This window comes from Sarcophilus harrisii, chromosome 3 (assembly GCF_902635505.1).
Source record: "Sarcophilus harrisii chromosome 3, mSarHar1.11, whole genome shotgun sequence".
NCBI classification, from domain to species: Eukaryota; Metazoa; Chordata; class Mammalia; order Dasyuromorphia; family Dasyuridae; genus Sarcophilus; species Sarcophilus harrisii.
Window position 1 is genome coordinate 320,279,066 of NC_045428.1, and position 72,089 is coordinate 320,351,154.

The window sequence follows — 72,089 nt, forward strand, 5'->3', positions numbered from 1 at the left end:
ATTGTGCAAAAAAAATCAGATAAAAAAGGCAGAAAAAAGGAGAAAAAAAAAAAGGGAACAAACAATAACAACAACAAAAAAGGTGAAAATACTATGTTGTGAGTCCCCATAGTTCCCTCTCTGGATGCAAATGGCTTTCTTCATCATAAGCCTATTGGAACTGGCCTGAATCATCTCATTGTTGAAAAGAGGCAAGTTCATCACAGTTGCATCTTGTTGTTGTGTACAATGTTCTCTTGGTTCTACTCACACTTCACTTAGCATCAGTTCCAGGCCTTTCTGAAATCATCCTGCTGATTGTTTCTTACAGAACAATAATATTCCATTACATTCATATACCATAAGTTATTAGCCATTCCTCAACTGATGGACATCCACTCAGTTTCCAATTCTTTGCCACTACAAAAATGGCTGTAAACATTTTTACACATGTGGGTTCTTTTCCCTTTTTTATGATTATAGTTGGGATACAGATCCAGTAAAAATGCTGCTAGATCAAAGTTTGATAGGCCTTTGGGTATAGTTCCATATTGCTCCCCAGAATGGTTACATCAGTTCACAATTCTACCAATAATGTATCAAATATCCCAGTTTTCCCACATCTCTTCCAACATTTATCATTATCTTTCCTGTCATCTTGGCCAATCTGAGCGCCGTAAAATGGTACCTCAGAGTTATCTCAATTTTCATTTCTCTAATCAATAGTGATTTAGAGCATTTTTCATGGCTAGAAATAGCTTTAATTTCTTTTTCAGAAAACTGAGGAGACAAATTTTAAAATTGACATTTTATTCATTTAGATAGGACATAGTATTAGCATGGTTCATCCTCCCTCTCAGGTATTGATATTCTTTCTCCAGATTTACTAATTTTTTCCTTTTTGTTAATTTTCTCCTGGGCCCATCAAAGAAGAAAAAAATCAGAGGAATAAAAAGTATGTTCATAGATGTCTATCATTTCATTACTCAAAGGAATTTTCTTCATTTATTTCTTTATTTCATATTTTAGACTTCATATTGGCCTTATTTCTTTTCCTACTATTCTACATTTTTTCTTTTATCCAAAGTAACTTTACCATGACTCTATGGTAATACCTTTTCATAGAATGAAGATGATCTGGTGCTTGAAGTTTTTGCAAGGTTTTATCAATTGGAAGCTTTGAATACCAGCTTGTAAAAACTAAAGTTCAAACTAAATCTGGAAATACTAATCAGGAAATTAACCACCAGCTGACTTTTTTTTAAAATTTAAATAATTTGTAAAGATTTTCTTTCTTGTCATAGAAAGGTTTTAAGCTATTTTAGTGGAGGCAGTATTCACATTGGAAATATCACAGAGCTTTTGAAATACTAATGTATGTGGTACACCCAAGTTAAACAAGTCAAAAAGGTAAATTTATCTTTTAAACTCCTAAAGCAGTTCCTCTCTCAATTTCATACTTTTGGTTGATGGCGCCACCATTTTCCTAGTCATCTAAACTGGAAAATTTAGAATCATTTCTGGCTCTTCCCTCTTCCTCATGTGCCACAGAAATGGATGGGTTGCCAAGGCACTTTTAGTCTACTTCCATAATATTATTCATGTGTCCTCTTTTCTTCTTCCAGTAATGTTAAGCATCATCCTAGTTCAGGCTTTGATGTTTTCTTCCTGGACTATTGCCATAGCCACCACTAGTATCCCTTGCTTTAATCTCTTCTTCCTCTTCATCTGTTCTTTACTCAACTGTCACATTAATTTTTATAAGGTTCAGTGCCTGACATAAAGTAGGTTGATTGATAAAACACAGTTCTGCTTGTAAACCTTTAGCTTCTTCCTATTGCTTGCCTAGTGCAGTTGAGACAGTACCAGACCTAGAGTCAAGAGCCTGCCTCTGCCATTTACTACTTGTATGATCTAGAACGAGTCACCTAACCTTTTCGGGTCTCAATATGTTCATTTGGAATATTAAGAGAGAGGATTTAAGGTTCTGTTCTGGCACTAGGTCTTTGATTATATGATCTTACAGCTATCTTGAACAATTAGGTCCTTGAAAATAGTAAATGAATTGAATTTACCAAAATAAATAAAGTTTTTCCAAAACAATCTAATTTTATTCTTTATGCATATGACTTCATTAATAAAAATATTAAAAACTCCAGCTTAAAAACTAACTACAATGTGCACATAAGTAGTTGTGAAATGGTAGTAAAAGAACACATAAACTAAATAGCTTATTTTTTAAAAATTATATTTATAAGCATTTTTAAAAACAGATTTGTTCTTCTTACTACTCCTTACTACCCCAACAAACAAATTTTTAAAAAGCAATTCCCTAAAATAAAACTATCAATACATAGCTTCAGAATCTGGGAAAAAATCATTTATTAGCCATATCTGAAAATAAAAGTTTCTTTTTTAAATCTTAAGTTCAATATTGTTTTGTCAGGAGGTAAGGGGTTGGAATGTTTTATCTTTGTTGTTTTGGATTTGTTGTTTAACATGCTGTTGTTATTCAGCATTCTAAAGTCTTTCAAAGTTGTTTTTCTTTAAAACTTTATCATTGTATAAATTGTTCTATTTTTGTTTATTTTGTATCTATTCATAGAAGTCTTCCAAGTTTCCTCTGAAATTGCCCATTTAATCATATCATATGGAACAATAACATTCCATTATGTTCATAAACCACAATTTATTTAGCTATTCACCAATAGGAGTTTCTATTTTTTTTTTTTTGACTACCATAAAAAGAGCTGCTACAAATATATTTTTGCAAATATAGATCCATACATTTTTTTATTTCTTTGGGGTTATAGGCTTAGGAATGCTATAAGTAGATTAAAGGTGGCAGAGTGGATAGAACACTGGGTTCAGCCAGAAAGACCCAAGTTCAGAAATATGTAATTTTTGAAATGATGTCTGTGGACTCTGGGCAAGTCATTTAACTTGTTTACCTCAGTTTTCTCAACTATAAAATGGACATAATAACAGATCTACTTCACAGAATAAGCATCTAATACTCAATACTAAAGCTCAATACTAGGCTTTGAGCTAGGAAGACTCATTCTCCTGAGTTCAAACCTGACCTCAGATACTTAGTAGCTGTGTGACCCTGGCCAAGTCACTTAACTCTGTCTAAGTTGCATATCTGTAAAATGAAATGGATAAGGAAATGGGAAATCACTCTAATATCTTTACCAAGAAGATCCTCATCAAACACAATTGAAAAATGACTGAACAAAATATTTAACAAAGTTATTGTAAGGATCAAATGGAAGAGTATTTGTTCAGAAATTCCTTTTTTAAAAAAAAATCTTTTTATTTTCAAAACACATGCGTAGATAATTTTCAGCATTCACCCTTGCAAAAAAACCTTATGCTCCAATTTTTTTTTCTCCTTCCCCTTCCTCCCACCCCCTCCCCTGGATGGCAAGTAATACAATATATGTTAAAAAAAAAAAAAAAAAAAAAAACAAAACAAAAAAAAATGTGCAATTTGGAAGAATATTTATAAAATGTTTAGCTGTGTCTGGAACCCAATAGCTTCTGTATAAATGCTTATCTTTTCCTTTCTCTTCATAGGGTGCATACAACTTTCTGAGTATATTTCCAAGTTGCTTTCCAGAATGGTTGGACCAATTCAGTTGTACCAATATTGCATCAGTGCACCTTTTATCCTGTAGGACCTCCTAATTTGTTATCTTCCTCTTTTCTCATCACTGCTACTAGGTATAAGGTGGACCCTCAGTTGTTTTAATTTGTGTATCTCTAATTATTAGTGATTTAGAATAGGTTTTCACATTATTGTTGATAGGTTATATTTCTTCCTTTGAAAATTGTTAATGCGGAAATGGATCTTTGATTAAGTAATTTGAGATTCTAGAAGATTAGAAGAGTATAGGACTTCATTTACTTTCATTTGGCTCTTGGGAAAGTTGAGGAGAGTATCATGAACTAATTGTTCTCCATACCTAAGATTTTTAAATTGCTTGCTATAATATCCTGAAAGATCACTAGATAGGAGTCAGTCTGTAAATTGGTCTTTCTGTGTATCTTTTTAGTGTCTTTCTCTTCTCTTCTTCATTTCACTCTTGCATAACTGACTAAAGGACTGAAAAAAATTCATTTTTCATTGTATTTATGCAATAGAGGTTTGCATGTGGCTTGTTCAAGTGAATTTGCTAAAGTAATGGGATATTTTCTATTTCTTAATAATTCATGGCCATTTCCATCTGCAAATAATAATTTTTCCTTTGGTCTAATGACCCTCAACAGAAAGTGTTCGTTATTCCTATCATAGTAAATAATAAGGCCTTAGAGATACAAAGAAAGACAAAAGACTAGCCCTGTTCCAATAGAACTCAAATGGGGAGACAATAAGTATGTACAATCAATATATACAGGATAAATAGGAGAGAAAAGCACTAGAATTTAGAATTAAGAGATATGAAAAAGGTTTCCCTAGGAGATGAGATTTTAGTTGGGACTTGAAGCCAGGAAAAAGAGGAGTTAGAGTTGAGTTGAGGTTGTTTTTGCTCACTTGTTTCAATAGAATCAAACTCTTCATGACACTATTTGGGATTTTCTAAGTAGGGATACTGGAGTGGTTTGCCATTTCCTTCTCCAGCTCATTTACAGATGAGGGAACTGAGGCAAACAGGTTTAAGTGACTTGCCTAGAATCACACAGTTAGTGTCTGAAGTCATTCATGATGAGTCTTCCTCATCCAGGCCTGGCACTCTAACCACTGGACCACCTAATTTCTCCTAGAGATGAAGAGGGAGGGCATTTCAAGAATGAGGGCACCAATAGAGAAAATGTGTCTTGGCTGTAGAACAGCAAGAAGTGCCATATCCTTGAGAAAGAAGGAAGGAAGGAAAGAAGGAAGGAAGGAAAGGAAGGAAGGAAAGAAGAAAGGAAGGAAGGAAGGAAGGAAGGAAGGAAGGAAGGAAGGAAGGAAGGAAGGAAGGAAGGAAGGAAGGAAAGAAAGGGGAGGGAGATAGGGAAAGAGGGAGACAGAGAGGGAGGGAGGGAGGAAGAAAAAGAAAGAAAAATGAAATGACGTATTATTAACAAAAAACCAATAATTTGCACTTGTATAGTTATGTCCTTTTTAAGCATTTTCACATATATCTTCTTTGATTGCATAGTGTATCTTGATGTTTTTCCCCCAGGGCAGCTAGATGAAGCAGTGGATAGAGTACCAACCTGGAGTCAGAAAGACCTATCTTCAAGAGTTCAAATCTGATCTCAGACACTTACTGGTGTGACTTTGGACAAGTCACTTAACTCTTCCTCAATTTCCTCTGCTGGAAAAGGAAATGGTAAAGTTCTCCACTATCTTTGCTAAGAAAACCCCAAATGGGGTCATGAAGAGTTGAAGTGACTGAATAACAAAAACCTCTTATTTTCTATAAACTTCAAATAATATGAAGATTTAAAATATGTATATATGTTACCATGTTAATAATTTCCACCACAAAATCAAAATTTCCTTAGGAACAATAGTTTGTGCTTATAATTAAAAAAAAAAAATTACCCAGATGCATGAATACAATTTGCATTGTCACTATTCTTTCAGGCTTCAAAAGAACAGACTTTCTTATGTATCTAGGTTTTCCTTCTCTGAAAATCACGACACTTGCTGCCAATATTAACTCTCTTTGTGGAAGGTATTTCTCCTTCCAACTAGGCATTGGCATCTGGACGCAAAGTAGTCAAAACACCCTCAGTTAGAACTCTGCACGTCTTTAACTGTTGTGCAACAATGTCTCAACACTTTTAAGATGCTTGAGAGTTGAAGCCAACTGTTCAGGGAACCTCACTACATTCATCTCACTGACTCACATTAGCTATAATGTGTAGGAATTTAGGCGCAATCAAGGGTTCATCAGAGCACCAAGGCAAAAGGTAAAACAATTCATCAGCAAATTGATTTTGCAAAGGGTGTGACAGTCAGTGCTGGAAAAAATGGGTGGGTGTTCCTAGAAGAAATAAAAGTTAATTGTTCTTAATGACATTTACAAAACATGAACCAAAAAAGCATAATTCTAATTATTACAAGAACTTGTTAAAATCACGTTGCTGTTAATAGAAAGAACTGTCATACAGAGTGGTAAAACTTCGGTTTTATTGCCCTGTTTTTGTATCTCCCAAGGCATGATGAATTATAATTGCTTGAGTTCTTTCTACCGAGAACCTAATCTCTTGTTTTGAAAAAGGTTAAACGCAGAAAAATTAACTAGATTATATCAGAATCAACGCTAATTTTATCGAAGGAAATAATTGCTATTTTTAAATAATGTGGGCGTGTATGCCAAGATAGGGGGGGTGCATAGCATGGACAAAAGTTTGTGGTTGGGGAAATTGCATAATTGGTAAATTGATCTGTTCTGAATAAAAATATTAATAGATACATTCTATTCTGGTCTCATCATAGACCACCCCCCCTTTTCCAGCCTTAGGGGAGGGAGCCTTTAATAATGGTCTGTGTAAACTGATGCCCATGCAGTAAGAGTTTGAAGAAGAGCTGCTTGTACACGTTAAAACCGAGGAAACAGCAACCTAAAAGAGAACAGCCACTGAAACAAAACAAAACAAAACAAAACAAAAAACTTTTAAAAAGTGGAAATTCTAAAAATGGCTCCCTTTACCAAGCTCTTGAAAGCCCTTTACAAGCCGGCGTTAGTGTCCGAATGGAGTGGGATTTTTGGTCGCCTGATTTTTGTCAGCAGGTTTCACCAGCTGCCCAAACTTTCTGGCAGCCAGAACTTGGAGGTACGGAATAATGCGGCAGGCACGGGAGCTGAGGACAAAGAAGAGGAGATGGTGGCGGCGGGGGTAGGGGAGGTCCCCACGGCCACCTCGCAGCAGCAGCAGCAGCAGCAGCAGCAGCAGCAGCATCTAAAGGTGAAGACCCTGGAGGAAATGCCAGGGCCCAGAACCCTGGCTAACCTGGTGGAATTTTTCTGGAAGGACGGCTTCAGCCGCATCCACGAAATCCAGGTAGACGTATTTTTCTACTTCTCACCCAAGCCCGCAGTGCTTTTGCTCGCTTTGTGCTGCAGACTAGCCCAGGAGTTAATTGTTCTGTGACTGGTGTCACTGCTAGTACCCTGACTGGGTCTGCCCGAAGTACATTTACTCCCGAAGAGAACTCCAAGGGCTGGAGGTTGGGAGGGGAGCCTAACCCGGAGCACGGACCGTTTCAGCATCCCCACGAATAGCTAGCGGGCTCCCTGGTGATGTAAGGCGGGAAGGCAGAAAGCGTCGGGGTTTGGAGTTTTTGTTTTGAGTTGGGGGAAGCAGGGGGGTTCCGCGGGGGGCCCTTTTTGCCGCGTGTTTTTGGAGTCCGAGCAAACCAGATCGCAGGGAGCGAGGACTGGTGCCCGCTTACGGACTTATACACGTTTATAAACTGCCAAGGGGCAGAGAGAGGGGGAATTCGGGTTCGATGAAGCGGGATTTGGAGCCGAGAGAGGAGATGCGCGGGTGTAAGGAAGGGTGCGCGTGTGTGTGTGTAGCCCGTGCGCGATTCTAGGAACCTAACTGCACCGCGATCGTCTCTGTCGCGATAGTGGCTGCGGAGATCCTAGAGGATGGAGGGGGTAAAAGGGCTGGGAATCGCGGTTTCCGCGAGGAGAGACGCGCTACTCTGTGAGAGCCACCTCAGGGGCGAGTTAGAGGAGACGGTGGGGGGAATGGGCTGGCGGGGCTGAGAGCGGAGATGAGGCGCATTATCCCGAGTGTAAGGGAGGAAAGTAACGTCGATGGGAGGAATTTTCAGGGCTGGCTTCTCTTGCCTCCCTTTTTTTTAAAGCCGCGCGACCGCAGAAAGCCAGAGAAAAGGAGAGAAGGGAGAGACGGCGCTCTGCGGTACAAACTCGCGCTTCTCGCCGAGGGCCGTTTTAAAACGCCAGACGTCACCCTCATTCCCCGCTCCCACCCTCTCCGCCCCCCGCCCGGCGCACAGCGCTCGGCGCGCGGCTCGGTCTCGGGCCCCTCCTTCCTACGCCTCCCAGAGAAGGGGCGGGGCTCAAAGGCTTTGATTCCGCCACCACGCGCTCCCAGAGGGAGATCCCTGAGCGTTCGTCGGCTGGGCGCATGCGCAAGCATAGACTGGTTTGGTCCTGTGGGGTGTGGAGAGTTGGGGAGGGGAGAAGATTCAGAGTCTCGTACTGAGAGTTCTAGCCCCTAGTCCAATGACGCTCCTTCTCTTGCCTATCTCTCCGCCGTTTGGAAGTCCTCGATATCCTAATGTCTCTTTATTTCAATTCACCCCCACCCTCACCTTCACCCCCACCCCCACCCAGTCTAAAATAAGCGAGCCTAAGCAACGGTTGCTTAGGAGACCCGGGGGGCCACGTGGAACTCCGGGGAGATTGCGGGAAGAACAGTCCCGGGAGGAGCGCGAGCCGAGAGGGAGCGCTTTTCGGATTGGTGAAACGGCCTGGAGTGGGCGGGGAAAGGTCCTGACAGATTATGCAACTGTCCTAGTTCTGGCGGGGGCCGGGCCGCCTCGGCGCTAGCGGTCCTTTCCGTTCTCTGCCGCCAGATCCTTTTTGTCAGCCTCCGGGGCTGGGTTCGAGGCGTGATTTGTTCCCTGGTGTTAGAAACGTTGGGATGGCGAAGGGAGCCCTCTTTCGTGAGGTTGTTAGTCAAACGTGGTTTTAACATTTAACAAATGCGGACACCACTTAGAACTCAAGGGGAACGTGATTTGAATAGGTTTAAATAGATTTAAATATTAAATTATTTAAATAGGTATGAATATTAAATAGGTAAAATAAATAGGTCTAAAACCATATAGAAATAGGTTTTAAAGACATCACCAGAAAACTATTTTGCAAATCATAAAATCTAGTAACCTTCAAACAACTGGATCTTGCACTGTTCTATGATAATTTCTTGGTGCTTTGATGTCACCACTATCCTTTCATTAGACAATTTAATTTTTTTTCTGGGATGTGTGTTTTTATTTAACTTACACCGGACGTCCATTAGTGTGCCTCTGATGAAATAAAGTAGTGAAAGGCCCTCCACGATCAGTCAGTGGAGAAATATTTATTGAGCAGCTATTTTATACAGAGCACTGTATTTGGTGCTGTTGGACCTGCAAAAGTCACTTGAGGAAAACTTGATTGTTAATTGGTTAGATAAGATAGACATGAAAAATTACATAACAGTGCAAGGCGCTATAGAAATGACCTTTGAGATCATTAGGCCTTCATAAGTGGTACAGTCAATAAGTACCAGGTGCCCAGTAGAAAAACAAATCATAGGACAGCGATGGTCAAGAAGTGGAATTTGAGCTGTGCTCTGAAAGAAGAACAGGCAATAAAAAACTGATCAATGACACGGAGCCGTGACAAATCATGACTCCAGAGAACTGATGATGAAATGTCCTTCTGACAAGGAAGTGATGGATTCAAGATGCAGAATAAGAGAGAATTTTTGGACTCGGAGAATGTGGGAATTTGTTTTGCTTGAAGGCATATTTTTACAGGTTTTTTTCTTTTTTTTCTTTTAAATAGGCTGGGAGAAAAAATCCATAACTGAAAAATAAATTTAAATGAAAATGAGATAAATAGACTTTAGATAGGCAGGATGAGAGCATTGAGATGTATTGAAGCTGAGAGGCAATAAGCTATTATTGCTATTAATGAGCTATTAGTGAGAGAAGATGATAGAGATTGGAAAAATAATTACTTATGCAGATTGCGGAGGGCTTTCAATTCGGTAAATTATATATATAACTTGAATCCATCACTTCCTTGTCAGAAGTGAGGTATTTCATCATCAGTTCTCTGGAGTCATGATTTGTCAAGGCTCCGTGTCATTGATCAGTTTTTTATTGCCTGTTCTTCTTTCAGAGCACAGCTCAAATTCCACTTTTTGACCATCCTCTGTCCTATGATTTGTTTTTCTACTGGGCACCTCGTAAGAGTTTTAAGTTCCAATATATTTATATTATATATTTTATATATACATATATATGCATTTGGAAATTAACATCACAGCCAAAAACATTTAATGGTCCAGTAGCTCTACATTTAAATGCTATGATACTAATTTAACAGTATATTAATGGATGCCTAGAGAAATTTATGAGTTCTTTTCCAGAATATTTTAAATTTAATTCTATTAAATTCTTAAACTCTTAAAAATCATTGAGTGAATTCTTATTAACAAATGTCAGATGAGTCCAACGGGTTTCCTTTGATGTAGGAAAGTGATGAAATAATGAAAACATTGTTGGGAGAAGCAGAAACGAAATAAAATCATATTCTGTTTAAGTCAGAGTTAACACTATAGAGATAGTTCTGTTCACATATGCTATTTTTTTGAGGCAATTGGGGTGAAATGACTTGCCCAGGGTCATACAACTACGATGTATTAAGTGTCTGAGGTCAGTTTTGAATTCAGGTTCTCCTAACTTCAGGGTTAGTGCTCTATCCACTTAGTTACCACCTAGCTGCCCTTTTACATATACTTTCTCTCTTTTTTTTAAATAATTATAACTTTTTATTGGCAAAGCCCATGCCTGGGTAATTTTTTTACATTATCCCTTGCACTCACTTCTGTTCCGACTTTTCTCCTCCCTCCCTCCACCCCCTCCCTCAGATGGCAAGCAGTCCTATACATGTTAAATATGTCACAGTATATCCTAGATACAACATATTACATATATTTTCAAGTGGATTAATAATACTTCATGAAGTTCATTATAACAGGGATTAAAATGAGCAAATAGAATCATAGAAATCATATGACAATCATGCAGCTATTTAAAGGCTACCTTTTGCATTCAGAAATGCTCAATCATGGAACTAAAAGGGGGGAATTCTACTTTTTACCCAGTAACATTTTTCTCAGCAATTTAATTTTTTCCCTTATTAGTATTTTATTTTTTCCAATTACATGTAAAGATAGTTTTCAGCATTCATTGTTGTAAGAGTTTTGAGTTCCAATTTTTTTTCTCCCTCCTTAATTTCCCTCCCAATTCCCCAAGACAGTAAACAATCTGACTTATGTTATATATGTACAATCATTTTAAACATATTTTGATTTCAGTCATATTTGAAAGGAAAAATCAAGACAAAAGAAAAAACCACAAGAAAGAAAAAAACAAAAAAGGTGAAATTAGTGTGGTTTGATCTGCATTCAGTCTCTTAGTTCTTTCTGTAGATGAGGATGGCATTTTCATCTTAAGTCTATATTGGAATTGTATTCTTGGACCACTGTATTGCTGAGAATGCTTAGTGACTCTAAAAATATAAAAACAGTATTAGGACCAACTCAGAACATGCTAATATTTTTCACCACAAGCTGATATTATCTAACCGTAGGCTCACTGCTTTATGGTAGTCCTTTTATTTATGTCTTGTTTAATTTGGTTACCCTCTTTATAAAAGTGATTCTAAACCTCTCTCCAAATCAGTTTATTCTGCCTAGTGATTGACAGAGTATTTCTGAACCCTATGTATATGAATGACAGAGATAAATCATTGGCTCATTGCAGCTGGGATTTAATAAGGAGAGATATAAAGTAGGAAGTTAACAACAAAACTGAGTAACAACCTCTCCCCCTGCCCTGGGGCCTAGAACTAATCCTTCTTACACAACCAAGTTAATACCTTCCTGTTCCATATAAACTTTTTTTTTTTTATTTAATTTTTTTTTTTTTGATAATTATAACTTTTTATTGACGGAACCCATGCCAGGGTAATTTTTTTACAACAGTATCTCTTGCACTCACTTCTGTTTCCATATAAACTATTAAAGAGATAAATAAGACAAAGTTGCTTTAGATTCTAATAATTTTAATCCCCTAATTAAAATTCAAAAAACTATTTCAAGATGCTCACAAAAAGCAAAACTAATTAGTTTTGCAAGTTCTCATAGGAAATTTCTACTATTGTAATTCTTGTTTTTCACTCTACTGCCGTCCTTCTGACTTTAATTTTTAAAAAATCTTTCCAACCCATTTATGCTCCCCTCTCCCCATCCATCCTCATGCTTCTCTACCAGTTTTCATTCTATTAATTGGTTTTTTTTTAATTAATTTAGCACCTAGTTCAATCTTTCTTGCTATTTCATCCCCTATCACTATCCTTTTAAACTTCAACATTCACATTACCAACACTGTTAACATCCTAACCACACAAATCCTTAAACCCTAACTCACAAGAAAACCCACTTCAGCTTTACTCAGGAATACTCACTCCACAAACTTCATAATCTCATGGAATACATTCCCTCAACATCTTGAACATCAAAAAATCCACTTAAAAAAGATATCTCATCTTCCCCCAAAATTTTTACTTAAGTAAACCTGCTTTTTGCCCTTATTGTGGCCTCCGATCCCCTGACCCTTTATTTTTCAGACTATTGACCCTACTCTAGTTTCACATGTCTCCATACATAACCTTTATTCCATGATTTTCACTTTTTGTCAGTCCCTAACGACTATCTTATCCTAGAATACTTTGGACTTCTCAGACCTTTCACTGTGCTGATCTGCTAAATCTTCAACTCTGGGCAACCCTTGATTTCTGTTTTCTTTGCTTTTTCTCTTAGGCTAATGATTATAGCTGAATAGCGACCCAAAATTTGGGTGATTATACCTAATATAAATGTACAAGCTTTATAAATTTTAGTGGATCTTCACCACTACTCAGCATTCCTTCTCTTCTTAATGATACCCTGTCTATTTCCTTGTGGTAATTGTCTCTAAACTATCTCACTCTCAGCCTCAATATTTATAAAAGATGATAATTTACTATTTCCTACTTCCTGAGATTAAAATCTTTTTTTGTGGAGATTCTCTCAATTCCCCTTTCTCTGATTCTCAAAAATTAATCTATTCCAATCTACTCTTTTCTTATCTCAGAGGAAGAGTCAATCCCATCCTATGTAATTCCTTTACCCATGTTCTTCTCCTGTCTCCTTTGCTCTGACTGTTAATCTCATCTCCTTTGTTACTATTTAATCTCTTCATTTTCACTTATTCCTTCCCATCTGTTCTAAAAATTTGACCTCTTTCATCTTCCCAAGAAAAACTTCTCTTGTAACTTCTTTCCTGTCAAGCCTCTATCATACCTTTCTCCTTCCATTCATAGCCATACCTCCTGAAAGGAGTTTCCATGTTATATTCCTTTACTTTCTCACCACCCATTTCATTTCTATCTGAGATCACTTCCTATCTGAGATCACTTCTCACTATTCTTCACTCTTCTACTCTGTAAAGTTATCAATGATCTATTTACCAAATCCATTGCCTTCTATTCATATTTATCTTAACCTTTCTTCAAGACTTGATTGCTAAACATCCCTTCCATTTGGATACTCTTTTTTTTTTTTTTCATTTCAAGATGCTATACTGTTCCACCAGCATCCCCTCAAATTAACTACATTGCTTTTTGGCAAAGGTCATGTGGTACTGTTCACAAACAACAACAAAAAAACACTTCTACAAGGATATGCCTACAATAAACTGGTGGGTCTGGAGATTACACTCACTTCCAAATACATGCTAATCAGTGTCACAATTATGTCATTTTACAAATTTCTCATCGTTTACTGCTTATCTTAGTGCATGTCCTTTCTGAATCCAAGGACAATAGAGAAGGGGAAAAGGAAATCAAACCTTCATAATCACAACGAAAGTCTAATCTCTTGTAGAGCTCTGAAGTCCCAGGGTCTCCTTACAGGCTTTAGGTAACCTGCGATTGACTGGAAATTATTCCTTCACATTTTGTGTGAGAAACTGAACTGGGTCCCTGAAATGCATCGGGCACATGAAATTTCTCTAGAGATCCTTTAAACATATATGTGAATTCAGTTGAAAGTTGAGACAAAAAAAAAATCATCTGGAACCTTGCCGTTTATAAAGGCTCCCAGAATTTTCACAATGGACCCTTGAAATTCATAGGGCAGTCTAAATAGAAGTATAAAGTCAATAAGGAGACTAACATAAAAAGAAAATGAACTCAAACATACCAAGAAATGCCAAAGAGATATGTGGCCTCCCCTAAAAGGAATTAAGCATTTGAAATTCCCAAGACATAAGAAAACCTTAGCCTCTGAACCTATGGTCCATAAGAATTTCATACACAATGCTTGAATTCGAGTCACAAAAATGTAAGCAATCCAAGTATGCTTAAAAGTTAAAAAAGAAAAGAAAAGAAAAGATATAAGCTCCCATGATATGTATTAAACTAATTGCTAGTCAGTATTTTAGGGATGCAAACTCTGGACTGCTCATATTGGATATAATATACTCACAAATGAATATAACAACAGATATCAAAATATAAGGGTTTGGCTAAGCAAAACCTATATCAAAAGAAAGTGGGTCTGACCTGAAAAAAATAAATGATACAAAACTGACTTCTAAAAAGAAGAAAAATGATAATTTTCTTTATTGTATCTCCCCTGGGGCATCCAACAAGGAGAGTACCAGTGGGAAACTCTTTTGGCTCACTTCAAATGTGTAGGGCACCCATATAATCTAGTTGAAGCTCTCAAAGTGATATACTTCCCTCTGTATACTTTCTTCAATCTGCACAAGCAGCTTTGATCTTCTGAGGGTAGATTCTAAGGATAACACTCTTAAGTAGCTTTTTCTAATAAAGTTACTCTTTTATTAGAGCTCATGGATTTCTACCATTAGGCTTTCCATCAATAGTCATCCAGTATCATTTAACTCAAAGCAAAGAAACTAAGATGATAACCACAAAATAAAACTACAAACCAGTCTCTCCATACAATCAGGTATACTCATCCACAAATGCAGCTTTCTTGGGAAGGCAGAGATCAAACAGAAATATAATAGACTCCTTGTCTGTCTCTTTTTTCTCATTCTCTCTCTTCCTTCTTCCCTCCTTCCTTCCTTCTTTCCTCCCCTCCCTCTTTTTCTTTTTCCCTTTAATTCCTCTCCCCACTTTAGCTACTTTATAGAGATCTCTTCAAACTCCCTTTTGCAGGAAGATTTCTCAGCTAGGCTTCAATTCTCTTCTTTGCTTCCATGGTCCCTAATTCTTAAAACTGCTTCTGCTTTCAAGAGACTGTCTTTTCTGTATTTATAGTTATCTGGAGTGTGTATGTGAGTCTGCCTCTGCATTTGTGTTTTCAACTCTCCTAAACTGATGGATTCTAGAACTCATGGACTGAATGCCTTCTGCTTTGCTATTAAACAACATGGCCAGTCCGGGGAAAGGAGGGGAAAGAGAAAAGAAGAGAAAAATCTCTTCCCCCTTGCAAGAATCTTATCTGTAGGGAGCTGTCTTAGAATTCTCTATACTTTGGAACTTGTCTGGGGGTTTAGCTGTTTAAAGCTCATAGAAGTATGGTTAATTTGTTTGTTCAGCTAATACCATCATTCTCTTCTTGACTCAGAAACTGATAAAGGGATGTTTCAAAATAACAAGATGCAAGATGCTAATTTAAAAAAAAAAATTGGGGTAAAAGTACTTGCCCAGGATTAGGATTACACAGCTAGTTTAATATTAAGTGTCTGAGGCTAAATTTGGACTCAGGTCCTTCTGATTTCAGGATCTGTGCTCTATCTACTGCACTATTTAGCTGCTACAAGATGCTACTTTTCAAAAAAAATCATATTAAAATTTAATATTGGGTGACTACTTCTGTGACTACATCAACTGAGCCAGGAAGGGTGAGGAGGATCGTATTTCCCTTTCTTTTATTGTGTATGTGTTTTCCCAAAAACGTATTTAGACTCCTTGACTGCAGGAGCTATTTAATTTTTTGTGTGTTGTCAGTGCCTATCATGTAGTAGGTATTTAATAAATGTTTGCTTATTTATTTGAGAGCCTTGATTTGGCACCTTTTTATTGATGCTCTCCTTATACCTGGTGTATTTTCCCCTCCCCTTTCCTTTAAAGCCCAACTCAAATTCTAACTCTACCATGAAGCCTTCCCTGCTGCCTCTACTTGGTAATTACTTTTAAGCCCTCAGACCTTAAACCTAACACAGTACTTTATTTACAACTTTTTATGCATTTAACAATTTTTTATTATAGCTCATTTTGTATAACCATTCCCTTTCTTGATGATAATGCCCTAAGGCAGAGACTATGTCTTATTTCAACTTTAAATCACGGAGTCTATCATAGTGCTCTGCACAATTTTGAGGGTGGGCCTATAATAACTGTATTTCATGGATGTGGAAAATCTTACTGTGGAGGCTTCCCTCTACCAATCCAGATCAGTAATTCAATTATTTATAGGCTTAAAGAGTAGCCTGTAGCACTGAGAGTTTAAGTGATTCGCCCTTTCTCACATAGCAGATATATATATATATATATATATATATATCAGCAAGTTCTCCTAATTCAAAGCTAGCCCTTTATCTATTGGACCACAGAGGTCCATGGATCATAAATTTTAGAGGGTTTGTGACCTTGAATGAGAAAAAAAAAAATACATCTTAACCTCTAAAATTTGACTTTTCGTTCAATTAATGAACTTTTTAAAAATCATTGTGAGAAGGGGTCATTATGAAGAGATTTGACTCCCCCCTATTCCCTGTCAGGGAGCCAAATGATGAGGTTTGGGATTGTGTCCCCAAATGATGAGGTTCAGCACAGGACAGGGAGTTGTGGGAACCCCTTCTGGTGGCGCAGAGGTCCTTTGTAAAGGAATTTGCGAACCCGAAAAGCTAGACTGGTAAAAGAAGTTTATTATTGGCATTGACAAATCAGCCTTTGCTATGTATGAATAGAAAGACTGAATTCCTTGGTGGCAAAGTCCCAATAGAGAGATATAAAGTTTTTAGCAGAAAAATCCTATCCTAGCAGAGAAAGTGAATAAGGTCTGGTTAGGGAAATAGGTGAGAAAGACAAAGAGGGAGTAAAGCTGAAAGAGAATGTCTTTCAGCAGGCAGAGAGTTCCTCACAGGTAGCTATACCAGAGGAGGTCCCTTGGCCTGGTATAATTTCTGCTTTGAGGTCCTCTGCTGCAAAGAGCATTGAGTTGCTTCCTTTTATAATTGAAACCTTGGCTAGAAGCTGGGAGCAGCTCTTGGTAGGGGCTGGGAACAATTTGAGCTGGAATCAGAATAGAGAATCTTCGAACTGAATGAATGTCTCTGGGCTAATTTCTAATTCAGTAGAGGTAAATAGGAGTGGTCCTGGACTTAATTAGTCCTACCCAGATAACAGAATGAAACTACTTTATTTTGATTCCTGGGGTGGGTCTCTCAGGGGAGAGCTTAATGTTCCCCCCAAAGTCAGAGAGAGAAAGAGCGTTTCGGGGCTCTCCTTGGTCAATTAGATTGCCAGAAAAGTTCATACCATATGAAAGGAACTCCTAAACTAGATATTACACTGCCTCACATTCAATGTAAAGTATTGCTTAATTTTGTTAATTTGTTGAATAAAATTGGTTTGTATTTTATCTTCTTTTCTTTGATAATTCTTAACATCATGTATTCCCTGTCTGGGATAATTCTTTTCAGTTAGCGTAAAAAATATTTTAATTCATCACTTCTTCATAAATTCTGTTCAATGTATACTAATTTTTTTTTTTACAATTCCTTTTCTATATATTAACATCTTCTCTTTTAGCCTACCTTCAGTTAATCTAACTTAAGCTTTAGTTTTGTGTGCATGCTAGGTAACCTACCATTAAAAAGCTATTTGCTTTAGGGAAACACCCTGACCTTTTTTTATTATAGCTCAACTATTTTACCACAACAGGTTCTCTTTTATTTTACTTGAAATACACATTAATATATTTCTCCTAATGCTTTACCTTATCAAGTAAATCTCTTATTTGTGTCTTAGGAATTGAAAAATATCTTTTATCATATGAAAATATAGGTTTACTTCAGTAATATTAGTAACATATTTACCTGAATTTTACTGTTTACAAAGTGTTTTCCTCAAAACAATCCTGAAGTACATAGTGATATGTGTTACTCTCACAATATCAATAAGGAAATCAAGATTCAAAAAGTTTAAGTTAGCATTTATGCAGTAGAACCAAGACTTGAATCATCATTTTTCAGATTCCAAATCCAGTGTAATTTTCAGTATACCATTCTGTAAAATAGACTTTAATTTATGACATATATTTTGGCAAAATCAGGAAAAAGTTCTTTTATAAAAGTGTATCTGTATAGAATATTTTCCTTAATATGTATTTTTTAATCTTTTCTGATTTCTCCATGATATTGCAGCAAAAGCACACACTGGAATATGGGAAAATCTTCAAGTCTCACTTTGGTCCTCAATTTGTAGTATCTATAGCAGACAGAGACATGGTGGCTCAGGTTCTCCGTGCTGAGGGAACCACTCCCCAAAGAGCCAATATGGAGTCCTGGCAGGAATATAGGGACTTACGAGGGAGATCTACTGGGCTTATTTCTGCGTAAGTACGTACATGTGTTTAGACTATGTCAGTAATTAATGAATCTCATACAGAACTTTAACTGCTCAGGTTTATCCCATTCTTAAAAAATCCTTCCCTTGGATTTTCCAGCTCATCCATTTACTGTTTTACACCCAAAGTTTCTATCTCACATCAATCCATTTCAATCATGCTTTTTCCATTAAGAATTTACTGAAACTGCTCTTTCTAAAATTATTGCTGACCTCCAATTTGCTAACTTCAATGACTTTTCAGCTATTCTTCAACATTAATACTTCTGACCTACTAGGTGGTCTTTTCTTCCCTTGACTTAAAAAATGCCAGTCTTCTAACTCTTCATTTAACTATAACCTCCTTTGGCTCTTTCATGGGTTTCTCATTTTCTTTCTAGCCTCTTAGTAGGGTTTTTCTCCAAGGTATTCATTTGTAGCTTCAAATAGTACATTGCAATTTTCAATATTCATATGTAGTCATTAATAATTACTATAATAAAAAAGGCTATTACCTTGATCCTTTTCTTTATCCTGTAATCTTTCCCATGGTACTCATACATATTCTCACAGCTTCAACTTCTGTGTCTAATTATCATCTGTAACTACAGCTCTAAGCTCTTCACTTTTCTCAGCTTTAGACCCACCTTTTCATATCTCATAAAGTTATTTTCTTTATAGATTTTGAGTTCTATTTGTAGTCTAACCATTTATTTATGTGGTCCAACATATTAGTAACCTTTAACTTTTCCTTCTGCACCTCTAATCTCTTCTTCATATTTCTCTCAGAATAATATTCCTTATTCATAGATTCCTCTGCTCAGAAATCTATAGGTGGCTTCCTATTGTCTACAAAATCACATTCAGATTTCTTTGTCTGGTGTTCTAGATCCTCCACAACCTATTACTTTTCAACTTTAATAAATAACTTCATACACTCTTTTTGTGGGCGAATGAGACAACAAAATGCCATTGCCCTCACCCCAAGCATATACTGCATTCTCTGTGCTTCTGGGAGTTCACATAGCACCTTATACCTGAAATGTCTTCTTGCCCTCTCTTAATCTATTGAATTCCTACCCATTCTTCAAAGTTCAATTTAGATTTTACCAACTTATCTCCTTAAAAATTTCTTCCCTCAAGATAAACGCAACACTTTGTTTTGTATCTGTAATGTGATTTGCTTTGCATATTGTATATCATAACTATTTCTCCAATTAGAATGAATGTGTAAGCTCCTTGAAGGTGCTGTGGCTTTTGTAGATTTTTTTATTTATCTCAGTGCTTAGCACAGGGATCTTCAAAAATATCTATTTAAAAAATACACACAAACACACACACACATATATTTGTTCTATTGCATTTTATCCTTATTTTAAAAACTATAGCAAAGGGGTATTATTCAAAATAGTTTCAAATTATTTTTCTCTTATTTGTGTAATATCTTAACTGCAATAAAGAGAAGCTAAAAATATAATCTCAGGAAGGTGAATTGTGTGCATTGTGTGCTACTATAGATCAGTAGCATTAATTTATGTGGAAGTTCCCTGCCAACCAGATCTCAGTTGTCCATCTTTCTACAAAAAGGAGATATTTCTTAAAAAGATGTTGCAATTTTAGGTATTCACATATCCAATAAAAGCCATCGTAATTTAAAAAAAACTTCAAATAGTAGACATGGAAGGTCTGTTATGATATTAGTGACATAAATTTCTAAACCAGAGCTGGCCTATCAGATCATAATTTTGAACCAAAATTCAGCAGTATTATTAACAAAGGGCTAAAAATAATCTTTAAAAATGTTCATATTTATATTTGAGTGTGTTAATTGATTTGCAACACTTTTATGTAACATATTATAATTTCGGTCTTTCAAAGGACAAAATAGTATTTTTAATGTCAGTATCAATACAATTTATATCAGCAACTAGTTTTTTCCACATTTTAAAAGTCTAGACATAAAGCTCTGAATAGACATAGGCTCAAAGGTAGTAAACAGTGGGATATAGATGGTTGTCTGTTCTTCTCTTAATGATTTTCAGGGATAAAGATTCCATAATCTTCCATTCTAGCATGTTATTACTTTCAAAGTCAAGGAGTGTTATCTTATATCCATCTCAAGTTTCTTCTTTAAATTTTATTTCTTTTATTGTTTAGTCTTCCAATCTGAATTATTGATAACTCTAGTAATTACTTCACTATCTTTGAGAAAGTTTTACAAGTTCCTTTTAATTTCTCATCTGTGCACACTTGTATAAAATGATTAGAAATTAAATTATTATTTTTTTTTTTTTAGGGAAGGCGAGCAGTGGCTAAAGATGAGAAGCATATTGAGACAAAGAATTTTGAAACCCAAAGATGTAGCTATTTTTTCTGGAGAAGTCAACCAAGTTATTGCTGACTTGATTAAGAGAATCTACATCCTTAAGAGTCAGGAAGCAGATGGAGAAACTGTGACTAATGTTAATAATCTTTTCTTCAAATACTCTATGGAAGGTGAGGCATTTACCATATAAGATCAGGAAGATGAGTGAACATTTCACAGAGGTTCATGTGTTTGTTTTATAAAACCAGGGATCTTTTTTTTGCTCTGAGAGAGAAAGGAGAAGGTTTTACCATAAAATAGGTCAGCTGGTACCATACAATGTATTGTGAAAGTACATGGTTGTTTTCTCAATCTCTACTTTTCTATTGCCCATTCTTCCTTGAATGCTACAGAAAATTATACAGTTGGAGAGGGACCGGTAGACATAAAGAAACTGACAAAATCTTGAAATGCCACTGTAAGTCTCAGAGGGAAAGAAAAGAAAAAAAAATTAAATCAGATACAAGAATTTGGAAAATTATAGAAAACAGTTTAAGGCTATTTTTGTTGTTCAGTCATGCCCAATTCTTTGTGACCCCATTTAAGGTTTTCTTGGCAATAATACTAGATTAGTTTGCCATTTCCTCCTCCAGCTCATTTTACAGATGAGGAAACTGAGGCAAAAAGGGTTAAATGGCTTGTTCAGGGTCACCCAGCTAGTAAGTGTCTGGAGTAAAATTTGAACTCAAGTCTTCCTAACTTGAGGCTTTCTATCCACTGTGCCACCTAGCTGCCTCTGAGGTGATTTAATATAAAGTGAATTAGTTCTATAAACCTAACTAGCCACTAATGATATATAGAAAGTCATTAGAGTTAAAAGACTCAGAAGGCCAAAGTTGGAATCACAGCTTGGCTACCTGTTAACTATATGACCACTTTAGAAAAGTCATCTCACCTTGGGGGACTCTTTCTTTATCACCAAAAGGTGATAGGAAGGTAGATAAGAACATCCTTAACAGTCTGTTATCCCAGAAAAGTTCAGTAATTAATATGTGTAATGGAGATCCTGATGATCGAGTTTAAATTGACTATCTTCTTTAAGGAGATAAAGAAGGATGTAATACATTTTGGAGAGATTTCCATCAAGAATGTTAACCATTCTTTAAAACTTTTTTTGTTTTTGTATTTTGTTTAAAGAGATAGGCTTTAGTTGTATGGAAAATTCGCTTATATCAGAATACCTTAAATGTAGAGAAAATGAGATTTTGTTGTATTTTATTCAGAATTGATTCAAATTTTCTTGTTAGTGGCATTAGGAGGAGAGTTGTGAGGATGTCTTCTCATTTGACTTTTTTGTTTTCTACCTTATTGAACCTGAGCACAATAATATTTTCTGCAAAAAGAGTTCTGGCAATGAATAAACAGTAATATATTTGAATCATTCCCCATGGCTGTTACTTTTTTTTTTGGCAGATTTATAGGCATCAAGAAATATAGAAGAATTCCTTCTGTACTAATGAACCCATATCAGGAGCAAAGTCACCAGAATATTCCTTTAACAAGGCTAACAGGATAAGGCTGGAAAAGTCACAGCTTTTTCATTAATGTATACTATCAAATAATCCAAACATAGTCATATAATAGGAAAAGATTTTAAATAGAATATTAGTCTAAGAGTCAATATCCGTTTAAGGGAGAAAAACAACTTTTGGTAATAGTCTTTTAAACATATAGCTCTTCAAATATATTTATGGATGTTATATATTATATATTGTTGTTTATATATTATATGTTATATATCAGTTGATTTCAGAAGGATATTAGATCAACTTCATCTGAACTGCATATTTTAATTATTTTACATACAAGTTAATATGAGAAAGACTAAATAATAATTTGTGCTCCTCGGGAGGTCTTTGTTATAACACATAGATTTGGCCTAGGAGCTAGAGGAAGGACTCTTAAGATTCTCCCCTTTTAGCATTAGTGCAATTATATTTGCACTGCCTGCCTTACCTATAGTTACAACAGTTCTATCGGGGAGGGTGATGCAAGATGAATTGTACTTATGTTTAAATGGCAGAAAGATACTAGAAAGTAGAAAAAGAAGCAATAACATAACAGGAAGCAGACAGTGAGCACCGGCCTGGAAAAGAGATGGAGAAGGGAAGGAGAATTGTTGAACTAGAAGAGTAATTGAGGAGAAAGTGCTGATGTAGATAGAACATCTAACTGGAATTGTGTGCTTTGGAGAGTGAGTATGGGGGTATGGGAGTGAAAGCATGAAAACCTTTCTTGGTTCTAAGATTAGAGATTGCTTATTCCTTCACAAAATAAGGAGATGAATTGAAATATAGGTAGAAAATGTATTCTTTGTTGTGGTAAAGTAGCTTCAGGTATCTACTTAAAAAGACCCATGTTGCTTGTTGACATATTGACACATTCTTACCTTTTCCCTTTTCCTGTTCATTTTAATTTAGTTCAACATAACAAACATTTATTAAGTCTCTACCTATGATGTGTGTGTAAGACACTGTGCCAAGACCTGGGAATATGGAAAGAAATAAAAAACAATTACTACTTTTAAGTACTTTGTATTCCCAGGCCTGTCTTTCTTAGGTAATACTTTTTTTCCAAGCCCATCTCATTATTTTTCTCCTACCGAGTCAGTTTTCAATTATATCACCTTAGAAAATAATTTGTTAAACTAGTTCACTCTAAAATGCTAATAATAGTTGTTATGGCTTTATATACCATTCCTTGTAGTGTTATTTCCATTTTAATTTTAATAATAATATCTATTAATATAAAATAATAATAATTCTTTTTCTTCCCCTTGGTCCAGAGGATCTCTCTATTGGTAGAATTTCAAACTGTGGCAGTATGATGGGAAAAACACTTTAGGATAGGAATTAGGATTCCTAATAATCCCTTAATTTACACAATATATAATCACTTGTTTCATTTGCTAGTAAAGCTAGTCCTCTCTAGTTGTGTCTGGCATTTAGACAGTTCACACTAGCCCTAGGAATACTCTTTAAGCATTCTCTAAGGTACATTGTCTGTTATCATGGCTCCCATTTTAAGCAAAGGTATGATTGCTGATTAGAAAAAAGGGATAAAATCTGAGAAAATAGTATGGATACACAGTAGATGTTTTTATATTTTTAAGTTGTAGTTTAGAAGAAATTAAAAAACTGAAAAGGGTAGCATACACAATAATAAAAGCCTAGAAATGTTAGTTTTGAAAAATTTTCTTTAAATGTTACAAAATGCATTATATCACATGTATATTTCATATTAGGATTAATTTGAAATGATTTATTGAAGTATATAGAAATGTAGATAGTCTGGTACTGATACTCAGATTCCATAAGAACTTTATGATTTAATGAAATTAGCTATTTGGAATCTTAAAAATAATCTATTAGTGGTTCTTAACTTGAGATCTGTGAATTTAGTTTTTAAGAATTTTGAGATAAATATTTCAATATAATTGGTTTTCTTTGCAGTCCTATGTATTTTGTTTTATGTATTTAGAAAAATTATTCTCAAAAGGATTCCATAGATTTCACCAGAATGTCAAAAGAGTCCATGACATCAAAAAAAAAAAAAAAGGGTTAAGAGTGTCTGATCTAGACCCATCCCTTTATTTTTACAGGTTGAAGATTCATAACTACTTAAAGCCTTACTAACTTTTGGAACTACTGTTTTAAAATTCTGAACACTTAGAAACCACCATAAACTAATAAAGATAGCAATATAATAAACTGTATAACTAGATTACTTTTACATATCTTTGTCTCTTTGTTTCTGTCATCTCTCTTTGTGTTTATTCTTCAACAGTCTATTGAGACAGAGTTCCCAAAGACCCTCCAAGTTCTTAAGTATAAAGGGTCAGAGATAATAAAAAATCTAATCAAATCAAATAGTCATGTTCTTTTGGGAAGGAATGGAGTAGAAAGAAATGCTTATTATTATTCTGCTGCAAGAAATGAGCTCATGGATTTTAGAAATAATGAAGAATAATAAGAGCAGAATGAAGAGAACATTGTATAAAGTAACAGCAGTATTATTTCAAGAACAACTTTGAATGACCAAGTCATTCTGATGATTATAAACTCCCAAACTAATCGCAAAGAACCTATGAAGGAAGATGCTGTTTTATATATATATATATATATATATATATATATATATATATATGTATGTGTGTGTGTGTATGTACACACACACAGAGTACAGATTTATGTTTAATGGGTAGCCATCTTGAAGTTTGGAGAGGGGGAAGGGGGAAAAGTTACATGATAACTTCATTGTATATTTGAAAGAAATCGCAAGTTATACATAATGGATCTGTAATTTCAGGTGTAATTCCTGTTTTTTATATTCCATTTTGTTATATATATGTTTGTTTTATTTCTAAGATTCAGACTAAAACAAATTTTTTTTAAAAAATGAAGTTGTGATTTGTCAAATTCTATTGACAAGTCTCCTAAGCTTTTGAAACTTATTTTTATTATGATAACTTATGTCTTGATAATGTCATCATTTCAGGAGAGAACTTTTAAACTCTTAACCTTTTTCCCATTTAGGAGTGGCTACTATACTTTATGAATGTCGTTTGGGCTGCCTGGAAAACAGTGTCCCCCCGCTGACTGTGGAATACATCGAAGCATTGAAATTGATGTTTAGTATGTTTAAGACCACCATGTATGCAGGAGCTATTCCCAAATGGCTTCGTCCATTTATCCCTAAACCCTGGAAAGAATTCTGCAGATCCTGGGATGGACTCTTCAAATTTAGTAAGAGAAGAATTGAAGGGTCACTTTTTATAAAACTCTGACTCTACTGCCTGTCATACAACTAATTTTTATTCAAGATAGTGAGTTATTTACAGCAGAGATTGACTTGATGTGCAGTATATTTATAGTAAATGTTATCTGAATTAACAGACCTTTGGCTCAGTTTTGAGAATTAACATGAAACATGAATAATGTGATTGAATAAAATTCTTATATATACCAGAACTTATACATCCAAATGAATATGATATGAATATGACATGAAAGTAGAGAATACTAGTTTTGAGTCCACATTTTACCCCACAAAAGTTTAACTCATAATTCAACTGAAATACTATACATTTCTGTGAAAAATAGTAATGGCAGTATTTATAATAAACACAAAAGCAATCAAATTTAATGAGAATTTTTTTAAAAATTCAAGTGCATCTATAAATCATATTAATTTTCTTGTATGACTAATAAACTATCTCAAAAATTAATTTGAAAGAAAGTTCCAAATAATGCTAAAAAAAAAATATTAACCACAGTGGGCTCCTTTGAAGAAGAACACTATTTGGATGTGTAAATTCTGTTATATTTGTTTAAAATTTTCTCATTCCTCACAAGGAGATGTTTTTGAAGAAGAACACTATTTAGATATATAAATTCTGATATGTTTGCTTTAAATTTTCTCACTGCATAGTCAGTTTCATCCACAAAGCTAAAAGTCAATGACTTCACCTTCTATGGAAAACATGAAAAACCCACTCTTGCTTGGCAGGAATCTTTACTATGTAAATGGAAAAGTAACATGAGTTAAAGTAGTGGCTACTGGTAACCTATCTATGAATTTTTTAAAAATTAATTTCAATGTAACTGTATTCCTTTGTAATTCCAATGTAACTGCATAGTCAACTGACTTTCTTGATTAACAACTTGTCAGGCTTCTTCTCCTTAGCCTGATCTTCTATTGGGATGCACACAATGAAAGAGATTAAGTCAACAATGTATGATTCACCCTATAAACATTTTCTTCACTTGAATTTTTAGTCTAAGGGATTTAGCAAGTTCTTATTAAATTATTTTAAAATGGAAGAAATGTTTAAAATATTTTGTCATTTTCTGTCCTACTGAATTTCTCTTAAACATATTCAGTACCTGCTTTGGCTTTGTTTACAGATATTATGTGTGTGTGTGTATGTGTGTGTGTACGTGTGTGTGTGTATGAGAAATAAATACAATGTAGTGGAGGAGAAGGGGTACTAGCATCTGAGTAGATAGGAACAGATCTCAAGTAGAAAATGGTTTTTGAGTTTAATCTCAAAGGAAACCAGGAATTTTAAGAGGCAGAAGCGAACTGAGAGTATATTCCAGACTTGGAGAATCATCACTGAAAGGTATGAAAATGGGAAGTGAATTGTTACTCTGTGGTCTAGATTGGCTGGACTATGGAGTCCATGAAGGGAATAATATGTAATAAGGTTATATAGGTGGATTGGGGACAAGTTGTGAAGGACTTTAAGAGCCAGAGGAGTATGTGATAACTCTCACAGATAATTAACTGGGAACCAGAATTTATCAAACAGGAGAGTAAAATAGTCAATCCTGCACTTAGAGAAAATCATTTTGTCAGCCATTGTGGAAGTTGGATGGGAGTGACATGAAGCTTGAGTTAAATTAAAAGGCTGTTTTGATAGTCCAGGAAAGTGCTATTGAAGACCTAAAGTAGGATGATAACTATATGGAGTGTGTAAGTGGAGAAAGGGATGGATGTGAGAGATATTATAGAGGTAGAAACTGCAAGATTTGGCAAGAGATTTTATATAAGGGGTGAGTGAAATTGAGGAGACCCAGATGATATCAAGTTATGAACTTGGAACTCTGGGAAGGATAGTGGTGCTGTTGACAGTAATAGAAAAGTTGCGAAAAGGGAGGGTTTTGAAGTAAAAATGAGCTCTATTTTCAACATGTTGAGCTTGAAATACCTACGAAATATCTGCTTCAACATGTCTAATAGTAGTTGATGATAAGAGAGTGGACTCAGAAGAGACCTAAGGCTAAGTAAGAATGAGGACTGAATTTAGGAAAGGAATGTGCTTTCTTTTGTTGATATCTGAATTTTTCATAGAAAAAAATATAGGGGATGAGTTTTTTGACTTATTCCAAGCCCAACTAGTCAATCTTTGCTTCTGTTGATGAAGACTGTGGAGAAGCTACTCTAGCAGTGCTGGCTTTCTATGAAATAGGCCATTTGTGGAGAGGGGTAATGTGGCAGGGGAAGAAGGAAGGGAAGCATATTTCCTAATTATGTTTAAAAAAATATATAAGTAAACACAGTGGAATCCATTAGTGACTTTATTTAACTCCTGGAAATCCCCCTGTGTTCTAGAATGATTGTTCCTGATTCAGCAAGGTGCAGTCATTAAAACTGAATATGTGGATATTTTTAAAAGATAATGCTGGGTTTTGTATATCAAAAGAAGTTATTGCAATTCTATCACTATAAAGGTGTACATATAGCTATATCTTGGGTATACTTTTTTTTTTCAGGATAAGCTATTTCATTACCCTAGGGAGCTCCCATTGTAGAACTTTCTCTATCGATAACCATCAGGCACCTGCTATATAACTTGTAGTTGAGATGTTGCCCAGGTAACTAGAGGTTTAATGATTCTCAAGGAAACACCAGCTAGTCTATATCAGAGCAGGAATTGGACCCAGGACTTCCTAACTCTGAGGCTAATAATGCACTGCCATTCCGGCGAAAGCTCTTAAATTTTTATGCCATGGACCCCATTGGCAGTATATAGAAATCTGTGGATTTCTTCTTCTTCTATCCTTCTCAGAAAGGATAAAATAAATACATAGGGTTACAAAGGAATACAGTTACATTGAAATTAATTTTTTAAAAATTCATAGATAGGTTAGTAGCCACTACTTTAGTTCATGTTACTTTTCCATTTACATAGTAAAGATTCCTGCCAAGCAAGAGTGGGTTTTTCATGTTTTCTGTAGAAGGTGAAGTCATTGACTTTTAGCTTTGTGGATGAAACTGCCTTATTCTGAATGTAGCTCATATTTATTTAAATAAATAATTAAGATATAAGTGGAAATATATATGCCTACATACTCATCTTTTACATGTAAAAGTGATTGTTTGAATGTAGCTTCTGTTTCAAGGTCCAAAATTATGTTATTTTCAGACTAATAATAACCTTGAAATGGAGTTGTTTCTGAGATTGTCAGGACTAAGGTAGGATGACATCCAAACTATAGAGTGTTTTCAACTAAGCTTTTTTAAAAAAAATAACTTTATTTTTAAACAGGTCAGATTCATGTTGACAATAAGCTGAAGGACATTCAGTCCCAACTGGATAGAGGGGAAAACATCCAAGGAGGGTTGCTCACCTACCTCTTAATTAGCAAAGAGCTAACTTTAGAGGAAATCTATGCCAATATGACTGAAATGCTCCTGGCGGGGGTTGACACAGTAAGTTTTTTGGGTTTGTTTTGTTTTCTTAAAAGTTAAAGTAAATTTTCACCTAATAAGCCTTCACAGCCTCATGAGACCCCCCATTTATAATTTTAAATTAACTATTTGATTTATTAAACTTTAAGGACATTGCATAGTTTAATGCTGCCTGAATTTCTGGTTTTATTTAACAAACTTTTTGAGTTGGTAAAGATTTCCAAAAGAGAATGACACTTTTCTTACAAATTGTAAAGTGAAGGTACACAAAGGGATTGTGAAACATTTTGTATAGTATTTTGTAAGATTTTTTTTTATTGGCTTCTAAGTCTTTTGCTAATGCGGGTGTAATGCTGGGAGTGAGAGAAAAAGAAGGTGCTGAGAACTTAAGAGGATATAATTTCTACAGAAAAAACTCTATTGTGTAATCACATTTTTTCCTCCCCTGTTGGGAAGCCTGAGCTATGAGCTCTGATGAGTAGTTCGAAGTTATTTCAACATTAAGAAAATGAGGTGTGTCATTTGCAAAAATTCCACATATTTTGCAAGTGATTTTCCATGCCTATGTGGAACTTATCTTTTTGAAATAATGCTAATTAAGAAAACATCATATAGAATAGGGTAATTTAGAACAATGTGAGTCTCAGCCTTAGTTAATTGTTTTTCATGGATCTGGCAGGAAAGATGTGTTTTGTTTATATAATGAAATATATATTTCCTTTTGTTATTGTTGTATCTTGGTTTTATGTTTGTATATACATATGCTTATATATACACACATATATACGTATATGTTTACATAGATATGTATATATCTGTTAGCTATATGAAATTTAAATGGCTAATATGTGCTTGTTTTTATTTCTTGAAATCTAAAAAGAAAAGGCAAAGCTTGCCAAACTTGGGGTACGGAGTAGAAAGAACAGGAAACTGTTGGACTAAGAATAAGTTCGGGAAAATTTCTGGCAGGGGAAAATTTCTACTATAGAAATTCTTAAATGAAGCTCTTAGATGCAGTAGGTCATTGCTCAAGGATTCTAAATACAAGGATTTCTGAAAAAAATGGAAAGCTGTTTCTAGTAGCATTAAAAATAAGATCTGTTAAACCATGGGAAAGCAAGGACAAAAATGAAAAAAAATAAAAACTGTCCTGAGAGAGCTTACATGTAATGAGAGGATGCCAGTAGAAGAGAATTTTTTAATTCTATATGATATCATTTATTTATGATTTAGTTTTACATAATATTCGGTTTACAGAGCATCTTAAACACTGAATTTTTTTTTAAACACTGAATTAAACTCTTTTATCATAATTGTCAATGTCTGAGAATTGACAAGTGACTCAGATGTAATTTCCTCCTGCCATCTAGTGGTAGGTACAGATATTATAGAAAGAAGAATAGAGAAGGGAAAAACTTCCAAGTTACCAAGTTAGTGCCTCAATTTGGATTTATAAGTTGACAAACTGTGACAGTACTCCTATTCACTTTCATATTGCCATTCTTTTTATGGACATTTATTTAACTTTTAAAATTCTCTGTGTTTCAAAGATCTGCGGGTTTATCTATTTAATTTGTTTTGATCAAGATGAGTACTCCCTCTGCTGATGCAGATCACAGCCTTTGTATGGCTTCCTTTTCCCTGGAGCCAGTCTGATAATGAAGCTCTCAGAATTTAGCTATACTAGGACTGAGTTTTTATAATAAAGTTTTTCTTCGAAAAACCTTGAAATGCCTAAAACAAAACCATGATTCAGAGAAAACTATGATATGGGCTATATAACTCAAATTTTAGATATTGGGAAAAGCATTTTTATTGTGGAATTTATTGTGGAATATTATGTGGAACTCATAAGAAAATAACAATTATAAAAATGATAAAAAAATTAATATTATTTAAACTTTGAGGTTAAATGCAAGTAGTTGGAAATATTGGCACTGAATTTGAGAACTATGCCACTATTCTTCCTCCCAAAGAATGATATGAATAGTTATAGAGTAATTCCATCCTGAATCTAGGGACCAATCTAAGTCCTAACCATTCTGTATTTACTAAGATAAAAAAAATATTCAGAAATAAAATCACTTGCTCTTTATTAAAAATAGCATTTGTAATATTAGATGATTTTGTTTTCAAGATTATTTAGGCTGTAGTTTTTTTTTTTTTCTGTGATGGATTTAGAAAGAGGCATATTTGTTTTGGCAAAGTAAAAAGTGTTATGGAGAAATAGAATGTGATGTAATCTAACTCCATTTGGCCTAGATGTTCCTTATAACTCAACTGCGTTATACCTATATATGTAGAAAATGGTATGTCTTATCTAGAAATGTCCTCCTTTTAGAAGCATTTAATGTTTGGTTGTTTTCTAACCTCCTTTAATTGTGCATACATGTATGTTTTTTGTTTGTTTTAAAAAATTAGACTTCTTTCACTCTGTCTTGGGCTGCATACCTATTGGCAAAGCATCCTGAAGTTCAGCAATCAGTGTATCAGGAGATCATTGAGAATTTGGGAAAGAAACATATTCCAACAGCAGAGGATATCCCCAAAGTACCATTGATCAGGGCTCTGCTCAAGGAAACCCTAAGGTAGAAAGATTTCAAAAGTCATATAACTAAATATACCTTTAAAGCCTCAATTCCTTTTCCAAAGTAATTATAATGAACAACTTAGAAAATTCATTTAAATCTTGTATTTACTTTTAAGAGCTTAAACTTTTTATCTATGCCCAATAAGATCACCATTCAAGCTTCTGGATTATTCAATAAGGAAAAAATTCATGACAAAATGTGCATTGCCTAATATACATCAAGGGCAAGTTTTTCATGTCTGACTTGTTAGCTTTATTTGCATAGCAACTGAAGTGCTTGTCTATTGTACAATTTACCACTTCAGTTCTACAAAGAATGTAACTCTTCAGTCTACTAGTATTCATTAATCAAAAAAATTTTTTTTTCTATTCCAGGTATATTGGGAGCTATTTATTTGATAGAATTGTGGTTCTAAAATATGCAGTTACTTGGGATATAAATTGTTTATCTTTGCAATAGTTAAAACTATTCCATGTTTTATATCTCTCTAGGTTATTTCCAGTTTTACCAGGAAATGGTAGAGTAACCCAAGAAGATTTAATTATCGGAGGATATCTAATTCCAAAAGGAGTGAGTTTGGCATGTAATTAGGGGAGATGATTGGAATTGTAATCCTTTCTCTAGTTACTTAGGTAAAAAACTTCAAAACATTCCCTTTTGCAGATACTTTGTTGTAAAAAGGGAGCTGAATGAACTGTGAGTTAAAATGTGTAATGATAATGTTTTGTCAGAAAGGAACCTTGTTATTGCTGAAGTCTAGAGTATAATTTCCCCCAGTGATCTACTTTAGGAAGTTCCAGTATCCCTCAGAACATTGCCTTTAAAAAAAAAAAAAAAAAAGGAGGGGAAGAACTAAAAGTAGTTAAAACTAAGAACAGTGCTTAATATATTCTCCACTCCTTTTTTTACTTTCTCCTTCAACCTAGTCCTGTATTTTTTTGTTACTTCAGTTTTAAATCTTTTTAAAACAATGGTGAATATTTATTGAGTATTATGTACAAGATATTGGGAAGGATGGAGAACCTGAGATACAAAAGAAGATAAATAATGGTTGCATTCCTAATTAAAGAATTAATGAGTTTTGAAGGACAAGATATAAACGGATGAAAAGTTTTTATAAAATATGGGAGCTAGAAACCTAGAAATCATCTGAACCAGAGAGACACTGAGTGCAGAGAAGTAGAATGAATTCCCTATGGTCACATCAGGAGTCAGTAGCAGAACTACAATTTGAACCTACAAATCCAACACATTTCTTTTTTTAAAATTTTTTATTATAGCTTTTTATTTACAAGTTATATACATGGGTAATTTTTCAGCATTGACAATTGCAAAACCTTTTGTTCCAATTTTTCCCCTTCTTCCCCCCACCCTTCTCCCAATACATGTTAAATATGTTAAAGTATATGTTAAATACAATATATGTATACATGTCCATACAGTTATTTTGCTGCACAAGAAGAATTGCACTTTGAAATAGTGTACAATTAAACTGTGAAGGAAATAAAAAATGCAGGTGGACAAAAATAGAGGGATTGGGAATTCTATGTAGTGGTTCACACTCATTTCCCAAGTTCTTTCACTGGGTATAGCTGGTTCAATTCAATACTGCTTTATTGGAACTGATTTGTTTCATCTCATTGTTGAAGAGGGCCACATCCATCAGAATTGATGCTCATATAGTATTGTTGATGAAGTATATAATGATCTCCTGGTCCTGCTCATTTCACTCAACATGAGTTCTTGTAAATCTCTCCAGGCCTTTCTGAAATCCTCCTGCTTGTCATTTCTTACAGAACAATAATATTCCATAACATTCATATACCACAGTTTACCCAACCATTCTCCAACTATGGGCATCCATTCATTTTCCAGTTTCTGGCCACTACAAAGAGATCTGCCACAAACATTTTTGCACATGTGGGTCCCTTTCCCTCTTTTAAGATTTCATTGGGATAAAAGCCCAATAGAAACACTGCTGGATCAAAGGGTATGCACAGCTTGATAACTTTCTGAGCATAGTTCCAAGTTGCTCTCCAGAATGGCTGGATGTATTCACAATTTCACCAACAATCAAATCCAACACATTTCTATACTGCATTGCTTAAAAGAGAGGTCACTAGTAGTTATTACTCAGGAAAAATTTATAAGCAAATGAGTAAATGCTTATTGATGTAAATTGATATGAAGTGGATTATAGTCTCTATTTAAATGTGGAATGTCAAGTAATTCACTACTTAGTGAAATTTAAATAGAAATATGATAAATTGAGCAGTGATTAAGCATTTTTAATGTGCTAAGCACTGTACTGAGGAAAAGGGATAGTCTACAAGAAGTTTGCATTCTGCTGGAGGAAGATACCAATAAAGGAGAGGTAGAAAAAAAGTGTTAGGTAGCCATAGAGGTGGCAGCATAGTATGGCTGGGGATGTCAGGGCTTGGTTCTAGACACAATGAGGTAGAAGCTCATCCATTAGACTTTGTCAACCTAAGGGCAGAGTTCCAAGTTCCAGTAGGAGGAGATAAAGGTGATGGCTGCAGTTCAGGTTGCATGGTATAGAGTTGATTAGAAAGGACAGATCATATTACAGTGTTTGTCCTTATTTTAATCTAAAACTTGTTTCCCCTTGATTTCCTGTCAATAGTCCTAGTTCTGTCCATTGGAGGGCCCACACAGTATAAGTCTGAGATTGTCCTTCAAACAGTACACATTTAACATGCTTAGATTTGAACTCAATAATTCAGGGGATCTGAGCAGTGAAGAATACAATTCTTTAACTTAAATTTTCTCTGCATTATCCCCCATTTTCTCCTTCCTTCAATCAGAGGAAAATGTATCCCTTTTTCTGTTATGAGTTCCACCCCTTTCCTTGTACTGTTGACTTTTGTACTCTCTGATGTAAAGGGAGTTTGCCCCTTTAGTCAGACCTCTCTCTAATCATCATTCTCTTTGGATTCCCCAGGACTGTTCCTGCTGCCCAGAAACATTCCCAAGTCTTCTCCCTCTTAAGGAAAAACCCTCTACTCAGACTAGCATTCTATATTTATTGATATAGTCTAAAGGGAACCAGGATTCGGAATTAGAAGATCTGGTTTCAGATCTTGCTCTGCTCCTTTTTTTTTTCCTGTGTAGTGCACTGGGCAAGTTCTTTAATTTATCTGGACCTCTGATTCCTCATCAGTAAAATGAGGTGGTCAGCTCTAAATCTATGACTTTGTGATCAAAATTCTTAGAAAAAACGACTATGCTCATTACTTCCATTTCCTCATCTTCTACATACTTCTTAGTCCCTTGTACTCTGGTTTCCAGTTCTACCCAATTCAATTTACTTTCTTCAAAGTTAGCAATAATTTCTTTATAGCTAAGACTAATGGATTTTTCTCAGACCTCATCCTTCTTGACTTCTGCATAGTGTTTGGCCCCTACTGCTGGTTAGTTTTTTCTTCTGGAGCATTTGTGATGCTACTTAGGCTTTTTCTTCTTAGGTAACCATTTTCATTTTCCACTAATGGATCATCTTCATTAGGCTGTATTTCTCCCTTTGTCTGGCCTCTGCCTTCATTTTAGGTCTCTCTTCTCTCCTTGCTTATCCTAGACTGTTACTGAAGCTTTCTAACTGGTTTCCAATATCTTAGTCTCTCATCTCTTCAATCCATGCTCCATCCAATCAACAAGCTTTTCTTAAATTTCTCCTATGTGCCAAGAACTATTTGAATCCTGGGAATACTAGTTCAAAGAATGAAATAATCTCTATACACAAGGAGCTTATATTTTAATGGAAGAGGCAAAAATAGATATATAAATATATGCAGTAAATAAATATAAAGTAAATACGAGCATATGCAAAATAGTTGAATACAAGGTAATTTGGAAGAGAATATTCTAGCTATTGTATAGATAAGAAAATGTAGAAGATAATACTTGAACTTTCTTTTATTGTATTTATTTGTTACATTTGAGTTTTAGGTTGTTTCCTTCCTTCCCTTCTAACCCCGTGCCAAAGAAAGCCATCATTTCACACACACATGTATATAATATGTGACATTGTACAGTACATAGTTCTACATATCATTTCTTTTTCTGGAGGTGAATAGCATTTTCCTTCATAGTTCCTTTGTAGTTTGTTGAAGTATTCACATGTATGTGTGTTTCTCTCAATATATGTATTATCATTCATATCTACTCTTCCAATAGTATTACTATATACAGCATTCTTTTGTTTCTGTTCATCTCACTATTCATTATTTTATGCAGGTCTTTCTATATTTTTCAAAAATTAACCTACTCATCATTTCTTACAGCATGGTAGTATTCTATCACAATGATATGCTACAGCTTATATAGCCATTCTTTAATTGATGGGCAGCCTCTCAACTTCCATTTTTCTATCACAAAGAGAATTGCTGTAAATATTTTAGAACATATAGGTTCTTTTCCTTTTTCCCTGTTCACCTTGGGAAACAGACTTAATAGTGGTATTAATATGATACATACAGTTTTATTTGGGCATAATTACTGATTGTTTTTTGAGCTGTTTTTTAAACAGGAGGAAAAAGAGGATTCTATGAAGAAGGATTATCCATTTGTACTATAGATTAGGAGACTTGTGGTAATTTTGAGTTTCTAAATGCAGTTCTTGGTCACAGGATAAGGTAAAGAACCAGACTTTTCTCTTTTAATCTTTCAAACCTCTGCAAAACAGAAACCAAAGATAAATTTCATCTGTAAACATAATTCAGGACATCTAGAATCCAAAAGAAATGCTGTGGAGATCCTGGTTCCATATTGTAGAGGTCTGCTTAGGCTAGGACAGATAGCCAGAGCATATTTACAGTACTCTAGATTATCACTGGGCTGAAAAGACACAAGAAGAGTTCTGAAGAGCATGGGGCTCTGAGCATACAGCCCAGATCCTACTCGACCTTGCAAATCTAATCTTATCTATAAATGATGGACGTTCAAAAATAAAGTAGCTAAAGCATTCTTAGAGTTTTTAAATGCTTTTTTCCACTAAAAAATAAATAATATGATATGATAATAATAAATGAATAAAAAATTTATTCATGTCGTTTTTAAGCCTCACCATTATTTCCTTCCCTTAGTATCCTTACTTTCTCATTCCAAAAGAGCCTTGTTCAGTAATATGTAGTATTTTTAAGACACAAAAAAGGGAAAAGAAAAAGTAGTAAATCAACATAAGTGATCAGTACATCAGAAAATGTTTGAAAATATGTGCTGTGTATGACACTCGTGGATCTGCCACTACTGCAAAGGGAAGTTGGAAATATCTTCTTGAATCTCTTCTTTGAGCCATGCTTGTTCTTTATAATGCTAAAACACTGACTTCTGATTTTGTTTTTTGTAATAGTTCTATTCATTTTCATTTTTATGGTCATTGTCTATATTGTTTTTTGGATGTACTTCACTCTGCATTGCTTCATATAGGCCTTTTCATTTATCTCTATATATATCATTCATCACTTCTCATAATACAGTGATATTCCATTATATTCATGTGCCACAGTCTGTTTTTACCACTGAGGTAATCCTTAGTGGATGGACATCTACTTGTTACCATTTGAACAGGAAAGCTGTCATAAATATAGTGGTATATATTGGGACTTTATTCTTATCAATGATCTTCTTGGAGTAAGCCTTGTAGTAGAGTCTCTGGGTCAGAGGACATGAACATTTTAGTTACTTTATTTGCTCATTATCTTTACTGTGCAGACCAAATTGTTTTCCAAAGTGGTTGATTCAGAGTTACACTTGTCTTTCCACAACTCCTTTAACAGTGATTCTCATCTTTTTGTCATCCTTGACAATTTGAGGCATGTGAAGTCAAACATTGGGGTTGTTTAGATTTACATTTATTGTATTACTAGTGATTTGGAGCATTTTTTCATGTGCTTGTTAATACTCTACAGATTTTTCTTTTGAGAACTGTTTGTTCATATCCTTTGACCTATTTCCCCTATTGGGGAATGACTTTTGGTGTTACATATATTCTACATGCCATCTTGCTCTTTTTTCATAAGTTCAACAATTTAGATTGTTCATCATTGCATAAGTTAAGCCCTTAATTCTAAATTTAAAAAAAAAAAGTTGTTTTGGGAGTACTGGTTATATCAAGCTGTAAAACTATGTGGTATTGGCCCAGTGACAGATCTGGCATCTGTCATGGGAAGACTAGATTAGCTGAGTTAGAAGTCTCATTACTAGATTAGACACAAGGTGATGAATACTTTTTAGTGATAGCAATTCAGGAAACCACCTACCAAGGCATAAAGGAGATGCATTTGGAATAGATGCAAAAAAAATCTGCATTGATGAATTTACAAAGAAATGTTTCATTAATGTCTTTTATCTTTGTATTAGTTATTTATACAGAGAAATTCTTCATTCTTCCTGTTGATTCCTCCCTTGTGACAAAGGAAAATAATTAAGCAATAACATCAGTAACTAAATCCAAATCTATAAGACATTCTGTAATATTCTATGTGAGTAGTACCCCATTTCTCTCTTATGAGAATCAAAGCAGGTTTCATGATAAATTCTCCAACAACTTACTGGTGTTGGTGTTGATTTTGATTTTTTCAGTTACTCAAAATCTATTTTCCTTTTATGCATCTTATTTATATTTTTGTAATTATTGGATGACTGAGAAAGCAGTTTCCTCAACTGTGAAACAATAATGATAATAATAGCACTTATCTCTCAGGGTTGTTGTGAGGATCAAATGAGATCATTTTTGTAGTGCTTAGCATACTCATAGTGTCTGGTATGTGGTAGGTGTTTCCTTCCATTTCTCTTTTAACCTTTTTTTCTTTTTTATTTCCAACTTAAATAATATTCTTCATGATATGAAAAATAGAAATGCAAAAGAAGTTAAATAATTCTGCTTTAGCTGATATCCATTAACAATCATCCATCTTCTTTTAGCAGTGTTCCTATTCATTATTTCTTCCTTTCCTTATCTTCAACATAACTTGAAAAGCACAGTTCTTTGTTCCTAGCAATTTTTTGCAAGTCTTAACTCACTTGGGGATTTTTGTCTTCTTAATATAACTTTTAAAGGCATTTTATGTTCTTACTTTGTTACAGTTATTTTGAATGGAATTTCTTTTTCTAGGTCTTCTTGTTGGGTTTTGTTAGTAACAGGATGTTGTTGATTTATGTGGTTTTTGTTGTTGTTGTTGTTGTTTGTTTGTTTATTCGGCAACTTTGCTGAAGTTATTGCTTTACTTTTTAATGATAGTTCTTTAAGGTTTTCCTCAATAAAACTCATATTTTTATATCCCTTCATATGCATCACTTCATACGCAAGTATCACAGCACCTAAATACTTAAAGGAAAAGTGAATTGGAAGAATAGATAGTAAAACTATAAAAGTAGGGACTCTCACTCTACCCTTTTGGATCTAGGTAAATCTAACCAAAGTATAAAAAGGGGGGAAAAGGATCTAAATAATAAATTTATAGGAAAATTAAACATTGATAGAGCTCTGGAAGTTACTAAATAGGAATAGAAAATAGTTTACTTATTGCTAATCTGTTTATAGCACCTACTATGACTGATAAGTAGAATGTGATATAAATTTATTTCCCCTTGAAATGTTAATTGAGCATGGTTCTCAGCTTCATTACCTTGAGTAGCCTGACACCAGCTGTTTGAACACAGTACTTTTACAAAAATTGATCACATAATGGAACATAAAAAATACCAAAAATATGGAAAATTAGAAATACTAAATACATTATTTAGTAGTTTCAGTACAGTAAAAGTTATATTCAATAAAATCTCCTTAAAGGAAAAATTAAAAAGTAATTGTTGACAATGTAGCATAGTTCTAAAAACTGATTAGTGAAAAAACAAATTATAGAAAAATTAAAAATTTTTATCAAGAAAATGTATCCAACACTGTCTTTGTTTAATAGTCTAGAAAGCATAAAAATAAATGACAGGTTTTTCCATGAAATAGTAATATTTATTTTTAAAAAGATTAACATTATATGTAATGGAGAAAAGTTACAGGTCTTTCCAAAATTTCAGAGATAAAGCAAGGATCCCCATCATCATCACTGTTATTAGAGGCATTCCTAGGAATGCTGCTGTATTAATAAGATAAGAAAAAAACATTGGGAGAGTAAGCATAGGCAGAGAAGAAACAAAATTATTGTTTTTTGCCAGTGATATGATGATTTATTGAGAAAACCTTAAAGGACTATCCAAAAATTAATTGAAACAATAAATTCAGCAGAGTTGTAGGGTACAAAAATATAATACACATAAATCATCAACATTCTGTATAATTACTGACAAAACCAACAAGAAGAGCTAGAAAGGGAACTCTCACTCAAACTAATTATAGTAGTTGTAAGATATTTGAAAGTGTGTCTATTTAGATATGCCAGAAATTATTTGCATACAAAAATAAAGTCCTCTTTGGCAAAATTGACAAAAATGGAAAATGATAATTATTAGAGAGGTTATCAGAAAATGGGTGCATTGATAAACTGGTATGAATTGGTCCAGCTATTCTAGAAAGCATTTTGGAGCTCTTCTCCAAAAGTTACTAAATGGTACATATTGTTTGACTTAGCTATATTATTACTAGACTGATATCACAAAAAGAACAAAGATGGAGTAAAAGGACATTGTGTAGAAAACTATAACAGCTTTCTTTGGATAGTGGCCAAAATTAGAAAATTAAGAGAGTGCTCTCCTACTGGGGAAGAACTAAACAAATTAAAATAAACTAAACAAAATATAATAAACAAATAATATAATAAAAATATAATATAATAAATAATATATTAAAAACAAATAATAATATTAATATAATGGAATATTTGCAGCAGAAGAGTTTGAGTTTGTATTTGTCTGATGAGCCACAGTCAGACACACTATAACTTGACTAACATAATGATATCATTTTGATCCTCTTTGAGAACAAAGGACAATAACACACACATAACCATAATTATGTTGAAATGGACCATTTCAGAGAAAATTAGGAAGTCCTCTATGAACTGATGCAGAATGAGCATAATGAGGAGAGTAAATTATACAATAACTGTTTCCATGGAATAGTAGCTCTAAGATTTTAGACCTCATGGTAAGCCATGAATTCAGAATACTAAAGATGAAACATGACACCCTTCTCCTGCCAGAAAGGTGATAAAACACAGAATGAGACAATCATTTTTGTATATGGATAATGTAGGAATTTTTTTTGCTGGACTAAATATATTTTAAAAATGTTTTTCCATTTTTCAATTTGGAAGAGATCATAAGAAGGAGAGATAATAGGTGCTTTTAAAAATTACCATTTTTTTAAAAAAAAGACACAAACATATCCTTGTTTAGAATTATAATATGGTTTCATGGGTTATTTTCTGGGTAAGATGTCTTTGTAGTGACTGTTTAATATTTTTCACTTAACTCAGCTTTTACATGCCACAATTCTTTTCTGTTGTAAATGGTTTCTCAGACTCAATTGGCTTTATGTCATTATGCTACATCTTATGAAGAAGAAAATTTCCCAATGGCAAAGGACTTCAAACCTGAGCGCTGGCTGAGGAAAGGAAATATGGACAGAGTAGACAACTTTGGTTCCATCCCGTTTGGTTATGGCCTCCGTAGCTGTATAGGAAGGAGAATCGCAGAGCTAGAAATTCACCTTGTAATGATACAGGTAAGCGATGCTTATTCCAAGACTTTGTAATTTGATCTCTTTCACTCTGCTGAATTGAATTATGTTTTGTCAAAAGTATGTTTTAGGTTAAAAAGGAAAAATAATTTTGAAAACTTGAAAATATTACTTTAAATGAGAAATTCTTAATTTTTTTATATGTGGATCCCTTTGGCAGTCTGATCACTTCTCAGAATCAAGTCAGCATCATTTCTAAGAATAATATAATATTTTAAAATATATAAAATAAAATATATAGTATTACAGAAGAAACCAATAATATTGAAATATAGTCATCAAAATATTTGAAAAACAACTTCACAAGTTCTAGATTAACAAGTTCTCCTAAATCATCTTATGCTAAAAAATAAATCCCTGTGTTATCTGCTGTGATGTAAAAGAAAATATATATTATATTTTGATCTTTTCATTTTAAAGTTCTCTCTCTTTCTTTTTCTTTCTCTTTTTTGGATGAAATTTCAATTGCTGGGTATAGGTGTTTAAAAACCAGCGATCTTAAATTTGGATATCACATACATTGCTTTCCATTTGAGTATGCAAGAGTTTTAAATTAATAACTTCTTTTGTTCTTTGGGCAAGGAAATATCGGTCATATTTACAAGTTCATTTCTCAGATGAAGAACATAGTATACATTCTCTAAAATAAACATATATTATAAGGAAGTTTTTATTTCTTACTTCCAATTTGAATTCCCAGTATGTTAGATACTGATATAAAACTCCAAGTGGAAGGGTCAAAGATGGAGCTTTCATAACGAATACTAAAATTTAAGCCTTTAAAATTTTTGGCTTTTCAGTTGTGACCTCTACTAATGCTCATGAGATCACAGGAATATAGACTTAGAGTTGGAAAAGACCTTGGAGGTATGTGGATATCTCCTTCCCCCAGCATTTTATATGAGGAAAACTGGGGCCCAGAATGCCCAGGTAACCTGCCCAAGATCACACAGGTGGGGAAGGAGAGCTGAGATCCAAGATCAGGTCCCCCAGATCCTTGTGTTCCTCAGCTCTGCCTTGGGGCCAAGGTGTTGCACAATAAATGTGGATGAACTTACTGGCTCTTCCATGAATTATTTAGACTAGTGTTCAGGAGTGAATGTTCTTTTTTCAAATGAATAGACTTCACAGATTTAGTATTTCTCCAGAAGCTAAACTTAATTTTCTTCAAAATTATCATTACTTTGGTTCCTTGGAATTGACAACAATGAAATATTCATTCCGTAGGGAAACTGCATTTTTTTACTTTAGAGAGTTAGAATGCTCATTATCTCTCTTTTTCTTTTTAGCTGCTTCAACATTTTGAGATCAAAACTTCTCCTCTAACTAAAACAGTTCATGCTAAAACACATGGGCTTCTGACACCTGGAGAGTCCATCAATGTACGATTTGTTACCCGAAAATGAGACTTAATTTTTTTAGGTGGCTTTAGCAGACCCAGAATGGAAACTGGTTTATGTCTCCCTGATGTAAGCCAAGGGGCTCTTTTTGTAAAACTGATCAGTTGTGGAGAATAAGAAAAAGGATCATTTCCAGAAGAGACTGCTTGATTATAGAAAGACCTACAACTTTCTATTCTTTGCACAAAAGAGAACTATGAGTGTTTATATGGCATGATGTAAAAGAAAATTAATATTTTACCTTTTCATTTAAAAAAGCTCTTTTTTCCCTATTTGAAACATCTATTGCTGGCAATAGATGTTCAAGAACCAGTGGCATTAAATTGGGATGTCACCTATATTGTCTTCCTTTTGAGTATGTAAGAGTATTTAATTAACAGTAATTTTTGGTCAAAGAAATGTTGGTTGTATTTGTATTTGCACGTTCATTTCTCAAGTGGAAAATGCAGAGTATATAAACTAACATTGACCAAGACTATATATTAGCAGGAAATTTCTATTTTTTTTTTTCCAATTTGAAGTGGATGTGTTGGGTGCTAATTTATAGCAATATAAGTTAGAGAAGAAAAAGTCAAATATTATCATATCTTCAAGTTCCAGTTTTGATATCTCTAAAATGAATTTGTAAAACTGAAAAAAAAAAACAACCTAGAATCTTATTCTCAGTTCTATTTTTATTGAACTTAGACATAAATCCTTGTTAAAAAGAAAAAGAAAGAACAATATGATCTGGGCAAACATTAGAAACATGTTTTAAGGAACAGATAAACAAGGTAGAATTTCTTATTGAGTTTTAAGTCCTGACCTGGAAATTCAAGAAAACTAAAAAATTAATATCAGCCGGTGAAATTGCTTTAAGTTGAGGAAATGTCATCAAAATGTAATCACAATGAAAAATTGTGTTAGCTCTAGAAGCTCTGGAATCTTTTCTTTTTACATTATAAACAGATCAGCTAATAAAATAAAAACTTCTAATTTAGAATTTTGAGCTGGAAATGCCCTTACAGAATAGTTGGTCCAAATCCCTCGTACTAAGAAAACTGTAGGCCAAGAGAAGTTAAATATCAAATCATTTTAAATGTAAGGACCTCAGAAGTTCCTCATTAGAGCTGAAACAAAAGCAATCTGTATGCCCTAGGCAGAGCTTATAAATTATGTCCCTTGTGTTTTATTATCTCCCTGAAATTTTGGGCCTGTATTCTAACACCTGTGTAATAATTCCTCATGTTTTTGGAGCTGAAAGAACCTTAGAAAACGGGTAGTCAAATCTCTGTATTTTTCGGATGAAGAGGCTGAGATCCAGAAAAGGGAAATGTCTTGCTCAGACAGAACTCAATAGCTTAAGAGCATGGATTAGAGCCAAATCTCCTTGCTCAATCAGGTGCTCTTACTTGTCAAAGACAGTAGAATTTCTTGCCATTGGCATTTTAATTCAGCAACAATTCACAACTTGGAGCTGGACGAAGTGATTGGCCTCGGGGGAAATAGTTTAAATAACGTGGTGCCAGCCCTCAAGAAGCTTATGATCTAATGGGAAGAGAAGACAAAAATGGGAAGAGGTAATAGCTTTGTAGGGAAAGTATATTAGAGAGTTGTAGAACTAAGTGTTAACCTGATTTCTAAGAGAATCTTAGCTGTCAACTCTAGGAGAAATCAGGAAAATTTTCATGGGGAAAAGTATACTGGAACTGGGTTTTAAAAAGATGTATAGGAACAAGTAATGTTTATCAGTCCATCTCCCCTTCTCAGAGCATGTTCAGAAATTCCTTACTTTGCCCACTCCTCTTCCTGATTTTGCTGCTAATTATCTTTATTCATGCCCATGTATTATGTCCCTTCAATAGAAAAGACTTGGATATCTATGAATGGGGAGCCTATGGTTATCTTCTGCCAAGTTGCCTGCCATGACTATCACTGATAGCTAGCAAAGAGTCTCCTTCATACTAGAAGACTGATTTTTATAATGGGTTCTTTAGTTTGTCATTAATTTCTAATTCCATTCATCTCAGTATATCTTTTAATGTTATTTTTACTCAAAAAATCCTTCTAATTAACATACTGTGGAATCTTTTTTTCATCTTCATAAAGTTAGACTTCAAAATGATTCATGAATAAAACCAGCATTAACTTCCATTTCATACTGTCTTTGTTTTGCAGATAGTATTGAAACCTAAACCTGGCAATTACAAATTAGGTTTATGTGAACTGTGTAAAAATGTATAAATGTGAAAGTATGTCATATTAACTGACCAAGTATTGGAATGTTTTTGAAGCAGTGGTTTGTACATTGTTGTTCGTAAAATTCACAAAAATATTCTCTTAGAAAAAGAAATTAAACATTAAGAATAATGATCAAACTGGAAATGGCCTCTTAATTCTTTATTGTTATAGCACAGAACAATGAGTAATCTGAATTTTGTAAAATGAACTTAGAGTCCTTTTGTGATTCAGCGGTATTATTTACAAACTAGCAAAATTGGTTACAAATGAACAGTAAGTTACCCATCTCTTTTATTTCATAAAATACCTTGATATGGCCACCATGCTGGGACCTCGGGAGCAGAAAAGCAAACTAGGTCCAGGATTTTGACAAGACAGGAGGTAGAGCTGGTGAATTAAGATATAGCCAAATTTAGTCCTGAAATTTAAACAGACAGGCAACAGACATGTCCAGACATGTAAGCAGAATCGAGACTTTAGAAGGTTAAGCAAAAAAGAATCAGGAATCCAGACTAAGAGTGGAGAACATTAAATCTCCTTCCAGACATTCCTACTGACAAGACCAAAGCTAGATAAAAATGTTGAAATATAAACAGAAATTAAGTGAAATAGAAAAAAGGTAACTACAAATGAGAAATTAGAAGGTACTAAACAAGGATGAAGAGTTTATGTTCTATTAGGGGAAGATTATGCAAGTGTCTCTTCAAAATCCTAATATCAAAAGTTATAGGGGGGGGGCAGCTAGGTGATGCAGTGGATAGAGCACCAGCCCTGGCCAGGAGGACCTGAGTTCAAATATGATCTCAGACACTTAACACTTCCTAGCTCTGTGACCCTGGGCAAGTCACTTAACCCCAAATGCCTCAGGAAAAAACATTAATTAATTAATTTAAAAAGAGTTATAGAGGGAATTAAATAAGACAAATTTGTCCTGAATTGAATTTGTCAAGGTTGGTCATTTTAAAAGAAGAAAAGGAGGAGAAAACGAATACACTAGGAGGAAAATGGGTGAAGAATAGGGGAAATCATTTCACATAATCAAGAAGTACAAATAAAACATTCCAACAATAAGGAAGGGTAGAGGGAATGTGTACCACTTGAACCTATTTTTCATCTGAACTGGTCAAAAAAAGGAAGAATATACACACACAGTTGCCAAAATACATTTAACTCAACAGGGAGACCAGGAGTAAAAGCGAAGAGGGTAACAATAAAGAGAGCAGATTATTGAAAAGATTTGTCATATGTAAAATATACTAACAGGAAGAATATATTTTGAAGCAGAGTTCAAAGGAAAAGAAAAAATAAGTTGTTCTTGGGCTCTGGTTGAGGGAAAGAAAAGAGATACAAGGGGGTAGAATCAGAATGGAACAAGCACAGAGTACTGATGCTGACCATACTCTTCAACATCCTCTTTATAATGATAGGATGAGAAAAAAATGAAAAATTATAGAAAAATAAAGTGGAAGTTCCACTTGTTCAGTAATGAAGAGAATCAGCTACGCCCAGAGAGAGAACTATGGGAAACGAGTGTGGACCACAACAGAGCATTTCTACTCTCTCTCTTATTGTGTGCTTTCATTTTTGTTTTCCTTCTCAGGTTTTTTTTATTTTCTTTCTAGATCCGATTTTTCTTGTACAGCAAGATAAATATATAAATATGTATATATATATATATATATATTGTATTTAACATATATTTTAACATATTTAACATGTATTGGTCTACCTGCCATCTAGGGGAGAGGTAGAGAAGGGGAAAAGTTGGAATAGGTGGTTTTGCAAGGGTCAATGCTGAAAAATTACCCATGCACCCATGCATATATTTTATAAATAAAAAGCTATAATAATAGAAAAAATCTTAATTGATAAAATAAAAAGTTATTATCAACTGACTGATTTTGCCTATAAAAAATGAATGTGCATGTAAAACCTAAAAACAAATAAACAAATAAATAAATAAAATTTTACATTTCAAGAAAAAAAAGAAAAGAAAAATAAAGTGGAGGAAAAAATTAAGTATTATAACTGCACATGTGAACAGGAAGAACTCATCCACAATATGGAAGAAAATAGTTAAATGGATGAGAAAATGGAATCCAGCAATATGTTGTTTACAAGAAATATGAAACAACGATTCAAAATCAAGGGACTAGAGCAAACTCTATTGTTGAGTTCAGCTGAGGTAAAAAAAAAAAAAAGGCAGAGGTAGTAAACATTATCTCAGGGCATTAGCAAAAATAGGGTTACTTAAAGAAACAATCTTTGTATAACCTATATCACATCACTTGTTATCTTGGGGAGGAAGGAGAAAAAAGAAGGAAGAAAGAAGAAAAATTAGAACTCAAAACCTTACAAAAATGAATGGTGAAAATCATCTTTATATTTAATTGGAAAAATAATGTATTATTAAAATAAAATTAAAAAAAGATAAGCAGGGAAACTGAATTGTACTGAAAGGTATTATAGAAAACGAATTCATAATAATATAATATATATACCAAGTAGGATAGCATCTAATTATCTAAAAGAAAAGTTAAATATGTTATATGGAGAAACTGGCGATAAAATTATAATATTAGTATACTCTTTCAGACCTAGGCAAATATAACTAAAAATTGAAAAAGTTGAGGACATGAATAGAATTTTTGAAAAGCTGGATATGATAGATGCCTGATGTCTATTAAATGGAAATGGAAAGGATTATGTATATTTTTCTGCTCTCCATACTTTTCAATTTTATAAAAATTGACCATATATTGGGGCTTAACAATCTCACAAACAAATATAGAAAAGCAGAAAAATTAAATACATCTGGGTACCATGCAATAAAAATCATATTTTTAAAAAGCAACTGAGAAATGGTTAATATTTATTGGAGATTAATTTAATCCTAAAGAATGGATGGATCAAATATTAAGTCATAGAAACAATAAATAATTTCATTAAAGATAACAATAACACTGAGTCAACAATAACAATAACTTTGAGACAACATATCAAAATTTGAGATGTCACCAAAGTGGTCCTAAGAGGCAAATTTATCTCTAAACACTTCATCAGCAAAAAATGGTAAGAAATCAACAAATTGAGTGTGCAATTAAAACTAAAAGATCCTAGAAGACAAAATTTTAATTAAATGACGTGATAGAAATCCTGAAGATCAAGAGATTAATAAAATGGAAAGAAAATAAAAACCACACTAAAGTAATAAAATTAAGAAATTAGTTTTTTAAAATAAATCATTAGCTAATTTAGTTTTTCAAAGTAAGCGGAAAATCAAATTACCAGTATCAAAATTTTTAAAGATAAATTCACAACAACAAAAATAAGAAATAAAGGAAATTAGAAATAATTTTGCCTAATTACATATCAATAACAAAACTAAATTGATTATTATTTATAAAAATATAAAGTGCTTCAGATAAACAAAATAAGAAATAGATAATTAATTTCAGAAATAGAAACTTAAAAGTCATAAATGAGCTTGCAAAAGGGGAAAACAACCCAATACTTAATGAATTTACAAATTCTATGAAGCAATCAAAGCCAATTAATTTCAGTGTAAGCCGTTTGAAAAAATAGAAAAAGCATTTTTTTTCCTTTTTTGACCTGATTTTTCTTGTGCAGCATGATAATTGTAGAAATATGTATAGAAGAATTACACATTTAAAATGTATTGGATTAATTGTCATCTAGGGAAGGAGGTGGAGAAAGGGAGGGAAAAAAACTTATAACACAAGGTTTTGCAAGGGTGAATGTTGAAAACTATATGTTTTGAAAATAAAAAGCTTTTTAAAAAATAGAAAACATTTCTATCAAATTCCTTCTATGATACAAACATGATCTTTCTAAAAATTTATTTTATTTTGTTGCAGTTTAGGTTTTAAATTCTCTGTGTGTGTGTTTGTCTCTCTTTATTCCTCTTCTTTCCTGGCTTTCCACCTCGTATTAGAGAAGACCAACATTTGACTATAAATATATGTAAAATCATATTATTTGTACTTCTATTTATCAATTTTTTTTCCTCTGTAGGTAGATGGCATCTTTCTTTTTAGGTCCTTTATAGTTGACTTGAATATCTATAGTATTTAGAATAATTTGGTTGTTCATGATTGTTCAAACAATATTGCTGCTGCTATATACAATGTTCATTTTGGTTCTTTCACTTTTTATATTCCATCCCAATTATATACTATAACTTGTTTAGCCAATCCTTAAATGTTAGGTATTCCTGCAATTTCCAATTCTTTGCCATCACAAAGAGGACAACCCAAATTTTCAAAAGATTACTTTATCATTTTATATTTTATCGATCTAGGAAAGTAATAAAATCTTCTGGAGGAAGGAAAATCAAGAATCTCAAGGGAAATAATGAAAAAGAAAGGGTGGGGAAGAGCCTAGCAGTAACAGATCTCAAATTATACTATGAAGCAGTAATTTCCAAAATGTTTTAATTCTGTTTAAGAAATAGAGGGTTAAGGTGGGTAACATTTGCTTGGTTGTGAATGATTTTTAAAAATTATTTTGCTTTATCCTGCATATTTCATTTTTATCTTGATTTTTGGTGCTATTGATGAGTGGTGGCCTCCAAAGTAGAGGAGATAGAGCTTGAGGATCCCTGAGGCACAGAGTAGGAGTCCTGCTTTTGCGGGTATAAGAGAAGTACTGGGTCTTTTGCAACCTCTAAAATCAGAAAATATTTAAAATTAGGCAGAATTAAATTTAAAAAGAAAAAGAAAAAAAAAAAGACAAAAAGTGAGCTTCCTCTCACAGAAAGAAAATGAGCTTCCAGAACTGAGGAATTCTACCAAAAGGGATTAGGGATTTAGAATTATCTGGAAGAAAAAGCCTGTAAAGATTTACATGAATTGATGCTTAGTGAAGTAAGCAGAACCAAGAGAACTTTGTACATAGTAACAAAATTATATGATGATCAACTGTGACAGATTTGGCTCTTCTCAACAATGTGGTGAATCAAGGCAATTCCAATGGATTTGGGATGGAGTGAGTCCCATGTATCCAGAAAAAGAGCTATGGAGACTGAATGTGGATTAAAACACAGTATTTTTACCTTTTGCTGTTTTTTTTTCTTCAGTTTTTTATTCCCTTTTGATCTGATTTTTCTTTTGCAGCATGACAGATAATGGAAATATGTTTATAAAAATTGCACATGTTTAGTTTATATCAGAATGCTTGCTGTCTTGGGAATGGAAGAGGGGAGAGGAGGAGAAAAATTTGGAACACAGAGTTTTACAAAGGTGAATGCTGAAAACTATCTTTGCATGTATTTGGAAAAATAATATGCTTTTAAAAACAGAATTATCTGGAATTCATCTTCTCTCCCTCTGATAAGAAAATAACATATTAGGTGAAAATTTCTCCGCACATAGAGAAGCCCATATATTTCCCTAATAGATTCCTTACCAATTCATAGGACAATTCAGATGGAAGACTGAATGAGTTCTTGTAACATATAGGGTACCCCAATTTTCTCTAATGGATCTCCACAAAACTGTAGAGTTTACCAAATAAAGAACAAAATTCACAATATGACAAATGGGCTAACTCAGAAAGAAAGTAAACAAACTCAGATGTGTCCCAAACAAATGTGGAACTTCCAAAAAATCATTAGACACTGAATGGGATTGATTGGGTGAAGTATTTGTCAGCATTGATTACATCCTTTTAGTCTATCCAATGAGAAGGCTCAAATCTTTTCCTTTTAAACCCTGGAGAAATCCGGAAGCAAGTCAGGTTCCAGAAGCACATGGTGGGAGTTGGGATGACTCCCAGGTGTGTGAATGGGCCTCTCCCTGCAGGGATTAAATAAATGTTTTCTCTTTGTACCTGATGATGTCTCTGATTCGTTAATTGGATTGAGAAGAGGGTCTTGCACCCAGCCCATCCCACATAAAAACCATATTATGTTAAAATCAGTTCTTTAGGTCCCAGGCAAGTTACCCAACATGTTGATTCCCCAGGGTAACATTATCATGAACTTTCACATGTAGGCTCTTTAAAATTTTCTTACCCCAAATTGAATTAATAAGGAAGAACTCCCTTTTTGGAATAATGTGGGTAGAATAGAGGATAAATATAACAAAAATAGGATAAAGTTGAATGGGTAAGTAGAATCTGTTTTACTGAGTTTTGACTCTGAATAAACATATGATTTGATATGATCTATTATGTAACATAAAACACAAATACACATTGTATTTTCCATTAAATGTAACATTCCTTGGGCAGCAACCAAGTAGCTGATGTGTTACATATGGGATGGTAAAGATTACTCTTTTCCATAGAATCACAACTGAAAATAAAAAAATTCCTTTTCCTTAGTAACTTATCAGAAATTGCTCTGCATATCAATGAACTGACAAGTTTAGATGTGAAAATCTACTTTCTTTTAGGACTTATTATGTGTGATTCCCATCTCCTTTTCCTACCATTTTCCTAAAAGAAAGTCTCTAATGTGTCTCAGCAGCCTTCTCACTTTGGAAGATCCCTCCACTCAGGGGTAAATATTTAATATCTAGCTCTCTGGGAGAAAAAAGTGTCATACTTTTATAAATTTAAGATTTTTAAAATTACTTACTTAAGTTTATCTAATTGATAAAAGCCTTGATTTCCTGTTTCATGGTGTAAATGCCCATGCTGAAAATTTAATAAGATCTCATAAGTTGTTCCAAGTTCTGCCTCCACCTCTATGGCCCAGTCTTCCACTTGGTGAATTCTTATTGGAACCTCTATTTTGAGGAAATACTCAAGCCAGCCATGTTCATTCCTTCTCTTCTGGCTTCATATCTGATCCTTATTTCACTATGCTCCTGTCTACATTCTTTTCTCCCTCCCCTTTTCAGCTCCCTTTTATACAGAATTACTTTCCCTGTTATAAGGTGAGCTCCTTGTGTTCAGGGACTGTCTTTTTATTTGTATTTTCAGAGTTTAACACAGTATCTGACACATAGTAAGTACTTAATAAGTATTTGTCAACTTAACTGAATTTAAGGTTTGTAGTAAGAATAGACTTTTGGTGACAACTTTTGAGTATTTTAAGTACTATCTTGCAGTATTTGCTTGAAGGGATTCCAAATTAATCTTGAGAGAAGCACTTCTCTCTTTGGAGGCCTACATTCCCTCTCTCCATCCCTTCCTATTCTTTTCTAAAACATTCATATGTGCTATTTTCCCCTGTGACAAAGACCACCACCAGTTTTTCATAGAAGAGACCCTTTGAATAATGAACAAATCTTGACCAGGAGGCTTTGAAGGGAAAAGTTCTAAAAATTCCCTGTGCCATATGCCACTTAGCAATAAATCTTGCTTAATAAAATTTTAATACTTCATTTGGATACATCTGAGTGTGCATCCTGAAATCATATTTCTCATTCCTAGAGGGCACTTTATAATAAAGTCTGGAATATTCCAACCATTGTATTGCATTAAAAATATTATTTGAATTTGTTTTATAAAAAGGCTCTAATCTGATTGTTGCATAATGTATAAAACTAATCTTGGTTTTCATTTTCAAGTTCTCAGCTGAAAGGTTATTTCTGTCTTTGATGTACCACCTTGGTAGGTGTAGAAATGTTTTAGCAACTGTAATGAGTAGAAATCCTCATGGGAAAAATTTATAATTACATCGGTAAGTATTAGAAATAAATGCAAATATACAGAGCTCTAACTAGGAATTTTTGCATCTAGAATAAGGGGCACAAGACTTGCCCTCATTCTCAGAGATAGAGTAGGGCACTGCCCTGTAATTGGGAAGCACAGACCCTGAATGGTGTACAGCAAGTACCTTCTTATTTTGATGAATCATTTTCATTAATGAGATGCTAAACTTGGCTATTTTTCCATTACTGGCTGTCTTTGAGCACTATCAGTGAATACTCAGTTAAATAGTTTGGGGCAAATCCCTCTTTGCCTAGCTCTGATTATGGTTCTGCAAATGCATTACAATTCTAGAATTACATTAATATGGAGTAGAATGTTGGTATTTATTAAAGTTTGGGATTATATTGTTCTGAACAAATCTGGAGTTTAAACAACATTAGAGATTAACTAGTCCCATTTTATAGACTGGGAAACTAAGGCTGCAGAGAGTTAGTGACTTGCTTAAGGTCTCTATGTCTTTCTGTGTGTGTGTGTGTGTGTGTGTGTGTGTGTGTGTGTCTGTTTCTCTCTTTGCCTCTCTCTGTCTGTCTGTCTCATGCCATAATTCGTAAGTGTACATTTGGATTAGGCATAGTCTGGCACAGGAAACTCCAAGATAAAATAATTCCTTCTACCAATGCAGATCAGCATTGTTTTTGCAATTTATACTCTTGATTGCCTAAAGTACTGTCCTCAGGTTTTTTTGGTCTCAGAACATCTTTATACTTTAAAAAATTATTAAAGAACCCCAAAGCGCTTTTGTTTATGTGGGTTATATTTGTTGATATTCTCTAAATTAAAAAATTAAAATGGAAATTTTAAAAATATTTATTATTAAAAATTTATTTTTGAAATATTGCAAATAAACCCATTATATTAACATGAGTAACTTTTTTTTTCCTGAGGCAATTGGGGTTAAGTGATTTAAGGGTCACACAGCCAGGAAGTGTTAAGCGTCTGAGGCCAATTTGAGCTCAGCCCTCCTGACTTCAGAGCTGGTGCTCCATCTACTACACCAACTAGGTACCCTTTCCCCCCAATGAATAACTTCTTTATGAAAAATAACTATATTTTCTAAAACAAATTATTTTTATAATGATAAATTCTGATGGACATGGCTCTCTTCAATAATGAGATGATTCAGACCAGTTCCAATGATCTTGTGATGAAGAAACTCAAAGAGAGAGATCTGTGGGAGTGTGGTTCACAACATAACATTTTCATTCTTTTTGTTGTTGTTTGCTTGCATTTTATTTTCTTTCTCATTTTTTCTGTTTCGATTTTATTTTTTTCTTGTACAGCAAAAGAATTATATAAATATGTATGCATATATTGGATTTAACATATATTTCTATCATGTTTAACATATATTGGGCTACTTGCCATTTAGGGGAGGAGGTGGAGAAAGTGGGGGGAAATTGGAACACAAAGTTTTGCAAGGGTTAATGTCAAAGCATTATCCATTCATGTGTTTTGAAAAATAAAAAGCTTTAATAAAAATAAGTGCTTTTTCAAAAAAAATCACAAATTTTTGAGAATCAATGCATATGAAATCATACAAATTCATTTGTATAAACACAAATTCACATTTGTCATAACACAGATGGCAAAGGACAAACTAAAACCAGAAAATTAAGTTGGCCACATTTGGACACAGTTGTATCATATATGATAAAATTCTTTTTAAAAATAATGAATGACCAGTTTCCATTCAATGTCATAGGGTGCTGTAGCATCTGTACTTGCTTTCTCCCTATTTTTAAAAATATGGCTGGTAATTGTTTTGGTGATAACAAGCCCTTCAGGATGCTTTGTTGACCACTATAGTATGCAATATTCCTAACCATATCCATGGTTCCTATAATTAAATTCATTAGTAATATGTTTCCCATAGCCATGATAGTTTTGATCCCTGGTTATAATTTGCATATGATTCATCATAAAAGTTATTAAAATCCTGTGTCCACTTTTGGTCATGACCTTAACCATGATCCCTAGTAACATCTCATCAACTAGCTTCAGTACCCAGTTGCTGTTGTTACCTGCTGTATACCTCTTTGGGTTGTGTAGCATTGATTTCATACTTCCCCTGAACCAATATAATGATATTTTTTTCTAATAATTTCTTTACTTGTTTTTCATCTGTATATATAATAAAACAGGATCCTCTTCTTTCATTTGTTTTTGTGTCCACAAGAAGTTTAATATTCTCATTCTCTCTGAGTGCTCCAAAATATTCTATAATTTGTTCTTCAGATAAAAAAGTCCACCCACAAATACTTTTTTGAAAGATTCCTTTCCTTTAAATGCTTTAGCTCTTTTGGGATCTATCAATTTACCATCCAGTTTGTGTTCTTTAAATTCTAGGACATTATCAATACTAGAAACATCTTTTAAAAGCATCCCTTTTATGTTTTAGTTACTGAATTTGTTTTAATAATGTAGTCTACAACCTCTCCACAATGATAAAGATTTTCAGTCAGATCTCTCTTGTTTTGTCTTCCAGCTTATTCTTCCAAAAATATTTTGTCATTGTCCTACTAGTTCTTACTTTTATTGACTTTGGGCCCCTGGAAAATTCCTCCATTTTGCTGTACTTGTGTTTACATTCTTTATGGCAGGGCAGCTGCCAGTCACCCAGTCTGAAGGAATCACAACAGTATTGTATTATATGAAGCTGGATTTAAAATGGCAGCAGAAGAATAGTCATTTCTGATAGTGCAATCATATTGTATTATATTCATATATTATAATATAATTCATATATATTTCTAAGTTTAGGTTCTAGTTCTTTGCCATAATAAAACTATAACTAATATCTTATACCTGTAGGTCCTTTATCTCCTCTCATTTCTTTGGATATGTTTATTTCATTGTGGTATCATTTGGTCAAAGGATGTGCATATTTTAATGATTTGCTTTCCAGAACAACAGGACAAATTCACAGCCCCACCAATAGTGCAAAAGTGTGCCTATATTCCCATGCTCTTTCAAACAACTCTTATTCATTCACATCTATCACTCTAATGTGTTTGAGATCAAACTTTAGAGTTGTTTTAATTTGGAGTTCTCTTATAATTAGTGATTTGGAGTATTTCTGATGTGATTATTAGTAGCTTGGATTCCTTAAGGAGCTCTGAATTTGATTTTATTTTGGAAGATAACCAAGGTATACATATTTCATTTAAAACATAGCTGTAAAGAGAGAGACAAATAATGTTGTAGGGAATGGTGAAGTGGTGAAAAGAACTAACTGTAGTCAGTGTATAAGCAATTTATATAAATAGATGACTCAATAGTAGCAAAGTGTTTACACAGCAAATTATTTCTATTTCTCCTCCCTAGTGAGGGTCAGGAAGAGGAAAATACCAAAAACATTTTGTTGTTCTCACCATTTTTTGGCAGACATATGGCTATGCTATCTGATTCAACCAGTCTCAGACTTTCCATTCCATTCTGAACACCATTCTCATAGGATCTTAGGATCTTTGGAGCAATATTTTAAGCCATAATTTAGGTTCCTTTCCATTGTATCATGGGATCTCCCAATAATAATAATAAAAAAAGCAAACTAGAGGAGTCTTATGTATGACATATTCATTTTGTTCATTGATGAGAACCACCACCTAGAAATGATAGCACCTTTTGGAAAAATTCACAATTAACTGGAATGAGGTCAAAATTAGGATACAAAGAATGCTACCCCCAAACCCACAAATACCTTTTACCACATTCATTCATGTATTTATTATTTATTGAATTTACACATGCAAAAACTGTGTTAGGTGCTCTGGGGTGAAGCAAATTAGAATCATGAAGACAAAATTTATGCCTTCTAGTTGTCATATTTGAAGGGTTTTCACAGTGGGTTTGTGCAAATCTAAGTATTAATGACAGTGATATTAATAATTGACATGGCATAAGGTGAATTGTTCTCATAACTGGTGTGAACTTTGGGTTTACTCATGGTAGGCCAAAATTGATCATTTTGTTTATAGAAGCCATTTTTCATTTCTTATAAGAAATGAAATAAGAATCTATTCTGTAGAAATATGTGATGTGTTTTCCTTGACCTCAGAAAATTCACCTTTAAATACCATTTTCAGATTTTTAAAATATCTGTACTTAATATTAAACTTTAAAAGCACAAGGACTATTTATTAATTTTTCCATGGGAATCTATTAGCTTGATTTTTATCACATCTTTCTCATTTTTTGGTGTCTTGGAAATTGAGTGGATGAGGAGGGAAACTCTTGGCTAAAGTTTTTTTTATTCAGCTGGAAGGATCAAAGTATGCAATATCAATCAACTGTTTATCTCATCTGTCACATACGCCAATGGTATCAAACTCAGAAAGAGGCCCACTAATCTGTACATAAGAGTTTTTCATATTGACTTATTTAAAAAATGTAATATTATCTATGTTTTATTGTATTTTTATTTATTTTGTTAAATATTTCCCAATTATATATATATATATATATATATGATTTGGAACACAATATTTTGCAAAAGTACATGTTGAAAACTATCTTTACATGTATTTAGATTAATAAAATACTATTTAAAATTAAATATAAATATATTATATATATATATATATTTAAGACAATTGGAGTTAAATGACTTACCCAGGTTCACACTGTTAAATATTTGAGGTTGAATTTGAACTGAGATCCTCCTGAATTCAAGACCTGTGCTCTATCCACTATACCATCTAGCTGCCCATTTATATTTTAATCTTGTTGGATCGCTCTTGGGAGTATTGTGAATTGTATACAGTGCACAGGTAATGTGCTGGACCCCTCTGATATACACCATGCATGCCCACTGGTATCATTCCAGCTCCTTGTGAGAGATCAGCCTCTCCAAAAGTCAGGTATCACCTTTTAGCTCTGTTCTTTTGTGGATGGTGCTGCTTTTATTTCTTAGTCTAGAGCTTGGTGTATATTATCCAGTAATATTATCTTCAGCCTCCATGCTACTTTAGGATAATTTCCTCCCCTCATCAGGCTCCTGCTAGGTTTCTCTTAAAGTCTGTATACAGGTATGCTTTTATGTAAATTTTTAATCAGACTTTTAGAATGAAAAACAAAAAACAAGCAGAGTACCTATCATAGGCTCCTCAGTGTACATGACCATCCTTAGATCAAGAATCAGCCCATGCTAACAACAGGTGTGCTGCAAACCTAGAAGTTTAGTTCTTTCTATTTTATAGTGGGGATCTAATGAGGTTATTTGCTCATGGGTTTTGATTTGTTTTATTTAAGTCATAGAAAAACTTCAGCAATCAATCAGTGCCTCCATTATTCAGAGAAGCTCCAAGTATAATAGGTAGCTATGCATATTCAGTTGTGTCTCTGTCCCTTTAATGTTGAGTAATCTGCCACAAAGCATAAAATGCATAGATATCTCCTGAAATGTTTCTGAGCTTTTGTCTAAGGATATCTCAGTTCTGCCCAGGTAGCCAGAGGGAATAGATTTGCCAGATTTCAGTAGCAGGATTCTGCTTGGTCTTCTCTCTTCCTCACATTTAAAAACAAGTCCTCTTTGAATCTCCTGCATAAATTATCTTCATCTGTCATTTAGCCATACAGCTGGGCACATTTTCAGCTCTGCCATTGTCAGGGGATCTATGAGAGGCTCTGTGAAAAGAGCACAACAAGTATTAAATAAGTATCTGAGCCACATAAACAACAACATGGAGGACTAGATATTTTTTCTGATTCTCACAATCTTTCGTACTTCTCCAAAATGAAGATTCTGTATCACAGATAAAGCAAATTTACCTATCAATATGGTCTAAAATACCCAGGATTCAAAAGAAGGCTAAAAAAAGGAAAAATAAATATATTTATTTATAACTATATTTTTAAACATTTTAAAATAGTACTCTATGAACTAACATTTGCTGAATCCAAGATGACTCAGCATCTATCCCTCATTTCCCATTCACTGGCATGTGACACCCCACCAGCAGACCCTAGAACATGACACAAGTATACAATAAAACTCACCCCTGAACTCCAGACTTCCCTTTCTCTTTCCATTGTCATGAATACCCCATCTTTAGGCTTTGTAAGTTTTCTTGGGCCTTAGAAGTCAACTTGGTCATAGTCCTTTAAGAGCAAAAAGCCTTTTGGAAGCTATATACTGGAAGTACCAGCCCTGCCAAGCTCTAAACTGTTGGTGTCAGGAAAAGCTGCTGATGCTGGATCAGAAAACTGAGGAACAGGGAGTGGGACAAGACAGGACACCAGGAGTGTGGGGAGCTGTGCAGCACTTCATCAAGCCTGAGGAAAAGAGCATTGCTCCTACCTGGGACTACTTCTGACAACCTGACAGTCAGATGGGACAGAGTCCTAAGTGATAAATCATGAATTGCCTCAGGTGGAAGAAGTCTGAGGTGCTTTGAGCTCTACCTCCCAAGGAAATCACAGAGGGAAAGGGGTCAGGAAGTGAATGATACAGAACATAAAAGGATAAGAAAAATACAATTACTAAAGAATAAAACGCAAAGACTTTAAACATACACAAATAAATCAACAGGAAAACATTAACAACAGAAGGAAGTATGGTTTCTAGATGCAATAGAGTTCAAATGAATCATGATAAGACAAAAGACCCTATAGAATTTGACAAGAACATGGAACCACAATACACTATTGCTGAGTAGTCTAAAAAAGAAATGACAAAGACAATTCCAATAGACTTATGATGCAAAGTGCCATCTGCATCCAGAGAGAGAACTACGAAAACTGAATGTGGATCAAAGCATAATATTTTTACCTTTTTCTTATGGTTGGTTGTTTATTTTTCCTCTTTCTCTTGTTTTTTGTTCCTTTTGATCTGATTTTTTCTTGTGCAACATGATGAATATGGAAATTTAAAAGAACTGCACATGTTTAACCTATATTGGATGGTTGCTGTCTTGTGGAGAAGAAAAGAAAAAGAGACAGAAAAAATTTGGAACACAAGATTTTGCATGTTTAAAACTGTCTTTGCATGTATTTAGATTAATAAAATGCTATTTTAAAAAATCATGAGAGCAGAATTTATAGCCTGTATAGCTAAAGTTAAAAAAAAAAAAACTGATCTGCAAAGGCAAACTGCACAAAAGAAATAAAAATAAAGAATGATAGATTGGGAAAATAGATACACAGAAGTGAAGGAAAACCTAGAAGAAAAGAAGCAAGAAACAATATTTAAAGAAATATACATACTAAAGCAAGCAAAACATACCGATCTCAAAGACAAGATAAAGAGAAAACCTGAGGATCTTGGGTCTTCCAGAAGAGCAAATACTTTTTTTTTATTATAGCTTTTTTATTTACAAAATATATACATGGGTAATTTTTCGGCATTGACCTTTGCAAAACCTTTTGTTCCAACTTTTCCCCTCCTTCCCTCCCCACCCCCGCCAGATGGCAGATAGATCAATACATGTTAGATATGAAAGTATATGTTAAATACAATATATATATATATTCATATCCATACAGTTATTTTGCTGCACAAGAAGAATCAGACTTTGAAATAATGTAAAATTAACCTGTGAAGGAAATAAAAAATGCAAGCAGACAAAAACAGAGGGATTGGAAATGCTATGTAGTGATTCACACTCATTTCCCAGAGTTCTTTCGCTGGGTGTAACTGGTTCTCTTAATTATTGAACAATTGGAACTGATTTGGTTCATCTCATTGTTGAAGAGGAACACTTCCATCAGAATTGATCATCCTATAATATTGTTGTTGAAGTATATAATGATCTCCTGATCCTGCTCATTTCACTCAGCATCAGTTCATGTGAGTCTCTCCAGGCCTCAGAAGAGCAAATACTTTAACACTGTAATAAAGGAAATAACAGAAGGAGGCTGTCCAGAACTTGTGAACATAGGAAGTAAATTTTCAGTTGAAACAATTTACAAATAGACTTTAGGAAAAAAGAAATCCAAGACTACAAATCCAAGATACATAGTGGTTACATTTAACAATTCAATTCAGAAACAGCAAGACTTTTGCAAGTTATCAAGAAATATACCTTCAAACACAAAGGAAAGGACGGTTGAATAATGCAAGACTATTCTGCATTACTAGAAAAAAGAAAAAGGGAATACAATAATGTGCCCTAAACAGCAATGGAGTTGAGGACATAAAGTGCTCAATTAAGACAACTCTGAAATACCACTATCACACCTGTCAACTTGGCTAAGATGACAGGAAAAAATAATGATGAATGTTGGAGGGGATGTGGGAAAACTGGGACACTGATACATTGTTGGTGGAGCTGTGAACAAATCCAGCCATTCTGGAGAGCAATTTGGAACTATGCTCAAAAAGTTATCAAACTGTGTATACCCTTTGATCCAGCAGTGTTTCTACTGGGATTATATCCCAAAGAGATCTTAAAAGAGGGAAAGGGACCTGTATGTGCAAAAATGTTTGTGGCAGCCCTTTTTGTAGTGACAAGAAACTGGAAAGTGAGTGGATGCCCATCAATTAGAGAATGGTTAAATAAGTTATGGTATATGAATGTTATGGAATATTATTGTTCTGTAAGAAATGACCAACAGGATGATTTCAGAGAGGCCTGGAGAGACTTACACAAACTGATGCTGAGTGAAATGAGCAGAACCAGAAGATCATTATACACAGTAACAACAAAACTATACAATGATCAATTCTGATGGATGTGGCTCTCTTCAATAATGAGATGATTCAAACCAATTACAATTGTTCAGTGATGAAGAGAACCATCTACACTCAAAGAGAGGACTATGAGAACTGAGTGTGAACCACAACATAGCATTCTCACTCTTTCTGTTGTTGTTTGCTTGCATTTTGCTTTCTTTCCCAGTTTTTTTTTTCCCTTCTTGATCCAATTTTTCTTGTGCAACAAGATAACTGTATAAATATGTGTATATATATATATATATATATTCATATATATATATATATATGATTTAACATATATTTAACATGTATTGAACTACCTGCCATCTAGGGGAGGTGGGAGAGGGAAGGAGAGGATAATTTGGAACAGAAGGCTTTGCAAATATTATTGTTGAAAAATTAAATAAAAATTTTGTAAATTTTTGTAAATAAAAAGCTTTAATAAAAAATGAAAAAAATAAAAAATATGTAACTTTTTTTCAGAATAAAACCCCATAACTGAAAGCAATTATTTGCTTTTTGAACACCCCCAAATAATAGAAATATAGAAAGAGTGAATAGCAATAGCAACAACAGAATGACAAGAAAGAAACCAATAAGAGACGTCTTTCTAAATATATACAAGGAAAAAGGAGTAAAGGCAGAAATCTGGTAGAGATAATAGCAAAGACATGAACAAAGGGAAATTATGGACAGAATCTTGTGATATCTTGCCTGTAGATAAATGAATGCTTTCTTTTTTTGTGGGACTATATTACAACATAGTGGATAAATAAAAAATAGAGGAGAGAAAGAAGATAGAAAGGACTATGTGATGCACTAAGGTTAAATCAAGGGCTAGCAATAAGAGGAATATGACCTCTGTGTTTTCAGAAAGAGATTGGTGAATCAAGGAGCTTGATGAAAGTAGGGGGAAAGAAAAGAGACAAAAGATTGGAAAGGAAAGAGAAGGAAAGAGACCTTATTTTGGAGATAGAAAGAACCTCCTCTGATGAACACTCCTATGGGTGAAGAGAAATGATCAGTGAATAGAGAAGAGGCCTTTGTACTTAGACCCAATTTTGTATGATGATTAACTGTGAATGACTTGGCTTTTTTCTAATCAGTGCAATGATCCAAGACAAGGTCTTATGGGTAAAAATGCTATCCATCTTCAGAGAGAGAACTGATGGAGCTCTATGTATAGATTGAGCTTTAGTTCTTTTTTCCCCACTTAACTTTTCTGGCTTTTTTTTTCCTTTTGAAACATGACTAATATGGAAATATGTTTTTCATGATTTCACATTTATATTTGATCTGACATTTCTTCCCTCTTCAATGAATGGAGAGGACTAGGAAGAAGGGACAGAATTTGGAAATCAAATTTTTTAAGAAATGAATGTTAAAAAGAAATAAATTTTTGTAAAAAGAAAGAAACAAAAAAGAACAGTAGTACAATAGTGACAGATTTTAATATCCTTCTATACTTTTTGAATAAATCTAACAAAATATAAACAAAACAAATATTACACTGAACAAATTTCTGAAAAAAATAGTTAAAAATCATCTTTTAAATGGAACAACAAAAGAACATATAAATTTCTCTATATCACATGGAACTTTTGGGTAAATTGATCATATATTAGGGTACAGAGATACTGCAAACAAATATGAAAAGGCAGAAATAATATATCTTTTATAGATTGTAATGCAATAAAAATAATAATTGATTCAGGGACTGCAAATACAAAACAAATACTTCAAATGGACATAACAATGAAATACTAAGTATTGAGTGGAACAAATTAAAAAGTATGTCAGAGAATCAACATGTTAAAAATTAATAGGATTATTATGAAGCTGTGAATCACTATTGCTTGCTTTAAAAGGTATGAAATAAACTCTATACATTATTTTCTAAACTATCTTGCTTGACTGTACTTCCTTGAACTTTCTTCTGTTCATTTATGAACTTTTTTTTTTTTTTTTTTTTGCTGAGGCAGTTGGTGTTAAGTTACTTGCTCAGGGTCACACAGCTAGGAAGTGTTAAATGTCTGAGGACCCATTTGAACTTAGGTCCTCCTGACTTCAGGGCTGGTGCTCTATCCACTGTGCCACCTAGCTGCCCCTCATTTATGAACTTTTAAAAAATATTACAATGATCCTCTTTTTATGACATAACTATAGCTAACTTTTCACCTTATCTCTCCCTTAACTAGAGAATGAAGGAGGAAAAAAAAAAAAAACCTTTGTAACAAATTAGCATAGTCAAACCAAATAAATTCATACATTGTTGAAGTCTAAAAGTGTATGTCTTTGTACCTTGTGTCCATCACTTTTCTGTCAGGAGGTGTATAATGTATTTTATGTTAAGTTTCCTGCAGAGTTGGTCATTATTTAATTTGAGTTCTTAAGTCTATCAACGTGTTTTTTTTTTTTTTAAATATTGTTGTTGTTATATAAATTGCTCTCAAAATTCTTCTCACTTCACTTTGAATCAGTGTATGGTATCCAGAATTCTCTGAAATTGTATCATTTGTCATTTCTTATATTGCAGTATTCTTTATATTCCTATATCACGATTTGTTCAACCAATTTCAGTTGTCTAAGGCACAGTTTAAAGGAAAACTTAGGTCCTAGTTATTTTTTTCCTCTTTTTTCCCTTTTACAACCTCCCCCCTTTTCCCCTCTCCCCATTTGAGGATCAGGAAATTTGCTCTAGTTGTAACTGTTGCTTTCCTGGTATTATTTCCCCTACTCCTCAGTATAAAGCTGAAATACTTCAAATTCTAATATTTAAAGTAATAATTTCACAGGAGAGTGTTTTTTGTTGTTCAATTACTTCAGTTGTGGTTGACTCTTCATAACTCCTTTTGGGATTTTCCTGGCAAATTACTGGAATTTGCCATTTCCTTCTCCAACTCATTTTAAGATGAGGAAACTGAGGCAAATGGTGTTAAGTGACTGTCGTGGGATCACAAAGCTAGTATTTCAGAACTCAAGAAAATGAGTCTTCCAGACTCCAGGCCAAGCACTCTATCTACTGCCCCACTTAGCTGTCCCCCTAGGAGAGTACAATATGAGTTATGGGTTCTATTTCGTGTAATTCTCATGAGTCTTTTTGTATTTTGAGCATTGCTTTTGTGTGTGAAAGAAATAGTTTATTATTCTATATCACCTGTTCTAAATTATACACTAAGTATTTTTAAAGCTTTTTATTTTCAAAATATATGCATAGCTTTCAATATTCACTCTTGCAAAATCTTGTGTTTCAATTTTTTCTCCCTCACTTCCCCTCACCCCTCTTTTAGATGTCAAATAATCAAATATGTTAAACATATACAATTCTTCTATACATATTTCCACAGTTATCATGCTGTACAAGCAAAATCAGATCAAAAATGAAAAAAATGAGAAAGAAAACAAAAAGCAAACAACAAAAAAAGGTGAAAATCGTTATTTTTAAATCTTCTTTTGAAGTTTCTAGAAATGAACCAAACCTAAACTTTATTTTGTCACAGGGCCTGCAGAGTTGGGGTAGTTGGTTTTTAATGGACAATGAGAAAAGAGCCTGACCTTCCTCTTTATAATTCAGGCTCTCCAAGGATCAAACCTAATTTAAGCATGGCCCATTAAAGGGAGAGCACATCCTCAGCCCACTGGGCCGACACTGGTCTGCTGTTACATCTGCAAATCACTTTGTACATCTTAAAATGTAGTATAATCTCAGTTATTATCACTATTATGATGAGCCCTGACCCTGCTTCAGATGCCCTTGTATCTTGCCATTATTTTCCTAAAAAACTTGTTCTCAGTCATTTATGAAGTGTTCTATGCATTTTAAGATTATCCCTAATTGTGCATGAAAATTCTGGGGAATTTATGTTTAGAGAATCAATAGAGATTTCTTGGCAGGAAGGTGGGAGGATTAGGGAGGCAATAGAGGAACTCAAGCTCCTTAAAATCATACTGCACAGGATGAATACAGAGAGGCTTGGAGAGACCTACATGAACTGATGCTGAGTGAAATTAAGAGAACCAGGAGATCATTATACACTTCAACAACAATACTATATGAGAATCAATTCTGCTGGACATGGCTGTCTTCAACAATGAGAGGATCCAAATCAGTTCCAATTGATCTGTAATGAACAGAACCAGCTACATCCAGAGAAAGAACACTGGGAAATGAATGTGGACCACAACATAATATTTCCACTCTCTGTTACTGTTTGCTTGCATTTTTGTTTTTCTTCCAAGGTTATTTTTACCTTCTTTCTAAATCCATGCAACAAGGTAACTGTATAAATATGTATACATATATTGTATTTAGCATATACTTTAACATATTTAACATGTTTGGGACTATCTGCCATCTAGGGGAGAGGGTAGAAGGAAGGAGGGGAAAAGTTGAAATAGAAGTTTTTGCAAGGGTCACTGTTGGAAAATTACCCATGCATATGTTTTATATATAAAAAACTATAATAATTAAAAAAAGAAAAAAAAATCATACTGCACAACAGGGAAGGTCTTGCCCATTTCAACTCAATTCAATAGATATTTAGAAAATGCCTACTATGTACCAGAACTGTGTTAGGTGTGGAGGGAAATGGGCCTTGCCTTTAAGAAATTTACATTCTATTGGGGAGAATGATATGGTCATTTAAGTACATACAAAATAAACACTAATAATAACACTAATAGTCCATGTAATTTTATTTTTCTTTGTCACCATTCATATGGCCTTCTTTCAGAATAGAAGTTCTCATTAGGATCTTCTTGTATCCAACCTGAGCTCATGGTCTTTTGGATCATACCTGTAGCATGCTGGCAGCAGAGCTAGAATGCACTGAGTCTAGTTCAGGGGTTGTTTATTAAAAGTAAGAATGAAGGATGATTATAGGTTAAGTAAAGATCATCTAAGAATTACCTAGCAGATATTTGCTAAGCACCTACTATGGAAGACAAAAATTCCTGATCTCAATAAATTTATAATGATAAGATTTCCTTTATGAAAATCCCCTAGATATTCACAATTTTGATGTAGTGCAAGAGTTTTGAATGTGTGGTTAACAGAAAAATAATTAAATATGAGAAAATTTTGAGCCAAGACACCGTGTGATACTTTCTTTTTCCTGGATATCTCTCTAATTTAATTTAATCCCTCTGCATGCCTTTGATTTGTACAGTGATTATAGAGATTTAGGAAAATAAGCTACAGGGTAACTAAACCTAGAAAGAGAGCCTGTACTTTAGGCTTTTATGGTGAGTTTCATCAGGGGGCAGAGGATTGTTAGGATAGAATTTTGTATATGTTGGCTCACAACATATGAAATGTTTTCATTTAATTATCTTTTATTATGAGGGATGGTGGGGTGGATTGAAATGATAGAGGAACAAAACATATTAATAATACATTAAATATATATGTAATGAGTTTCATTAAGCAACAAAATTCTAGAATCTTAAAATTGAAAGGAAATTTCTAGTTCACAATTAAAAAATTCCTTCAACATCATTATGGATAACTTCTATTTGAATATCTTTTAGTGATGGGGTGCTCACTATAAAAAGTTCCTTCATATTGATTGGAACAAACCAGAGTGAGTCTAATCCTGTTTCCTTGTGATGGTTCTTCCAATTTTTGACACTTGTATCATCAAAGGAGTATCTAACATTTATACACCTTGTATACTTTATAGAGACTTGATTCTCATAGCAAATCTATAAGCACACAGGATATATATTATTATTATTCCCATTTTATAGGTGTAGGAGCTTAGTCAAATGAATAAGTTGCCCAAGGTCACACACTTAGGAAGTAGCACTTCTGGCACTCAAACCTAAATTCCTTGATCAAATACACAGACCTCTTTCCACTAGATATCATTATATATCATATTATTAACCTTGGTGTTCCCTTCAAATTTCTTCTCCATCCAAAACAACACTAGTTCCTTCAAACATTTCTGATGTAAAAGCAAGCTTCAACTGATGCAAAAAGATAGGAAAAGAGGAAGTAGAAATAATGAAGAGAGAAACTGGTGTCTGAACTTGGGGAACAGGAGGAGAAGCAAAAAAAGCAGATGCACAAAGAGTCTCTGGATAAGTCAGGGCCTCCCAGTGGAGACAAACTAATGAGTCAAATGGGAGACCAGAGGGAAACAAATGAAGAGTCAAGATTCATCAGAGAAGGAGTCAGGATCTACATCTAGGTTGACAGTGCTTACCCTTAAAGAGAAATCAAAATCAAGTGGATACAACTCAGGCTCTTAAGTCCCTCAAATAACTGAACACTGACCTTTTGAGAAATGATAAATAGAAAAGCATCTGGGGGACAATGCTAACACCAATATTGTGGATATTTAATTCTATCTCTGGGAAGGGTTGTATCTCCTGGTGAGTTCTAAGCACCTGAGATCAGGTCCAGAAACTCTTGGGTTTGAGGCATATCTATAGAGTTATTAAGAAAGACTCACACTGAAAGAAGGTACAGGAGTAAAGCGTCATGTGGTATTTGTTCTATTAAATCTAGTTTATTACTTTTACTTCTATGGTAATGAATGGTATCTATATCCAAGTCATTCTTGTGTGCTATATCTCATTAGGTTATGCTCAAGAGTTTGGATTTATGGAAATGTAAGGGAAAGGAGAAGGACGGAGTTCTTTTCCCAATGGATGCGAGTTGAGTCAAGAGACTAACTGGATAAATCCACATTTCTGGACTGATGAGTTTATCATTCACAAAGGAGCAGAACTGAGGATGAAGGGAGGAAGGATAAAGACAGGAGCTCTCAGAGAATAGACATTGACATCCCCCCAACAAGGGACCTTTGTTGTTGGATACCGTGTATGACCTCCGAGGAGATCATGGAACGGTTAGTACCTGGGTCCTAATAACTAAGTGCAGTTTCTCTAATGGATTAAATGGATGTGGCAACTGTTGGTCCATGATGCGACTTAAAATGACCTTTTTTGCCACTAGATGGTGCCATATTGCAGACTTCCCAAGGTATTTCATAGTCCGGGACAGTCACTGCCAAGTGTTCTTAAAATTCTTTAGTAAGCAACTTAGCTATTTATTTCTGTTTCCGCAGCTACATCTGCCTCTGTCTCCTCTCTCCGCGTCCACAGTTATTCCTGTAAGCATAACTGGCAAGTGGTGCTAGAGAAGCACCTTAAAATAGTCTTGAAACTATGAAGCACCGTACTTAAATCCTCATAAATAACACGTGTGGACAGTGGTTTGCAGCCGCTGAAGAAAGATGATTCAAAATTAACTTCTTGCAGCCCCCGAGAAAAATATGAAGAACTAGGGAGGGACATTTATAGCCCAAACCGTATAAAGACTTTAGGGAGCTTCATTCCAATAGGAAGTATGATCTTTTGAGTCTTTTTGGATACTGAACGAAAGATGCTGCTTTCAAAAAGACAGAACAACTTTGTTCAAATTTTTAAAACCATTTATATGTAGGGTCATTGGGGCTATTGACTTTAAACTAGATTAAAAGAACCCCTTTCTCTGTACTGAGAACTTAGTTCAATTCTTTTCAAATCAACATTCATTTATTAATTCTCAAAGTGGGTCAGGCACTGAGCTAGTCCTCAGTAATACAGACAAAAAAAGCAATAGGCTTTGTCATCAAGAAGCTGATGTTCTGATTGGGAAAGAGGCATAAAATGTATAGAGGCAAATAAATATAAAATAATTTCAAAAGAGAACATTAACAGATATCAAAATATTTGGGTAAAATCAGGAAAGTCCTGGTACAGTAAATGATACTCAATTATGTCTTTAAGGAATCTTGGGATTCTCAGAGGCAGATGTAAGTAGGGAAATATAATCCCAGATTATTCATGAAAAGGCAGGGAAATAGCAGATAGGATGTTATGGACAGGGTTAGTAGACCAGTCTGATTGGGTTGAAGAATATATAAAATGGAAATAAATGAATTGAAACAGGATCAGTTTCCCAGTCAGAATCTCAAATCAGTGGGATTCAGACTATAGAGAACCTTTTCAATGCCCAGATTGTGAAGCATATTTAGCCTTTCAAGGCTATCAAAGAAAAGCCTTAATTTTTTCCAGGTGTCTTCAAATGGTCTCATTATTTGATTACTTTTTTAAATAATAGAGGTCATTTGTATGATGATAATTTTTCATTTTTTATTTCCTTTTTATTAATTTTATTATGCCATTTATCCTAGAACATTTTAGGCTAAATAGAAGCCTGTTTTCTGTTAATATTAACCCCACCAACTAAAACATGACTCATGCAATAATAATATCAAAAGAAGACTTTTTGATATTCCTCAGATAAGAAGGCAAAGTAGAGTTTGAGCTTCCCAAAGTGATTTAGCCACGTGGAAGGATGCAACTTCCCTCTCAGTCAACCCATTGTGAACCTTCTGTGTGCTGTATAATCTGTAACCTGATTTAGTTTACCTTTAGAATTTGTTCAACTTTATGACACTGAAGGAAACATGATTTTAAATACTTTTTTTAACTTATAGCTTGAAAGAATGCATGAATATGTGCTTAAAACTTAATAATTTCTGAGTAGTGATAGATTTTTGTAGACATAGATATATAGCAACAGTAAACTACCAAACATAAAGAGATATTTTCCTCCTATCATTTGATGTCAAAATATTTTTCTACTTTAGTTGGTTTTAAATGGCCAGAAATGAGCTGTCTAACCATTAGAAGATAGGAATTCTTCATACAGACATACAATCCCATTATAAAGAACTTTAAGGGAATAAATTTATTTTTTCTAAGCTAAAGTTTCATTATATAGAATACCACACAAACTCAGAGTCATTCACTGGTAGAACTCTTCATAATAGCATTTCATAAAAAGGTATTTAATTTGAGGGTAAAAAGGCAATTGAGAACCAGTCTCAGAACCCAAGAAACCTGATGGAAGTTCTGCTTCTGAAACATAGTGACTGAGATTCTGGGTAAGCCAATTAATTTAAAGTACCTCTAAAATTAGAAGATGCAAAACAGGTATAGCCTTTCTCCTCATTTTTCTCCTGACTGATACAAAGTAAAAAGAGCAGAACCAGGAAAACATTGTATACAGTAATTGCATTGTACAGCAATACTAGCTATTCTCACAAATACAATGATCTAAAATAATTCTTAGGAACTTAAGATGAAAGGTGCTGTCCACCTTCAGAGAAAGAACTGTGGGGATTGAATGCAGATGAAAAAATATTTTTCTTTACTTTTTAAATTTTTCTTAGTTTCTTTTTTTGTCTGTGTTTTTCTTTCACAGCATGACTTATAAGGAAATGTGTTTTGCATGATAACATATATAAAACCTATGTCAAATTGCTTGCCTTCTCAATAGGGGGAAGGAAGAAAGAATTTGAAACTCAAAAATTGAAAAAAGAATGCTAAAATTGTTTTTACATGTGTGAGAAATGACCTTCAATGAAATTTCCTCATTGCTACATTCTTATCTCTACAAACAGGCTGAGCTTTACATCCCATGATGAGGTAATGTTCAAGGGGAACCATACAAGCTTCTTTCAATTGGATGTTTCCAAATTTGGTGAAAGGAAATGCATAATGAGGTTTTGTAAAACATAGTATTTGACTGGTTATAGATTAGCTATGAATAATTAGGGTAATAAAGGATTAATATTGCTTTGCTTTGATTGGTTAGAACTAACATGAAGGTTGTGAGCTCGATTTGCCAGCAAATGGTGAGGTGAGACAGAGGGTTAGGGATGGGGTTAGGATTAGGATTAGGACAAAGAAAGCCTTTGAGTTTTCTGCACTCAGCACTCCCTGGCTGTAGCTGTTTGAGTGATGAGGGATGTGTCCTTTTTCATGAAAAAGAATAAAGATCTTTTCTGATCTCTGACTCATACTCCAAACTTTCGATTCTGATGGTCATTGTCCCATACATTGTCCCATGTAAATGGTGAAAAAAAATTTTTTTTTAAAGTTTTCTTCTTCATATATTGGATTACTTGTTGTCTAGGGGATAAGGTGAGGGGAAGGGAGGGAGAATTATTTGGAACAGGAGGTTTTGCAGTAGTGAATGTTGAAAACTATCTTTCATGTATTTTGAAAATAAAAGGCTATTATTTTTTTAAAATATTCTTCTAAAAAGTTTCTTATTCTGATGAAATTACAGATCTGATCTTGTCCATTCCACTCAATCCCACCCCCAAAATGACAAAGGGCATTAAAATCAGTATATTTAAAGCTGAAAGATTAACTTCTGTGTAGCTTCTTAATGAGAATCTCTAGAACCAAGATGGTTTTGTAATTTGGGGAAGTAGGAAGAGAGTTACTTCTTCATTTTATATGTTTTCATTAGCAATTCCCTTAAGGAGAGCCTTGAATAGCTAAAAAAAAAAAAAAAAAAAAAGCCAAAGATATCTAAAATATACATTTTTTTTTTTTTTTGCCCTTCATGACAATTTGGCATTGGCAGATAGGGGAACAGGATTTAAAATTAGGAAAGCATGGATTCAAGCCCTGCATTTGAAACATACTAGCTGTAAGATCAAATAAGGAAGTCATTTAACCTCTATATGTTATTGATTTGTATCAGTGGAAGTGGTCTCCACATCATGGATTCTATATCCTGATGAAGTTACTGGTTGGAACTAAAATAAATCCTTATGTATGTAATATTTTGTATATTTGTATATATTTTACTTGTATGTATTTCATTTGTGTATATACAGATATATAAAATCTTTGACTGAAACAATAAATGCTTTATACATGATATATGTCTATATATACACACATGTACATCTATAAGCTTCACCTGCTGGTAGCCCTCAGCTTGAATTCAGGAACTCCCAGGGAGTGGGAGTAATCAAAGCTCACTGGAGGAAGCAATGCTAATGATCAGATCATCTCATCTTTCCCCAGAGAACTGCTTTGTAGGCAGAGTGTAT

General features: G+C 34.0%; 1 protein-coding gene across 1 annotated transcript; it reads left to right on the forward strand.

The window, feature by feature from the left end:
* The first annotated feature begins 6,051 nt into the window (after positions 1-6,051).
* LOC100916977 (cytochrome P450 27C1) lies at positions 6,052-44,980 on the forward strand. Its single transcript, XM_012544653.3, has 9 exons — positions 6,052-6,981; positions 18,179-18,369; positions 20,656-20,855; positions 25,260-25,469; positions 28,778-28,941; positions 31,342-31,508; positions 32,003-32,081; positions 41,005-41,208; positions 42,513-44,980. Exons 1-9 carry the CDS (start codon positions 6,616-6,618, stop codon positions 42,627-42,629), a joined length of 1,698 nt encoding a protein of 565 aa, XP_012400107.1. The 5' UTR covers positions 6,052-6,615; the 3' UTR covers positions 42,630-44,980.
* The last annotated feature ends 27,109 nt before the right edge of the window (positions 44,981-72,089 follow it).

Bases quoted from the DNA above. Each gene is read 5' to 3' on its own strand.
- LOC100916977 (XM_012544653.3), top strand. From the start codon at position 6,616: ATGGCTCCCTTTACCAAGCTCTTGAAAGCCCTTTACAAGCCGGCGTTA. The intron at 18,370-20,655 runs GTAAGTACGTAC...TTTTTTTTTTAG, and splicing joins TCTACTGGGCTTATTTCTGC to GGAAGGCGAGCAGTGGCTAA. The intron at 28,942-31,341 runs GTAAGTTTTTTG...TTAAAAAATTAG, and splicing joins TCCTGGCGGGGGTTGACACA to ACTTCTTTCACTCTGTCTTG.